This window comes from Pseudophryne corroboree, chromosome 9, assembly GCF_028390025.1.
Source record: "Pseudophryne corroboree isolate aPseCor3 chromosome 9, aPseCor3.hap2, whole genome shotgun sequence".
NCBI classification, from domain to species: Eukaryota; Metazoa; Chordata; class Amphibia; order Anura; family Myobatrachidae; genus Pseudophryne; species Pseudophryne corroboree.
The window spans coordinates 92415472-92487560 of record NC_086452.1 but is presented as its reverse complement, the minus strand read 5'-3'; the positions used below and the strand labels follow the sequence as shown (position 1 = coordinate 92487560).

At 46.2% G+C, this 72089-nt stretch overlaps 1 protein-coding gene across 1 annotated transcript; it reads right to left on the bottom strand.

The window, feature by feature from the left end:
- Window positions 1-12886: 12886 nt before the first annotated feature.
- LOC134957604 (protein kinase C delta type-like) lies at window positions 12887-38411 on the bottom strand. The gene is made up of 10 exons (XM_063939615.1): window positions 37847-38411; window positions 29221-29321; window positions 27882-28052; window positions 23799-23890; window positions 22532-22594; window positions 19506-19644; window positions 16461-16583; window positions 16059-16187; window positions 15291-15505; window positions 12887-13037 (listed from the first exon to the last, which is right to left on the bottom strand). The coding sequence occupies exons 1-9, from the start codon at window positions 38325-38327 to the stop codon at window positions 15332-15334; spliced, it is 1473 nt and encodes a 490-aa protein (XP_063795685.1). The 5' UTR covers window positions 38328-38411; the 3' UTR covers window positions 12887-13037; window positions 15291-15331.
- Between the last annotated feature and the right edge of the window lie 33678 nt (window positions 38412-72089).

The following is a 72089-nucleotide window of genomic DNA, read 5'->3' as shown; positions in this document are numbered from 1 at the left end:
TTTCTCAGGAGCGTGCACGCCTTAGGCATTAGAGGGGTAGGGAACACTTTAAAATTTCTTGCTTGGGTTGCTAGTAGGTCTGGAGCCAGCCCTGCTAGTTAGTACATATGTGTCCTTTATACTGTGCTCATGTCGCACAAAATAGCCCTTCTCACCGCGCCAGGTTCCGTGCAGCTTGCCTGCGCCAAGTGTCTTATTCACATAATTAAAACAACTGGGAGAAAACTACATTGCTTGCTTTCCCCGACCAATTTAGTGAGTGACTGCTGCCGATTCAGGTATTGATGTTTCCAAAGATAACCGGCATTACACAGAGTGGAGGAGAATTTCCCACCATTATGTACTGTACAGGAATAACGCCGAGATGGGGAGGAGACAGATGGCCGCTGAGAAAGCCAGTTAACGCTGCAGGAGAGGTTAGTACATCCCACCCAGAGAGAGCGAGGAAGAAGGGGAGAGACAACGCAGAGGGAGAGAGGAAGAACGGGGAGACAGCAGATAGAGAGAGATGAATAGGGGGAGATGGAAGAGAGAAAAGGAACAGAGGGAGATGGGGGAGAGAGAGAAGGAACAGAAGGAGATGGGAGAGAGAGAAGGAACAGAAGGAGATGGGAGAGAGAGAGAAGGAACAGATGGAGATGGGAGAGAGAGAGAAGGAGCAGAGGGAGATGGGAGAGAGAGAGAAGGAGCAGAGGGAGATGGGAGAGAGAGAGAAGGAACAGATGGAGATGGGAGAGAGAGAGAAGGAATAGATGGAGATGGGGAGAGAGAAGCAACATAGGGAGATGGGAGAGAGAGAAGGAACAGATGGAGATGGGAGAGAGAGAAGGAACAGATGGAGATGGGGGAGAGAGAAGGAACAGAGGGAGATGGGATAGAGAGAAGCAACAGAGGGAGATGGGATAGAGAGAAGCAACAGAGGGAGATGGGAGAGAGAGAAGGAACAGAAGGAGATGGGAGAGAGAGAGAAGGAACAGAGGGAGATGGGATAGAGAGAGAAGGAGCAGAGGGAGATGGGAGAGAGAGAGAAGGAACAGATGGAGATGGGAGAGAGAGAGAAGGAATAGATGGAGATGGGGGAGAGACAAGGAACAGAGGGAGATGGGAGAGAGAGAAGCAACATAGGGAGATGGGAGAGAGAGAAGGAACAGATGGAGATGGGGGAGAGAGAAGGAACAGAGGGATATGGGATAGAGAGAAGCAACAGAGGGAGATGGGAGAGAGAGAAGGAACAGATGGAGATGGGGGAGAGAGAAGGAACAGAGGGAGATGGGATAGAGAGAAGCAACAGAGGGAGATGGGAGAGCGAAAAGGAACAGAGGGAGATGGGAGAGAGAGAAGGAACAGAGGGAGATGGAAGAGAGAGAAGGAATAGGGGAGATGGGAAGAGAGAGAAGGAACAAAGGGAGATAGGGGAGAGAGAAGGAATAGGGGAGATGGCAAAGAGAAAAAGAGCGGAAGAATAGGGGTATACGGGGTAACAGGAGAGAGGAGAAATAGGGGGAGATAGGAGTGAGAACAGGGGGAGACTGTATACAAAGTTCAGCACCTCCCAGTAGAAATTTAGTTACAGGGAAAGTAGACAGCAGAAGGATGAGTGGGAAAGGGCAGGGGGAGTGGGGGAGACTCAAAAGGGTGGGGAAATATTAGCAACATACCGTACGGGCACGCGCGCGGGGGTGGGAGGGTACCTAGAAACCCTTCCCGGCAAGCGATGTATCATGCAGCTCACCGATGTGCAGCTGCATCCTCTGTCCATACACTATGACCGCTGGCTGTATGTAGCGGAATCAGCTCCTCCCAGGCTGTTCACACGGTAGAGCTTGTGAAGCAGTGGCGACAGACTGTCTTCACTCCCCAGTCCTACACAACACACTAACTCAGCAGCAAGGTTTGTGTGTGCAGGTGGGGGAACAGGCGCCGGTAGTTATGCTGGACGCATACCTCCCAACTGTCCCAATTTTCACAGGACAGTCCCGTCTTTTTGGGACTGTCTCGCTGTCCCACCTGCGGGCCACAGTGTCCCGCAGTTGGGGGGGGGGGGGCAGTTGGGAGGCTCCTGTACTCGCTGCTCTGGTTAGCAGAGCAGAGGTGAATAAATGCTGTGCGCACAGCGTCTATTCACTAGAGACAGAGGAAGAGGAGGCATGACAGCAGCTCACAGAGTGCTGGGCATGCTCCCAAAGTGATGAAAACTGGGGCGTGGCTTGCGATCGCAGCACTCCCGCGAAGCCACACCCTCTCTGGAGGCCATGCCCCCTATTTCCGGCGGGGCTCCGCCAATGTACCTCTTTATCAGCCACCAAAGTTGGGAGGTATGTGGACTAGTGATGAGCGGGTTCGGTTCCTCGGAATCCGAACCCGCCCGAACTTCACCCTTTTTTGCACGGGCCTGAGCAGACTCAGATCCTCCTGCCTTGCTCGGTTAACCCGAGCGCGCCCGAACGTCATCATCCCGCTGTCGGATTCTCGCGAGACTCGGATTCTATATAAGGAGCCGCGCGTCGCCGCCATTTTCACACGTGCATTGAGATTGATAGGGAGAGGACGTGGCTGGCGTCCTCTCCGTTATAGTAGAACTTAGTTAGTTATAAATTGTGGGGAGGATTGGGGAGTCGGGACGGGGAGCAGCTGTTAGGGAGTACAGTGCAGGGTATTGAGTTTAATCCGTTGTTTCTCTGCCTGAAAATAAACGCTCCACCATATCTGTGCTCACTCAGTGTGCTGCACTGCTGCATGATATATCTGTGCTGAGTGCACTGCTCACACTGCCTAATTGTGGGGACTGGGGAGCAGTTATAGCAGGAGTACAGTCAGTGCACAGTTTTGCTGACAGTGACCACCAGTCCAGTATACGTTTGTCTGCCTGAAAAACACTGTAGTTTTTTTTTTTTCTTTTTTCATACTAGTTTAGCAGTCTGCTGACACTGTCCACCAGGTCCGTTATACAGTATATTATATTTGTATATAAGCACTAAGCAGCAGTACGGTAGGCCACGGCTGTACCTACCTCTGTGTCGACTCGTCACTCGTCGTCCATAAGTATAAGTAATACTATCCATCCAGCTACATTGTATACCTGTGGTGTTTTTTTTTTTTCTTTATACTAGTTTAGCAGTCTGCTGACACTGTCCACCAGGTCCGTTATACAGTATATTATATTTATATATAAGCACTAAGCAGCAGTACGGTAGGCCACGGCTGTACCTACCTCTGTGTCGACTCGTCACTCGTCGTCCATAAGTATAAGTAATACTATCCATCCATCTACATTGTATACCTGTGGTGTTTTTTTTTTCTTTCTTCATACTAGTTTAGCAGTCTGCTGACACTGTCCACCAGGTCCGTTATACAGTATATTATATTTATATATAAGCACTAAGCAGCAGTACGGTAGGCCACGGCTGTACCTACCTCTGTATCGACTCGTCACTCGTCGTCCATAAGTATAAGTAATACTATCCATCCATCTACATTGTATACCTGTGGTGTTTTCTTTTTCTTTCTTCATACTAGTTTAGCAGTCTGCTGACACTGTCCACCAGGTCCGTTATACAGTATATTATATTTGTATATAAGCACTAAGCAGCAGTACGGTAGGCCACGGCTGTACCTACCTCTGTGTCGACTCGTCACTCGTCGTCCATAAGTATAAGTAATACTATCCATCCATCTACATTGTATACCTGTGGTGTTTCTTTTTTCTTTCTTCATACTAGTTTAGCAGTCTGCTGACACTGTCCACCAGGTCCGTTATACAGTATATTATATTTATATATAAGCACTAAGCAGCAGTACGGTAGGCCACGGCTGTACCTACCTCTGTGTCGACTCGTCACTCGTCGTCCATAAGTATAAGTAATACTATCCATCCAGCTGCATTGTATACCTGTGGTGTTTTTTTTTCTTTCTTTATACTAGTTTAGCAGTCTGCTGACACTGTCCACCAGGTCCGTTATACAGTATATTATATTTATATATAAGCACTAAGCAGCAGTACGGTAGGCCACGGCTGTACCTACCTCTGTGTCGACTCGTCACTCGTCGTCCATAAGTATAAGTAATACTATCCATATATCTACATTGTATACCTGTGGTGTTTTTTTTTCTTTCTTTATACTAGTTTAGCAGTCTGCTGACACTGTCCACCAGGTCCGTTATACAGTATATTATATTTATATATAAGCACTAAGCAGCAGTACGGTAGGCCACGGCTGTACCTACCTCTGTGTCGACTCGTCACTCGTCGTCCATAAGTATAAGTAATACTATCCATCCATCTACATTGTATACCTGTGGTGTTTTTTTTTTCTTTCTTCATACTAGTTTAGCAGTCTGCTGACACTGTCCACCAGGTCCGTTATACAGTATATTATATTTATATATAAGCACTAAGCAGCAGTACGGTAGGCCACGGCTGTACCTACCTCTGTGTCGACTCGTCACTCGTCGTCCATAAGTATAAGTAATACTATCCATCCATGTACATTGTATACCTGTGGTGTTTTTTTTTCTTTCTTCATACTAGTTTAGCAGTCTGCTGACACTGTCCACCAGGTCCGTTATACAGTATATTATATTTATATATAAGCACTAAGCAGCAGTATAGTAGGCCACGGCTGTACCTACCTCTGTGTCGACTCGTCACTCGTCGTCCATAAGTATAAGTAATACTATCCATCCATCTACATTGTATACCTGTGGTGTTTCTTTTTTCTTTCTTCATACTAGTTTAGCAGTCTGCTGACACTGTCCACCAGGTCCGTTATACAGTATATTATATTTATATATAAGCACTAAGCAGCAGTACTGTAGGCCACGGCTGTACCTACCTCTGTGTCGACTCGTCACTCGTCGTCCATAAGTATAAGTAATACTATCCATCCATCTACATTGTATACCTGTGGTGTTTTTTTTTTCTTTCTTCATACTAGTTTAGCAGTCTGCTGACACTGTCCACCAGGTCCGTTATACAGTATATTATATTTATATATAAGCACTAAGCAGCAGTACGGTAGGCCACGGCTGTACCTACCTCTGTGTCGACTCGTCACTCGTCGTCCATAAGTATAAGTAATACTATCCATCCATCTACATTGTATACCTGTGGTGTTTTTTTTTTTCTTTCTTCATACTAGTTTAGCAGTCTGCTGACACTGTCCACCAGGTCCGTTATACAGTATATTATATTTATATATAAGCACTAAGCAGCAGTACGGTAGGCCACGGCTGTACCTACCTCTGTGTCGTCACTCGTCGTCCATAAGTATAAGTAATACTATACTATCCATCCATCTACATTGTATACCTGTGGTTGCTTTTAGTTGTGCGCAAAATATGGAGAACAAAAATGTGGAAGTTAAAAAAATAGGGAAAGATCAAGATCCACTTCCACCTCGTGCTGAAGCTGCTGCTACTAGTCATGGCCGAGACGATGAAATGCCATCAACGTCGTCTGCCAAGGCCGATGCCCAATGTCATAGTACAGAGCATGTAAAATCCAAAACACAAAAGATCAGTAAAAAAATGACACAAAAATCAAAATTAAAAGCGTCTGAGGAGAAGCGTAAACTTGCCAATATACCATTTACCACACAGAGTGGCAAGGAACGGCTGAGGCCCTGGCCTATGTTCATGGCTAGTGGTTCAGCTTCACATGAGGATGGAAGCACTCATCCTCTCGCTAGAAAAAAGAAAAGACTTGCGGCAAAAGCACAGCAAAGAACTGTGCGTTCTTCGAAATCCCAAATCCCAAAGGAGAGTCCAATTGTGTCGGTTGCGATGCCTGACATTCCCAACACTGGACGGGAAGAGCTTGCGCCTTCCACCATTTGCACGCCCCCTGCAAGTGTTGAAAGGAGCACCCGCAGTCCAGTTCCTGATAGTGAAATTGAAGATGCCAGTGTTGAAGTACACCAGGATGAGGATATGGGTGTTGCTGGCGCTGGGGAGGAAATTGACAAGGAGGATTCTGATGGTGATGTGGTTTGTTTAAGTCAGGCACCCGGGGAGACACCTGTTGTCCGTGGGAGGAATATGGCCATTGACATGCCTGGTGAAAATACCAAAAAAATCAGCTCTTCAGTGTGGAAGTATTTCAACAGAAATGCGGACAACAGGTGTCAAGCCGTGTGTTGCCTTTGTCAAGCTGTAATAAGTAGGGGTAAGGACGTTAACCACCTCGGAACATCCTCCCTTATACGTCACCTGCAGCGCATTCATAATAAGTCAGTGACAAGTTCAAAAACTTTGGGCGACAGCGGAAGCAGTCCACTGACCAGTAAATCCCTTCCTCTTGTAACCAAGCTCGCGCAAACCACCCCACCAACTCCCTCCAGTGTCAATTTCCTCCTTACCCAGGAAAGCCAATAGTCCTGCAGGCCATGTCACTGGCAAGTCTGACGAGTCCTCTCCTGTCTGGGATTCCTCCGATGCATCCTTAAGTGTAATGCCTACTGCTGCTGGCGCTGCTGTTGTTGCTGCTGGGAGTCGATCGTCATCCCAGAGGGGAAGTCGGAAGACCACTTGTACTACTTCCAGAAAGCAATTGACTGTCCAACAGTCCTTTGCGAGGAAGATGAAATATCACAGCAGTCATCCTGCTGCAAAGCGGATAACTGAGGCCTTGACAACTATGTTGGTGTTAGACGTGCGTCCGGTATCCGCCGTTAGTTCACAGGGAACTAGACAATTTATTGAGGCAGTGTGCCCCCGTTACCAAATACCATCTAGGTTCCACTTCTCTAGGCAGGCGATACCGAGAATGTACACGGACGTCAGAAAAAGACTCACCAGTGTCCTAAAAAATGCAGTTGTACCCAATGTCCACTTAACCACGGACATGTGGACAAGTGGAGCAGGGCAGACTCAGGACTACATGACTGTGACAGCCAACTGGGTAGATGTATTGCCTACCGCTGCAAGAACAGCAGCGGCGGCACCAGTAGCAGGATCTCGCAAACGCCAACTCGTTCCTAGGCAGGCTACGCTTTGTATCACCGCTTTCCAGAATACGCAAACAGCTGAAGACCTCTTACGGCAACTGAGGAAGATCATCGCAGAATGGCTTACCCCAATTGGACTCTCCTGGGGATTTGTGACATCGGACAACGCCAGCAATATTGTGCGCGCATTACATCTGGGCAAATTCCAGCACGTCCCATGTTTTGCACATACCTTGAATTTGGTGGTGCAGAATTATTTAAAAAACGACAGGGGCGTGCAAGAGATGCTGTCGGTGGCCAGAAGAATTGCGGGCCACTTTCGGCGTGCAGGCACCGCGTACAGAAGACTGGAGCACCACCAAAAAAACCTGAACCTGCCTTGCCATCATCTGAAGCAAGAGGTGGTAACGAGGTGGAATTCAACCCTCTATATGCTTCAGAGGATGGAGGAGCAGCAAAAGGCCATTCAAGCCTATACATCTGCCCACGATATAGGCAAAGGAGGTGGAATGCACCTGTCTCAAGCGCAGTGGAGAATGATTTCAACGTTGTGCAAGGTTCTGCTGCCCTTTGAACTTGCCACACGTGAAGTCAGTTCAGACACTGCCAGCCTGAGTCAGGTCATTCCCCTCATCAGGCTTTTGCAGAAGAAGCTGGAGGCATTGAAGGAGGAGCTAAAACAGAGCGATTCCGCTAGGCATGTGGGACTTGTGGATGGAGCCCTTCATTCGCTTAACCAGGATTCACGTGTGGTCAATCTGTTGAAATCAGAGCACTACATTTTGGCCACCGTGCTCGATCCTAGATTTAAAACCTACGTTGGATCTCTCTTTCCGGCAGACATAAGTCTGCAGGGGTTCAAAGAACTGCTGGTGAGAAAATTGTCAAGTCAAGCGGAACGCGACCTGTCAACATCTCCTCCTTCACATTCTCCCGCAACTGGGCGTGCGAGGAAAAGGCTCAGAATTCCGAGCCCATTCACTGGCGGTGATGCAGGGCAGTCTGGAGCGACTGCTGATGCTGACATCTGGTCCGGACTGAAGGACCTGCCAACGATTACTGACATGTCGTCTACTGTCACTGCATATGATTCTCTCACCATTGAAAGAATGGTGGAGGATTATATGAGTGACCGCATCCAAGTAGGCATGTCAGACAGTCCGTACGTATACTGGCAGGGAAAAGAGGCAATTTGGAGGCCCTTGCACAAACTGGCTTTATTCTACCTAAGTTGCCCTCCCTCCAGTGTGTACTCCGAAAGAGTGTTTAGTGCCGCCGCTCACCTTGTCAGCAATCGGCGTACGAGGCTACTTCCAGAAAATGTGGAGAAGATGATGTTCATTAAAATGAATTATAATCAATTACTCCATGGAGACATTTACCAGCAGCAATTGCCTCCAGAAAGTACACGGGGATCTGAGATGGTGGATTCCAGTGGGGACGAATTAATAATCTGTGAGGAGGGGGATGTACACAGTGAAAGGGGTGATGAATCGGACGATGATGATGAGGTGGACATCTTGCCTCTGTAGAGCCAGTTTGTGCAAGGAGAGATTGATTGCTTCTTTTTTGGTGGGGGCCCAAACCAACCAGTCATTTCAGTCACAGTCGTGTGGCAGACCCTGTCGCTGAAATGATGGGTTGGTTAAAGTGTGCATGTCCTGATTATACAACATAAGGGTGGGTGGGAGGGCCCAAGGACAATTCCATCTTTTTTCTTTTTTTCTTCTTTGCGTCATGTGCTGTTTGGGGAGTATTTTTTGGAAGGGCTATCCTGCGTGACACTGCAGTGCCACTCCTAGATGGGCCAGGTGTTTGTGTCGGCCACTAGGGTCGCTTAGCTTACTCACACAGCTACCTCATTGCGCCTCTTTTTTTTCTTCTTTGCGTCATGTGCTGTTTGGGGAGTATTTTTTGGAAGGGCCATCCTGCGTGACACTGCAGTGCCACTCCTAGATGGGCCAGGTGTTTGTGTCGGCCACTAGGGTCGCTTAGCTTACTCACACAGCTACCTCATTGCGCCTCTTTTTTTTCTTCTTTGCGTCATGTGCTGTTTGGGGAGTATTTTTTGGAAGGGCCATCCTGCGTGACACTGCAGTGCCACTCCTAGATGGGCCAGGTGTTTGTGTCGGCCACTAGGGTCGCTTAGCTTACTCACACAGCTACCTCATTGCGCCTCTTTTTTTTCTTCTTTGCGTCATGTGCTGTTTGGGGAGTATTTTTTGGAAGGGCCATCCTGCGTGACACTGCAGTGCCACTCCTAGATGGGCCAGGTGTTTGTGTCGGCCACTAGGGTCGCTTAGCTTAGTCACACAGCTACCTCGGTGCAAATTTTAGGACTAAAAATAATATTTTGAGGTGTGAGGTGTTCAGAATAGACTGAAAATGAGTGGAAATTATAGTTATTGAGGTTAATAATACTATGGGATCAAAATGACCCCCAAATTCAATGATTTAAGCTGTTTTTTAGGGTTTTTTTGAAAAAACACCGGAATCCAAAACACACCCGAATCCGACAAAAAAAATTCGGTGAGGTTTTGCCAAAACGCGTTCGAACCCAAAACACGGCCGCGGAACCGAATCCAAAACCAAAACACAAAACCCGAAAAATGTCCGGTGCACTTCCTACTACACTGGCTAGAACACCTATGGTGCCTGAGTGCCCATGCTGCGCAAACTTTACAGCTGTCTTCCTAGCCCTGTCATAGCTATCTGAAAATGACTCAGAGAAAGTCCTAGGGCGATCACCGACCGACATCCTAGCAGACGCCACATCCACCAGAGCATCCAGATCATCTGACAGCTCTTCCTCAGACCCTGCAAATAAAGGAAAAGACCCATCACAGGCCGACAAAGAGGACGGCCCTGCAACAGTATTAGCAGTAGAGATAGGAGAGAGAGGAGAAACCAAAGGCACAGCAGAAGGCAAACCAGCTGTTGCTAAAGCCTGGTACATCTGGGCAACTATCGGGGTTAATTGATCAATGAATCTTATCTGCCGTCAAATTCTATGTTTCTAAGATCAGCGGAAAGGGGTAAAGGAGACAAAGATGTATTCTCGGCCGCAACAGGTGACATAACAACTGACTGGGACAGTAAGGGGTTACCAGCCGACAGACATTAGAATCCCTGTCTCTATGCCTGTGTGGGGTAGGTAAGGGGCATCCTGCCTGCTGAGAAGTAGCCAGGGAGGATACAGCCTGGTTGCCAGCAGCCATAGTGTCTAAAACAGGCAGTGATACAGCAACTGCAGTCAGGAGGGAAGGCACAGCAGTAGCTGGCACTTGGCTGTCATCAACCTCAGGGGAAAATGGCCTCCAATGCCCTTTCCCCCTAGCCCTCCTGCAGCAAGCATAATGGCAGTCATGATGGGACACCCTACTGACTGCATTGTGGGTGGCCGGCAACCTGTTTAAACTTTATGCCCCACCTACAACAGGAGAAACCCAAGTGGCAGGTCCCACAACCACCTCTAAGCTTCGCTCCCGGTTAGTGGCTGCTGTGGGCACACGCCTTCCGCGTATCAAGCAAGGAGTGCTGACTAGAAGAACCCTGCTAAAATAGCCAGACCCCCCCGGGAGCAACAGTGCTGGCCGCATCCAGCAAGCCACAGCATGTTGCAGTCCCATGTCAGGTGACAGATGAGTCAGTCAGACGGGCAGTGGCTGCAATCTGGCGGTGGGAGCGCTGCATGCTGGTTCCACCAAAAGAAGGAGGACAGGGAGAATAGGAAGAACGGATAAGGAGTACAGGGAGCAGCATAAAGAACAAAAGCTAGAGAGGGAGAAATAAAGGCCTGGAGCAACTAAGTAAAGAAAGAAAGACAAATGACAGCAAAAACATTTAAACACCAAATTTATTCAAATAATAAAAATATTTATAATAAATTATTCTTTTATAATAAAAAGAAATGAGCAATGTGACTACACAGACAGTGTCACCTCTGGTACAGCAAAGCCTAGAACCCCATCCCTAAAAAAACCTAACTGGATAAAAATAAACTGTGTATCTCACACAGATATATATAGTAGGACACTAAAAATTAAAATCTAAATGTAAAAAAAAAAAAAAAAAAAAAAAACCCGGCCTCCAAACCGCCCCCTCTAGCCGGGCCAATCACACACCTTATTTTGTGTTGTTATGGTTTGATGGAAAAATACATTTTAACTCACTTAGGGGCCCATTTATCAAGGGTTGCATATAATGCGATCTGGACTGGATCTTAACACCCAGAATCGCATTGCAATATGTGTGAATGTATCACGTGGCACCCGCAGGGACAGGGATCCTGGGCCTAATTCAGATCTGTTCGCTCGCTAGCGTTTTTCGCTGCCCAGCGATCAGGTAACTACTGCGCATGTGTATGCACCGCAATGCGCAGGCGCGCCGTATGGTTACAAAGCGGATTGTTGTTGTGCACTGGTTCTAGCAAAGAAACCATTCGCACAGCCGTTCACAAGGAGATTGACAGGAAGAGGGTGTTTGTGGGTGGCAACTGACCGTTTTCTGGGAGCGGTTGGAAAAACACAGGTGTGTCGAGGTGTTTGCAGGGCGGGTGTCAGACATCAATTCCGGGCTCAAATAGGCTGAAGTGATTGCAGCGGCTGAGTAAGGTCAGAGCTACTCAGAAACTGCACAAGCTGTTTTTATACAGGGCGGCTGCACACGCGTTCGCACACTTGCAAAGCTTAAATACACTCCCCTATAGGTGGTGTCTATCTGTTCGCAGCGCTGCAAAAAATAGCGAGCGAACAGATCTGAATTAGGCCCCCTGTGCATGCGTGCACAGAGACATTTCAGATGGAGGGTTCCCAGGGAACCCAGATGGATTTACTTTTCGCGATCTGTAGCCCATAGGCTACAATAGGCTATCGCAATCAAAAGATTGCGGTAGCTGTGGGGGTGTCCGCAATGCACAGGGCATTTCCGGCGGAGAGTTCCCAGGGAACCCAGCCGGATCTTCTTTTCGCGATCCATAGCCCATAGGCTACAATGGGCTACAGCAATACTGGAGGGACAATGGGGGTAATTCAGACTGCATTGCTGCATCGGCAGGGATTGCTGTCTGTATTACTATGCGCAGTACGCTCGCGCGGTGGTGCACTGTGCATGTGCAGCCAGTGAGATGAGAAAGCATCTCACTGGTGCGATCGCCTGATTGACAGGCAGAGGCAGTCGCAGGACGGGAGGGGGCGTACCAACAGCCTTAGAACGCCGTTGGTGGGGCACGGTCCTAACAATGGAGGCGTGTCTGGACTGTTGGGTGGGCGGGCCGCAGTGGCTGCGTGATGTCATACGCAGCCGCTGCGACCCGGGACATGGCAGTTAGCCCTCTGCCAGCTAGCAGGAGCTGTGCTGGCAGGGAGCTACATGTCAGGTACAAAAGCATCACCACTGTGCGATGATTCTGTACCTACGTAGGGGGGAGCAGGGCCTGACATGCGGGGCGGACTAGCCCTGTGCTGGGCGTCCCCCCCCCGCATGTCAAAGTAAAGGGTCGTAGATGTGCTAAATTTAGCACATCTACGATCAACTTTGAATTACCCCCAATATTGGGAATGCTTTGCGTTCCCGATATTGATACATTGGCCAGCATCGCATCCCCCATAGAAACCAATGGGGAATGTTGCTGCGGGCAGAAATGGAGGGATTGCAGCAGGTATAGCACAAATATTATTTGATAAATGGGTCCCTAACTATTAAAATGTTAATGTTAAAAAAAAAAAAAAAAAAATACCGGCCTCCAACCATCCCCTATAGCCGGCCCATCACACACCTGATGTTATGCTTGTATTCAAAAAAAATTTAAAATTGAAAAATATAAAAAAAATTTAAACTTTTAAATAAAATTTACATAATACTTATAAAATCTAATAATTAAAATGTAAATGTAAAATTGTAAATACAAAAATGTAAAAATAGTAAAATTTAAAATTGTTTCATTATAAAATACCCTCCCACTAAATTTGAAAATGTAAATTTAAAAAATGTTAATATTCAAATTTAAAAAAAGTTAAATTTAAAAACTTATAAAAAATAAGAAAATAATAAACAATCTTCCAAGTTGTAATCAATCTTCTTATCACAGATGTTCTATATAATTACAAAAAAAAAAAAATATCAGTACATTGGTAACATCTTCATACAAGATACAATATAACATAATATACATCTTTAACTCCATGCAGAAAAAATATAGACTTTTTTTAAACAATCCTTAGTACAGTGCAACATGACGGCTCCGCAGAACATAAGATGCTTTGTGATGCTTCTTTTTGCAGTAATGCGCTCGTTTATAAAGTAAGCACCTGGACCTGCACATCAAGGGGGGCCTATTTCAATGGTGTGGAGCAACATCGTAATGGGAAAAGCTGGATGGAACAGAGTGTTTGCAACTAAGGGGGTAATTCTAAGTTGATCGCAGCAGCAAGTTTGTTAGCAATTGGGTAAAACCATGGTGGTCATTCCGAGTTGTTCGCTCTGTAAATTTTTTCGCATCGCATCGATTTTCCGCTTAGTGCGCATGCGCAATGTTCGCACTGCGACTGCGTCAAGTAAATTTGCTATGCAGTTAGGTATTTTACTCACGGCTTTTTCTTCGTTCAGGCGATCGGAGTGTGATTGACAGGAAGTGGGTGTTTCTGGGCGGAAACAGGCCGTTTTATGGGTGTGTGTGAAAAAACGCTACCGTTTCTGGGAAAAACGCGGGAGTGGCTGGAGAAACGGAGGAGTGTCTGGACGAACGCTGGGTGTGTTTGTGACGTCACACCAGGAACGACAAGCACTGAACTGATCGCAGATGACGAGTAAGTCTGGAGCTACTCCGAAACTGCTAAGAGGTGTGTAATCGCAAATTTGAGAATCTTTCGTTCGCAATTTTAAGAAGCTAAGATTCACTCCCAATAGGAGGCGGCTTAGCGTGTGCAATGCTGCTAAAAGCAGCTTGCGAACGACCAACTCGGAATGAGGGCCCATGTGCACTGCGGGGGGGGGGGGGGGGGGGGGGGCAGATATAACATTTGTAGAGAGAGTTAGATTTGGGTGGGTTATTTTGTTTCTGTGCAGGGTAAATACTGGCTGCTTTATTCTTACACTGCAATCTAGATTCCAGTTTGAACACCCCACACCCAAATCTAACTCTCTCCGCACGTTATATCTGCCCCTCCTGCAGTGCACATGGTTTTACCCAACTGCTAACAAAATTGCTGCTGCGATCAACACGAAATGACCACCTAAATGTTGGGTGGCTGCATTTACTGGACACAATATATCAATGAGACTGAAGGGGCGGAGACTGAGAATCTACAGAGGCATTCTCTGGCTAGCAAGAGGTCACAGAGTCTCTTCCCTACTTAAGGTTCTTTCTTTTACAGGTTCTCACAAGATCCTGGAAAGTCAGAGATGTTCTTTCAGTAGGACGGCTTTTGTATCAACCAGGCACTTTTGATATAAGTGTCTTACTAGGTGCACAAATACTCATTGTAATAAAAGCATTGATATGTAAAAGGGAAACATACAGTAAGGACGGTCCACATCCCCTACAGTCCCCTCACTCATGATTAATGTCACGTGATGCTAGTTTTAAACAGAAAGTGCAATATGGGAAAATAACGGCAATTAATAGTAGGCAGGAAAATAAATTAGTGATACACAAGTGACAAGTTGGGCAAATCAATGTATTGGCCTATTGGAAGTGCTTGCAAGGGAGGGGCTGATCCAGACACAAACACAGAATTCCCCCCTCCTATATGATAGTAGTAATGCAGAGAAGTCAGGTTATATATGTAACTGAGTTCTCTACATTACTACTACCATACATGTATTCCAATGCACTGATCACACTATTGCTGTATATACCATCTATGTATATTACAGCATACTTCATGAGCGCTGGAATACATTTACCAGCGTCTCTTCCCCTTGGATCACACACCAGGAGGACCATGAAACAACGGATCATGTAGGGTTACATTGCTTCTTCTGAGCATGCAGCAGGTGCACCTTACTCTTCCTCCTCCTCCCTTTGTTCTCCCTCTAGTAACACCCCTGACATGCCCCTTTTCCTCACCCACTGTCCTCTATTCTCCCTCTACCATTGTTATATCTCTTACGCTATATCTCTGTTTATGTAATAATCTGCAGACGGTTATTGTTTCTGCATTGCTTTGTGTGAGGAGCTTTTTGTATAACTTTCCATTAGGAAAATGTATTAATGCTTCTTACAATACTGCTATACCCAGCTCTATCTACCTTTCTCCTTCTTTATTCTTCCTCCGTTTAATATTGAAAACTTAAACTAATCATGTTTAAAAAATCAGAAGAAAACTAAATCCATAATGTACATACCTGCAGAAACTCCAACTCCTACATCCAGCAGTGCTGCTGCCTCAGCTAGATGGTCGTAGGCCCGGTGCCTTTGGGGGGGTTCTCCAGGTGGAGGTGGTAAATGAGAACCCTGCAAACCGGTCCTGCTGGGGGGCTGTTACAGGTGGATTATTGGCCTCTTCTGCCTCCATTATTGCTAGCTGGTTATTTATGGAGGCAGAGGGTGGAAAGGTCGGCTACAGAGATAAGAAGTAAAAGTGTATCAGTGATTATTACATCTTTCATAGGACTTGTAAGAGAGAAAAAGAGGCAATTACCAAACTTCCTATTGTAGAGGTTATTTACAGTAGTTACATATTAGACCCTGACAACATATCTATATAAAGCTAAAGAAAGAGGCATTACAGGTGCACAAATATAACGCACTGTCGCTCAGCCCATATATAACCACAGTATTGCAGTAGATGTAGGTTGCTCTGGGGCAAGTAAAGGTGTCCGTCTACTCAGTACTCTCAGGAGAAGGCTACGTAACTACAAGTGCAGAGAGGAGAAGGACTTTCTAGAGCATTGACCACCCCACCCCCACCCCCACCCCGCGACTGTCTCTGCCTGATTGACAGGCAGAGGTGATCGCATTTTCTGCGGCCTTCCTGCAGTACGAGCACTGTACATGTGCTGCATCTTTGTCTCAGAATGTGCGGTCGGATCGCTTACTGTGATCCAACCTGAATTAGGTCCTATATGCTGACCGGCATTCAGAAGCTCATGGAAGTTCTGTTTTATACTTACTGGTGCAGGAATGTATGGTGGCTCCATCTCAAGGGCTTCCAAGGCGACCCAGTTGATGTGCCGGAAGAAGCGATGGAGGCGGATGTTATCATTCACTCCTGGGCGTCTGGCTGGCATGATACTGAAGAGCTGAAAAAGATATTTGTATTTAATGATTTGTACAGTACAGATGCTCATTACAATCATGTTACAAACATTTCTGCTGCCTGGCACAGAGGAATATAAAGTGATTGTTCCATGGCCGCAGTCTGGTATTACTGAGTTCTATCTGCTCGCAGTGCCACAAAAGCTGCAGCATGACTGACATGCTGCTGGTGGACAGTGTTCCAGAAAACGGGGGCATGACGGCCCTGTTTCCTGGGTATTCTGAAGCCAGAGGCTGCGCCCTGCGTCCTCATTTACCTCGTCAATGATGTTCCTGACTTCAGTGCCTGGTCCAAAAGATCTTCCATTGACCATTTTGCTGAGAATGATGCCAAAGCAAAACCAATCATGACCGATAGCTCTCTCTTCGCGAAAACGTACCTACCGGAAAGAAGAGAGACAGACAGTCATTACCAGGCTTTTACTAATAACTTTTTCCATTTTTACTTTTCTAATTACGGGGACAAACACAAGATTTCTATTTTCTGGGTGGAGGATACATACATACATATATATATATATATATATATATATATATATACAGAAAGTCCACACTCACTGCTCCAATTTGCAACCTGGGCGGTGCTCCATAAGAGATTCACAAGAAATCCAAAAATATATCCGAAAAAAGATACAGGCACTCACCACTTCCTTGATGATGAAAACTTTATTGGTATGTCTCACATAGAGACAGTTAACAGCATGTCAGCAAAAGGTGTCAACGTTTCGGCTCCATCTGAGCCTTTTTCAACACTAACAAGATTACAGCAGGTTCTCACCCAGCAGCCCATGACACACAATGAACCCTGGAGCACTTTTATAGCAGAGGCATATCACAAACCCCGCCCATCAATCATCCAACAGGAAATAACAAAAAACACTGGTATTCAAGTGTTTAACATGTGTAATCAAGGATACATGTGCAGCCAATCGAATGTCCTATAACATCAACTAATTACACAACGTGAACACAATCACAACCATTTAAAACCAAAAGAACAACCGATAGCGGCTGATAGTCGCGTTACCGGAAGTGTTGTGCGTTCCATTGCCAGTGGAACGCACACGTCTATCCGGCGGAAGTGGATTTAGCAGACGTGAGACAGTTACGACAACGAGAGGCTAAATGGATATATGAGCTGGACACTCTGACACCACGGGGCCTAAATGAGGCAAATCCATTCAATATTTTTCTTGGATAGGGCTATGACTAGACTTTTTTAATATCCGTACTTTTCATAATGTATGTTCACAATTATGTGTGTTGTCTTGTTTGTGATTTTCTTGTCTTTTGTGTTGGTGATCACTCTGGTTCACCTAGTGGCAGAGGCAATATCACACACCCAATACGGTCCCCATTAAGTCCTGGGTTCCATTTATATCCATATTATGTGTTTTAAACTTCTATTACACATTTCTCAGCTAAGCTGTATAAGTTATTATGAATTATTCTATATATATGTATAAAGGCGAGAATGTGTGGTTCTGGAGCCGAAACGTCGACACCTTTTGCTGACATGCTGTTAACTGTCTCTATGTGAGACACACCAATAAAGTTTTCATCATCAAGGAAGTGGTGAGTGCCTGTATCTTTTTTCGTATATATATATATATATATATTGTGTACTGGGGAGATATCAGCGCCACAGATGCAGTATCTTACGTGTAACAACTAGAATAGGAACTCTACATATAGTATACAAAAAAACGCTTATTGCATTTGCACTCCCTATTTTTATCAGGGTGTCAGCTCATTTACCTCAAATAAATATAGGTATTGGTACCGTTACCTATAGAAAATGGTTATGTGGACGAGGGATGAGGTAGTAGCGAGCGACCAATGGTGCTAATAGATTGCTCAAAAGCAGTACGTATAAAATAATATAAATTTATTGTAGTGGAACGTACTATAACAAAATATCGGTTTAAAAAGACATGATTTATAAAAACATATTGGTTCATGAACATAGTGTGTATATATGACACATACAAAAGTTCAGTAAAATAGTAAAAAAACGGTATTTTAAAGGTACTAGACAGGTTAAAAAGACACACAGGGATATGTTTTCAAAAACTTTTTTAAAAAAATAGAGGAATCAGAAAAATAGCTTAGCTTTGTGGTGAGGTTTAGATCAAGGAATAGCACCCAACGCGTTTCGTCCCTCATGGACTTCATCAAGGGGGTTTTTTAAAAAAGTTTTTGAAACCATATCCCTGTGTGTCTTTTTAACCTGTCTAGTACCTTCTGTTTTGGAGTGATACTTTTAGGTTTTTAGATTACACATACCTTTTATGTCACCATGCTTTTTTCCTTTTACCCAAAATTTTTTTAAAATACCGTTTTTTTACTATTTTACTGAACTTTTGTATGTGTCATATATACACACTATGTTCATGAACCAATATGTTTTTATAAATCATGTCTTTTTAAACCGATATTTTGTTATAGTACGTTCCACTACAATAAATTTATATTATTTTATACGTACTGCTTTTGAGCAATCTATTAGCACCATTGGTCGCTCGCTACTACCTCATCCCTCGTCCACATATATATATATATATATATATATATATATATATACAGGTTGAGCATCCCATATCCAAATATTCCGAAATACGGATTCTTTTTGAGTGAAAGTGAGATAGTGGAATCTTTGTTTTCTGATGGCTCAATGTAAACAGACTTTGTTTTATACACAAAGTTATTGTGTATATACACAAAGTTATTAAAAATATTGTATTAAATGACCTTCAGGCTGTGTGTTTAAGATGTATGTAAAACTTAAATGCATTCTGTGCTTAGACTTGGGTCCCATTGCCATGATATCTCATTATGGTATGCACTTACTCCAAAATATGGAAAAATCCGATATTCAAAATACACACACACACACACACACACACACACACACACACACACACACACACACACATATATATTTATTTATACGTATGCAACAATAATCAGAATTGTCACCTTGACAAAGGGGCGGGACGTCCCTGAAACATTGGTATCATGCTGTGAACCTATTGAATATATCACTTTTGGATTAAGACTCGGAGTGCCGCTATCTTTTGTTCTACATTATATGTATACGTACATATATAATTTGACTGATCGGCCATAACATTAAACCCACATGTCTAATATTGGGCAGGTTCCCCTCATGGCACCACAACAGCTCTGACCCACCACGGAAGGAACTCCACAAGACCTCTGAAGGTGTTCTGTGTACCTGAGAATCAGGCCCAGTGTATATAATTACATGAGTACACAGTAGAATACCCTTTGCACCTCACCTCAGGAGTGATGTCGCCACATCTTCCAGCACAGCCAGTGGCACTCCAGTTTCTAGGTGTGATGTTACTTGCGAGACCGAAGTCGGCGATCTTGAGGTGGCCTGTTGCAGCCACTAAGATGTTATCTGGCTTGAGGTCGCTGTGAAGAAAATAACATCTTTGTATACAGTGTGCTTTCATACAAACATGATTTATTGATACATACATCAGCACTTTATATGTGTAAATAATAGTGGTTTTGAATGTATGTTTAGGAACAAGGACTAGAGTGTCAGTACCTACTGTAATCATTTGTAGGTCAGTGTCCATGGGGGTTATTCAGAGATAGATGCAGATCACTGCATACGCAAGATCTGCATCCATCTCCTCACATGCTGCGGGCGGCCCAGCACAGGGCAAGGCAACCTGTGGTTCCGAATCATGATCCAATCTAATTGTGGACGCATTGATTTAAGGTTGACTCCTGCCAGCTCAATCTGGCTGTGTGTGACATCATGCAGCCTCCCTGAAAACACTCCCGGCATGCCACGTTTGGCCCACCACACCCACAAAATGCTATGTCGCCACCCACCCAACACATGCCACTGTTAATCATCCTTTGGGGATGCGCCTGCAATGTGAATGACCACGCAGGTGCAATACAGACGCTGCAGGTGTACAGTGCAAACTGCGATGCGGCTGCTTTCACGGCCAAGTCTGGAGGAGATCCCATGTGATTCCACTATGTCATGTACAGTTGTGTGTGCTCAGCAGAATTCTGTTATGTAGTAGTATAGGCTCAATCAGCCCATTAACCCTTTTCATGCTAATATGTGTGGTTACTGCATAATAATTAGTGATATTGGTCACAGGGAGCGACACCTGGGGGCTGATGCTGATCCTTCCCAGCTGGTGAAGGGGAGAACCTTATAAATGGGGTAAGTTTATTCTTGTATGTAACCCTAAAGAGATTGTAAAAGTCCATTGACACGTGGGTCAGACAGTATATTGTGCTTACTGAGCTTTTTATTCCCCAAGTGCCGCTGCTGCAATTTATCATTGGGACTCGGTAACTTTCAGAGGGCAGTGGGGTGAATTATTTACTTGTGCAGTGAGTGCCAGATACCTGCAGGATTATATATATAGTGGTTGGAGAAGGAAATAAGAAGTTGGGGTATGGGAATAAAATGGCCGGGGTCTGGGGTACACCTAGAGCCACAGAAGCCTTAGAGGTGTTGCTAGTATAAAAACAATCCTTGATCCTTTTTAAAACTATATAGCAGTGTTGGACTGGGGCATGAAGGGCCATCGGGGGAATGCAATGGTAGGGGCCCATGTTTAGGTGCAGGACCAGTCCCAAGAGAGGGTGTGGTCAGCCACCATATTGGTTTGCCAATTAGAGGCTGGGCCCCTTGATAAATATATATAGTAAATACTGCTAGTGCATATAGAATAATGAACCAGATTAATAACCAGAATGTACAGTAGAAGATACATCATAGTCCTGTGCAGTATAACATAACATATAGTATGTACAATGTATAATTCCAGTGCTCAGTCTGGGATCTGATCCCTAGAGGAAGAAGTGGTGCCTCAGGCAGTGGGGCCCCCCGGGGGGTTTCCCCTGTTCCCCTGTGGGACAGTCCAACCCTGCTATATATTATTAGGTAACCCATATTATGTGATATAAAGTTATACAACCTGTGTTCTCCACCATCCCGGTGTCCATCCACCTCTTCTCCATATGTTTTATTGCACATTCCCTTAATGTCTCACATGTGACCCCTGCTCCTCTTACTTCCTCCTTCCCTTACTTACCACCTGCACCACTCATACCCTCAGTGGCGGAAGTTCGTCCCAGTTGCCCGGAGGCAAGATAAATATTGGTGCCCCCCTATTTCCTATATCAAGATAAGTGTGTGTGTGTGTGTGTGTGTGTGTCTAACAGCAGACACTTTACTGATGGAGCTATTTGCTCCTATAGAGGAAGCATGAGAATGCTAACTACATGAAGTTACGTGTAATTGTCAGAGAAATATCTTCATATAGTTAAAATTCTCATATTTCCTATACAGGCACAAACAGCTTCATCAGTAAGGTGTCTGCTTCCAGTGTAATAGGTTGTGGTTTCTAATCCTGGGTGTGACACTTGTAAAATGTGTATATTCAGGATAATAAAGAGGGTGTGATTTGTAAGGTGCAGGGACCAGTGAGGAAGTCGGCCACTGAAAAGACAGCGGCAGCTATCAATTAACTTAATTCACTGGTGTCACAGAATGGGAGGAGAGGTGCCCCCCTTCAGAGCAGGAGCCCGGCGGCAGATGACTCCGTTGCCTCCCAGAGTTCTGCCTCTGCATACCCTCTATCCCTCTTTAACCCTGCACCTCTCACTCCCTCCTTCCACCTCCTTCCACTGCACTTCTCACTCCCTCCTTCCCTCTATCATCCCTACACCTCTCCTTCCCTCTCTCACCCTGCACGTGAGACACAGATTGGATGTCAGGGAAGGCACATTCTGGGTGTACATGATCTGGGGTCGCAGTGCAGCCCCCCATGACCTGCTAGGTGTATATAGTTACAGAGCTGGGTGGCAGGTGTGTGGTGATGTAATAAAAAAGTATGTAAAAGTTTCTAAAATTAATGTTTCCCTTCTCTTCCTCAGGGGTCCTCTCTGACAGCATTAGACAAGTGCAGGAAGAGTATGACGCCACTATATTACAGGAGAAAGGGACTTCCCTGAGCAGAGAGCAGATGTGATGGTGCACAACCAATAGGGCCCCATGTGATGCCACTGAAAAGCTTCTGGAATGAATGTTAGTACACTATTTTCAAAACTCTGAAATGACATGAAAAGAATAGAACACTTGTGCAGAGAGATCCCCTGTGTCCCCCGAGAGCTGGTCATATAGATTGTACTTTGGGAGAGAGGCAGGTGTAACATGTAAGTGGAAGATATGGGCCAATGACTGTATAACATGTACAGTATTAGAATCCATAGTATAATATCACATTATTATACTATTGTTATAGTGTAACTCTATACTTACCCATGGGCGATGCCCTTGGAATGCAGGAATTGGAGCCCACATACAATCTCCGCACTGTAGAATCTGTTAGATAGAAAATAAGTTAATGTTACAATGTTAGGATGTGTACATAATGGCTGAGGGATTTCCAGACAATACTCCCCACATTTTCTGACAATGGGCCTAATTCAGACCTGATTGCTCGCTAGGCTTTTTTTGCAGTCCTGCGTTCGCATAGTCTCCTCCCATAGGGAGTGTATTTTAGCTGTGCAAGTGTGCGAACGCATGTGTAGCAGAGCTGTGCAAACAGATTGTGTGCAGTCTCTGCACAGCTCAGGACTTACTCAGCCGCTGCAAACACCTCAGCCTGTCCAGGACCAGAATTGACATCAGGAACCCTCCGTGCGAACGCTTAGGCACGCCTGTGTTTTTCCAACCACTCCCTGAAAACGGTCAGTTACCACCCACAAACGCCCTCTTCCTGTCAAATGGATTTTTTGCACAAACCCATCGAAGAGCAATGAACTGCTTTGTACCCGTGCGATGCGCCTGCACATTGCGGTGCATACGCATGCACAGTTCTAACCTGATTACAGAGGTGCAAAAACCACTAGCGAGCGACCAGGTCTGAATTAGGCCCAATGTCCCCATTTATTTTGTTTTGAATTTACATAACCATCAGTGCTTCTCTATCCAATTACATATTCTCTGTACAATACACATAACATCACATATCTTGTCTTTACTCTCACACCCTCCTGACACTTGGCCAACATTGCGGGGTGATCATATCATACAACCCATTAAGAACCTAGCAATCTGGTGGACCATTATGCAATAGGTAGCATCTATCCTTGTGTATCAATGCCTATTTCCCTATAGATTGTAAGCTTGCGAGCAGGGCCTTCCTACCTCTATGTCTGTCTGTTTTTACCCAGTTTTGTTCTATTACTGCTGTTCTAATTGTAAAGCGCAATGGAATATGCTGCGCTATATAAGAAACTGTTAATAATAATAATAATAATAAATTTACCAACTGCCTAATAAGATATTTCTAGTGTTGTGCATTGGTGAAAGTCACTATATATTGTATATGGCTTATTAGAGTTTATGTAAAGGAGTATTGGAATGCCTTCAAGATGACACTCACAAAGTATCCTTATATAATAACAGCTGATTTATTTGTCAGGATGGAAGACAACTTACAGAAACAATTATAATAAATCAGAAGGATAAAGTGCTGTTTCTAAGGCACACACAATACTAACAAGATATTTTATGTTCTCACCTTGCATTAGAGATGGTAAGAGGCCCATTCCTCATCAGAAGATGTTCTAAGTCACCACCACTTGCATACTCCATACCAAGGAGCACGTGCTCCTGTTTATGGGAGAAGCAATAGTGTTATTATACATGTCAGGAGGGAAAGAGTTGGGACGTGGGGAATATCATCTTCTGACCAAAATAAATTAAGATAAATGATATACATTATTCATTTGTAAAAGTGTCCTTCACTTCTTTTCTCCTCATGGGAATATAATGGACAGTCATGGGGAGGACAAGGAGAACAGAGAGAGGGCATGGGAGAAAAGAGGAAGAATCTTACTATACCACAGCAGGGGCGGATTGGGAACAAAAAGCGGCCCTGGAAAAATTTGTGCTAGTGGCCCCACATGGGCAGCACCAGAGGTGTAAGGTCTAGCCATGGGCCACGGCAGCAGCACCCTCCCCCCAAGACTTTCCAGATAGTGGGCATGTCCAGCATCAAGGGAGAAGTTAAAAAGAAATAAAATTAAATATTATGAGCACATTATATGATACACCTTCAGAATTTAGGAAACTATATCATTCTTTAGAAAGATATATTTTCTTGCTTATTACACCAACCGTATCCCAATCACTATTCACTCAATCTTATATGTCAGCCAAGCAGGCAGACAGAGCATACACTAGATCATCTGCAATCACAGGCTAAGTGGCAAAGTCATTTTCATATATGCAAATTATTTTGCATCTTATTCATTATGTCTATAAAAACGACCACATGTCCTCACACAAAACAGGCCCCACTGGTGTGCCGGCCCATCGGGAATCTTCCCTGTGAACCCTATGGCCAATCCGCCTCTGTACCACAGTCTATGGAACATGTTCTATAATCGTTTAACAGTGAGTTAGTAACACATAACACCAATAAAATGATTATTTTTACACCAAAATAACAGGTAGTAAATTGTCCTACATGCCAACATTAATAGTAATTGCTGCATCTAAAATAATAAAACAATGAATAATTGCAGAAGAGCTACAGGTGTATTAGTTGTAGCAGCTGTTATTAATAGCATTGATCCTCAGACCATGGAGCACATGACACAAGGCCATTCTCACCTCCCTGCAGGAAGCATGTGTACCTGATACAGAAATACCACTGTCTCTCTGTACCTGTCCTGTCTCACATGGTCCAGGGTCTCAGTGTGGCTGTCACCCCCACAGCCACAATGAGGCTACGTGTTAGTTATGTCAGCCAAGCAGCCAGTATCCGCTACACCAGGCCAGGCCAACCTGTGGCTCTCCAGCTGCTGTGAAACCACAAATCCCAGCATGCCTGACGACAGTTTTGTTATTAGAGGATATTAAAACTGTGGTAGGGCCTGCTGGGATTTGTAGTTACACAACAGCTGGAGAGCCACAGGTTGGCCAGGCCTGATTTACACTGTGATCTGCCACCAGACCATCGGTGACTACAGGGGAGCATGGTCTCACAAGAGTTTTATTGCCTGGGGGGGCAGGTTAGTAATACATAGGGGAACATGTAACTGTAGAGGTGGGAGGGATGGAGAAGAAATACTGTACAGTATATCACTACAGGGGAGAGAGGAAATCTGTCACTACAGAGGTTAGTGGGGAAAGTTTTACAGCCATGATTGTGTTATACTAATATATCCATTATGATAAAATAAACTGTGGATTGCTGGCTCTTATCAGTATTTCCATGTGAGAATTCTCATTATCTGCTCTGCCCTCCTATGTACTAGCAGTGGTGCCAGAGCCGGCCTTAGGCATAGGCAAACTAGGCAATTGCCTAGGGCATCTGGTATGCCTAGGGGCACAAGCAGCTTCTGCTGATTAAAATGATATGCGGCATGCCTATATTCTGTGTGTAGCATTTTGTATACAGATACAGCCACAGTCGCACACAGTATACAGGCATGCTGCATATCATTTTAATCAGCAGAAGCTGCTTGTGCATCCTAGCCACATAGCAATGTATATGACATTAGCAGAGCTGCCAGTTGACTCATGCCAGGAACTATATGTGTCATTATTTGTATAAGGGCATTAATAATGTGTAACATATGTGTAAGGGGCACTATGTGTATAAGGGCACTAATAATGTGCGGCATATGTGTAAGGGACATAATGTGTGTCATTATGTGTATAAGGGCATTAACAATGTGCGGCATATGTGTAAGGGAAATTATGTGTATAAGGGCATTAATAAGGGTTGGCATAATGTTTAAGGCGCATTATGTTTATAAGGACATTAATAATGTGTGTCTTATGTGTAAGGGGCAATACTGTGTGGTATTATGTGTATAAATGCATTACCAATGTGTGGCATTATGTGTATAAGGTGCTCTACTGTGTGGCATAACATATAGAAAGGGCACTACTGTGTGGTCTAATGTGAATAAAGAGCAATATGGTATAGTGCAATGTGAATAAGGAGCAATATGGTGTGGTGTAATGAGAATAAAGAGCAATATGGTGTGGTGTAATGTGAATAAGGAGCAATTCAGTACGATGTTATGTGAATAAGGGGCACTACTGTGAGAAGTAACGTATATAAGGTAAATTGGTACTACTGTGTGATGTAATGTGAATAAGGTACACTATTGTATGATAAATTGTGAATAAAGTTGCACTACTGTGAGGCATAATTTGAATTGGGGGTACTAATGTGTGGCCGTGCCCTGTTGCCAGCAAAAACTCATACCTTTTTGGGCTGTGCGCCAAATGTGCACACTGTTCTTATTTAAATTACAGGGGGTAGGAAAACAAAAAAAGGACTGCTATGGGTGGGGGGTGATGGTGCTGGGAAAAGGGCGCAGGGTCAGAGGCGGAACTAGCGGTGGTGCTAGGGGGCACCATCCAAAATCTTGCCTAGGGCATCATATTGGTTAGGGCCGGCTCTGAGTGGTGCCAAGAGAGGGGGGAGAGGGTACAAATTACCCAGGCCCAGATCTGATGGAGGGGCCTAGTGGAGGCCCCAGACTTTCTCCCCCTTAAGCTGCAGCTCTTCTCCTCAGTCCAGCACACGCTGCTTTGTGCTGGGCTGTAGTGTGGCCATGGTTGCACTTAAAATAAAATAAAAAAATCAGATTTTTTTCAAAGGGTACAGGACCACGCCTCTTGTGATTAGGCCACGCCCCCTGAAAAGTACCTGGACCCAGCCAGGCTCTCTACTGCCCTGTGTACTAGTCCAGTAGATGCCACCAATAAGATAGCCCCACTTATTAAATTACCACTGACTTAGGTCTGTGGCATATTTACACCAAGTATCCAGCCCATTTCCAGCAGTGGAGGAGGAGACGTGGCAGGAGACATATGGACAGGAATGTAAAACAGAAGGCAGCACTGGGAGAGAAGCTACGGACATATACTCAGATACAACATTCAGTTCCGTCTTCAATAATTACTTATCATCAAGTGCTTGATATTCCCTTTATCACCAAATGCTCAATAATCCCTTTATCACTAAGGGGCCCATTTACCATTGATCGCATATACAATGCAATCCGGGGCATTAATATTGCCCCAGATTGCATTGCATAAGGCGATCATATTGTGTGGCTGTATCACACAGCACAGACAGGGACAGGAGCTGCCAGGACCACTGCACATGAGCAGTCATCATGACCATCGTGCACAGCAGCCATTTCTGCCAGAGGTTCCTCTGGAACTTCTAAAGTGTAGCTCATCGGTCACCATAATCAGAAGATTGCGGTAGCACGAAAGCCAATATCCCGATATTGATACATCGGGCAGTATTGCATCCCCCAAAGAAACCTATGATGGATGTGGCTGCTGGTGGAAATAGAGTGATCGCAGCAGGTATGAGATACCTCCTTCTTACATTGGGGGATACATAATATTTGCAGCTAGTATTGTATGATAAATGGACCCCTAAGTGCTATGGATACAGTATACATGCAGTTCTGGAGAAGTATTAACATTTATATAATGCCAGTATATTGTGCTTTCCATTTAGATGAGAGTTACTTTATAGGAAATAAAAGTCACAGCAGAAGATAACAAACATATAGGATGTATGTCTGGATATTTAGCAATAAAGAGGCATTTACAGCCGTACCTTGGTCTGGTGGGCGAAGTGGCCGTGAATGAGGAAGGCGCTTTCTGATGCAAGTTCTAGCACTTTCCTTTCCACAAAGGCAACTTTTTCGCCCACATGAAGCAGATGTCGTTTGCTCATGATCTTTACAGCTAACAACTCGTTGGTATGTGAGTCGGCTGCCAGCAGGACCTAGAAGAAATATTACAGTGTCAGCCTCATAACAACACAGAGATATAAAGGCAAATGCATTGCTGTCCGACAAGGATTATTTCTTTATTAACAGTTTTATGACCACAAAAGAAAAAGAAACAAAAATGCAGATCCATATCCATGGTCCCAAGCATTGCTAATCAGAATAATTACAACGACCTCTGCAATCTAACAGAACAAAATCAAGGTGCCTGGCATACTTTTTGGAAAAAAAAATTCCGGCCCACAGACCAGCGTCCAGGTGACCTTGTCTCTGGTGGGTTCCTAACACTAAGATTCAAGTCTGGAGCGTGGCTATAGTGTTAGGAAGTGGTAATAAGAAAAACATGAGCTATTTGATAAGCAGTATTACTGTACATAAGTTAAAGTGTTAAGACCAGTACTCACTGGCAGATGTGGGGAGAGATGTGGGCTGAGCGTACCGCTCAGCACACATCTCTTCCCCCTTCCCCCGCTCAGCACAGTGCGATTTGTGCTGAGCGTCCGGGGAGAGCGGGGTGGGGGGCGCTCATTTCACCCAGCGGGTGAAGTGAGAGACCCTCTAGATTGGCCTGAATGCAGGCCAATCTAGCACCAGCGATAGCGATGCGCGGGACTGCGCATCGCTATCGCTGTAAGGGGAACACATGGAGAGATCACTGCTTAAAATCTAAGCAATCTATTCAGATTGCTTAGATTTTAAGCCGCGATCGCTCCGTGAGTACCCCCCTTTACATTGGTAAAAAAAATATTAAAGTGCTAAATTGAGTGTTACAATGCGATTCCCCAAGCAGCCAGGTCACACCAATTCAGGGGGCACCGTTCCCCTAACCCACATCCAAAACTGACAAACTGTATAAATGTAATCAGGCCTTACTATAATAGTGCCTTTCCCAATCTGTAGTCTGTGTGTGCTAAAGATACATGCTAATTAGAAACACCTTTGGGTAGGTGGAGAGGTGCTAATTCTAGCTAAAGGAGTATCCACCTTCAAATATACATAAAATGGAGTCTAATGGGGAGGGGGGGCTGCACTACCTAACTACAAATGTCTGTTCTTTCTTTTTACCATTAAATAAAGTTGTACCACAGCCTTGTTCATCTCTAATAACATCCATATTGAGACATATAGTAAATCCCCTGTGACAACTGAAACCTCATTGCTTACCTTCCCAAAGGCACCTTGGCCTAACTGATGGTAAAACTCCAGTCTCTGGATGGTGCTAGAGACTGCATCTCTGAGGCAGGGGGTTGAAGCACTGCTGGTTTCTAATGGAGTGAAAAGTGATATGAGAACATTACAACAACAACCCCCATATATTATACTGTAGGACATTAATTAAGCTCACATCTTTATTATAGAAGAAAACCATGGTTGTTTATTTTCCATTCAATTATCCTAATTCCTGTCATACATAGTAATTATTTTTCTCTATCGTCCTAAGTGGATGCTGGGGTTCCTGAAAGGACCATGGGGAACAGCGGCTCCGCAGGAGACAGGGCACAAAAAAGTAAAGCTTTACTAGGTCAGGTGGTGTGCACTGGCTCCTCCCCCTATGACCCTCCTCCAGACTCCAGTTAGATTTTGTGCCCGAACGAGAAGGGTGCAATCTAGGTGGCTCTCCTAAAGAGCTGCTTAGAGAAAGTTTAGTTTAGGTTTTTTTCTTTACAGTGAGTCCTGCTGGCAACAGGATCACTGCAACGTGGGACTTAGGGGGAAAGTAGTAAACTCACCTGCATGCAGAGTGGATTTGCTGCTTGGCTACTGGACACCATTAGCTCCAGAGGGATCGAACACAGGCCCAGCCGTGGAGTCCGGTCCCGGAGCCGCGCCGCCGACCCCCTTGCAGATGCTGAAGCGTGAAGAGGTCCGGAAACCGGCGGCTGAAGACTCCTCAGTCTTCATAAGGTAGCGCACAGCACTGCAGCTGTGCGCCATTTTCCTCTCAGCACACTTCACTGGGCAGTCACTGAGGGTGCAGAGCGCTGGGGGGGGGCGCTCTGAGAGGCAAATATAAACCTTATACAAGGCTAAAAATACCTCACATATAGCCCATAGGGGCTATATGGAGATATTTAACCCCTGCCTGACTGGAAAAATAGCGGGAGAAGAACCCGCCGAAAAAGGGGCGGGGCCTATCTCCTCAGCACACGGCGCCATTTTCTGTCACAGCTCCGCTGGTCAGAACGGCTTCCAGGTCTCTCCCCTGCACTGCACTACAGAAACAGGGTAAAACAGAGAGGGGGGGCACATTAATGGCTATATATATATATATTAAAGCAGCTATAAGGGAGCACTTAATATAAGGATATCCCTTGTATATATAGCGCTTTGTGGTGTGTGCTGGCAGACTCTCCCTCTGTCTCCCCAAAAGGGCTAGTGGGTCCTGTCTTCATTAGAGCATTCCCTGTGAGTTTGCGGTGTGTGTCGGTACGTGGTGTCGACATGTATGAGGACGATATTGGTGTGGAGGCGGAGCAATTGCCAAATATGCAGATGTCACCCCCCAGGGGGTCGACACCAGAATGGATGCCTTTATTTGTGGAATTACGTGATGGTTTATCTTCCCTTAAACAGTCAGTTGAGGACATGAGGCGGCCGGACAATCAATTAATGCCTGTCCAGGCGCCTCAAACACCGTCAGGGGCTGTAAAACGCCCTTTGCCTCAGTCGGTCGACACAGACCCAGACACGGGCACTGATTCCAGTGACGACGGTAGAAATTCAAACGTATTTTCCAGTAGGGCCACACGTTATATGATTTTGGCAATGAAGGAGACGTTACATTTAGCTGATACTACAGATACCGTAAAACAGGGTATTATGTATGGTGTGAAAAAACTACAAACAGTTTTTCCTGAATCAGAAGAATTAAATGACGTGTGTGATGAAGCGTGGGTTGCTCCTGATAAAAAGTTGATAATTTCAAAAAAGTTATTGGCATTATACCCTTTCCCGCCAGAGGTTAGGGCGCGCTGGGAAACACCCCCTAAGGTGGACAAGGCGCTCACACGCTTATCCAAACAAGTGGCGTTACCCTCTCCTGAGACGGCCGCACTTAAGGATCCATCAGATAGAAAGATGGAAGTTATTCAAAAGAATATATACACACATGCAGGTGTTATACTACGACCAGCTATAGCAACTGCCTGGATGCGCAGTGCTGGAGTAGTTTGGTCAGAATCCCTGATTGAAAATATTGATACCCTAGATAGGGACAATGTTTTACTGTCGTTAGAACAAATAAAGGATGCATTTATCTATATGCGTGATGCACAGAGGGATATTTGCACACTGGCATCTCGGGTGAGTGCTATGTCCATTTCAGCCAGAAGAGCCTTATGGACACGACAGTGGACAGGCGATGCGGATTCAAAACGTCACATGGAGGTTTTGCCGTATAAAGGGGAGGAGTTATTTGGAGTTGGTCTATCAGACTTGGTGGCCACGGCTACTGCCGGGAAATCCACTTTTTTACCTCAAGTCACTCCCCAACAGAGAAAGGCACCGACCTTTCAACCGCAGCCTTTTCGCTCCTACAAAAATAAGAGAGCAAAGGGCTTGTCGTACCTGCCACGAGGCAGAGGAAGAGGGAAGAGACACCAACAGGCAGCTCCTTCCCAGGAACAGAAGCCCTCCCCGGCTCCTGCAAAAACCTCAGCATGACGCTGGGGCCTCTCAAGCGGACTCGGGGACAGTGGGGGGCCGTCTCAAAAATTACAGCGCGCAGTGGGCTCACTCGCAGGTAGACCCCTGGATCCTGCAGATAATATCTCAGGGGTACAGGTTGGAATTAGAGACGGATCCTCCTCATCGTTTCCTGAAGTCTGCCTTACCAACCGTCTCTTCCGAAAGGGAGAGGGTGTTGGAAGCCATTCACAAGCTGTACGCTCAGCAGGTGATAGTCAAAGTACCCCTATTACAACAAGGAAAGGGGTATTATTCCACTCTATTTGTGGTACCGAAGCCGGATGGCTCGGTAAGGCCTATTCTAAATCTGAAGTCCTTGAACCTCTACATAAAAAAGTTCAAGTTCAAGATGGAGTCACTCAGAGCAGTGATAGCGAACCTGGAAGAAGGGGACTTTATGGTATCCTTGGACATCAAGGATGCGTATCTACACGTTCCGATTTACCCCGCACACCAGGGGTACCTCAGGTTCATTGTTCAAAACTGTCACTATCAGTTTCAGACGCTGCCGTTCGGATTGTCCACGGCGCCTCGGGTCTTTACCAAGGTAATGGCCGAGATGATGATTCTTCTTCGAAGAAAAGGCGTATTAGTTATCCCATACTTGGACGATCTCCTAATAAGGGCAAGGTCCAGAGAACAGCTGGAGACAGCTTTAGCACTATCTCAAGAGGTGCTAAGACAACACGGGTGGATTCTGAATATTCCAAAATCCCATTTAATCCCGACAACTCGTCTGCTGTTCCTAGGAATGATTCTGGACACGGTTCAGAAAAAGGTTTTCCTTCCAGAGGAAAAAGCCAAGGAGTTATCCGATCTGGTCAGGAACCTCCTAAAACCAGGAAAAGTGTCAGTACATCAATGCACAAGAGTCCTGGGAAAAATGGTGGCTTCTTACGAAGCAATTCCATTCGGCAGATTCCATGCAAGAATATTCCAAAGGGATCTGTTGGACAAATGGTCAGGGTCGCATCTGCAGATGCACCTGCGAATAACCCTGTCACCAAAGACAAGGGTGTCACTTCTGTGGTGGTTGCAGAAGGCTCACCTATTAGAAGGCCGCAGATTCGGCATTCAGGATTGGATCCTGGTGACCACGGACGCCAGCCTGAGAGGCTGGGGAGCAGTCACACAAGGAAGAAACTTCCAGGGAGTATGGACGAGTCTGGAAAAGTCTCTTCACATAAACATTCTGGAACTAAGAGCAATCTACAATGCTCTAAGCCAGGCGGAACTTCTCCTGCAAGGAAAGCCGGTGTTGATTCAGTCGGACAACATCACGGCGGTCGCCCATGTAAACAGGCAGGGCGGCACAAGAAGCAGGAGTGCAATGGCAGAAGCTGCCAAGATTCTTCGCTGGGCGGAGAATCACGTGATAGCACTGTCAGCAGTGTTCATCCCGGGCGTGGACAACTGGGAAGCAGACTTCCTCAGCAGACACGATCTTCATCCGGGAGAGTGGGGTCTACATCCAGAAGTCTTCAACATGTTAATAGACCGTTGGGAAAGACCAATTGTAGACATGATGGCGTCTCGCCTCAACAAGAAACTGGACAAATATTGCGCAAGGTCAAGAGATCCACAGGCAATAGCTGTGGACGCACTGGTAACTCCTTGGGTGTACCAGTCAGTGTATGTGTTTCCTCCTCTGCCGCTCATACCAAAGGTATTGAAGATCATACGGCAAAGAAGAGTAAGAACAATACTAGTGGTTCCGGATTGGCCGAGAAGGACTTGGTATCCGGAACTTCAAGAGATGCTCACGGACGAACCGTGGCCTCTACCTCTGAGAAGGGACCTGCTACAGCAGGGTCCCTGTCTTTTTCAAGACTTACCGCGGCTGCGTTTGACGGCATGGCGGTTGAACGCCAGATCCTAAAAGGGAAAGGCATTCCAGAAGAAGTCATTCCTACCTTGATTAAGGCACGGAAGGAAGTCACCGTGAAACATTATCACCGCATTTGGCGAAAATATGTAGCGTGGTGCGAGGATCGGAAGGTTCCGACGGAGGAATTCCAACTGGGTCGTTTCCTACATTTCCTGCAATCAGGATTATCTATGGGTCTCAAATTGGGATCCATTAAGGTTCAAATTTCGGCCCTGTCAATATTCTTCCAAAAAGAATTGGCCTCTGTCCCTGAGGTCCAGACTTTTGTCAAGGGAGTACTGCATATACAGCCTCCTGTGGTGCCTCCGGTGGCACCGTGGGATCTAAATGTAGTTTTAGATTTCCTCAAATCCCATTGGTTTGAACCATTGAAAAAGGTGGATTTGAAATATCTCACATTGAAAGTGACTATGTTACTAGCCCTGGCCTCTGCCAGGAGAGTATCTGAATTGGCGGCTTTATCTTATAAAAGTCCTTATCTAATCTTCCATTCGGATAGGGCAGAACTGCGGACTCGTCCGCATTTTCTCCCTAAAGTGGTATCAGCATTTCATCTGAACCAACCTATTGTGGTGCCTGCGGCCACTAGCGACTTGGAGGACTCCAAGTTGTTGGACGTTGTCAGAGCCTTAAAAATATACATTGCAAGGACGGCTGGAGTCAGAAAATCTGACTCGCTGTTTATATTGTATGCACCCAACAAGTTGGGCGCACCTGCTTCTAAGCAGTCGATTGCTCGTTGGATTTGTAACACAATTCAACTTGCACATTCTGTGGCAGGCCTGCCACAGCCTAAAACTGTAAAAGCCCACTCCACAAGGAAGGTGGGCTCATCTTGGGCGGCTGCCCAAGGGGTCTCGGCATTACAACTCTGCCGAGCAGCTACGTGGTCGGGGGAGAACACGTTTGTAAAATTTTACAAATTTGATACCCTGGCAAAGGAGGACCTGGAGTTCTCTCATTCGGTGCTGCAGAGTCATCCGCACTCTCCCGCCCGTTTGGGAGCTTTGGTATAATCCCCATGGTCCTTTCAGGAACCCCAGCATCCACTTAGGACGATAGAGAAAATAAGAATTTACTTACCGATAATTCTATTTCTCGGAGTCCGTAGTGGATGCTGGGCGCCCATCCCAAGTGCGGATTATCTGCAATACTTGTACATAGTTATTGTTAACTAATTCGGGTTATTGTTAAGGAGCCATCTTTAAGAGGCCCTTTCTGTTGTCATACTGTTAACTGGGTTTAGATCACAAGTTGTACGGTGTGATTGGTGTGGCTGGTATGAGTCTTACCCGGGATTCAAAATGCCTCCCTTATTGTGTATGCTCGTCCGGGCACAGTACCTAACTGGAGTCTGGAGGAGGGTCATAGGGGGAGGAGCCAGTGCACACCACCTGACCTAGTAAAGCTTTACTTTTTTGTGCCCTGTCTCCTGCGGAGCCGCTGTTCCCCATGGTCCTTTCAGGAACCCCAGCATCCACTACGGACTCCGAGAAATAGAATTATCGGTAAGTAAATTCTTATTAATACTAATCACATACGTCCTGACTGTCCTGGTTACAGCAGGACAGTCCCGCTATTCAGACACTGTCCTGCTGTCCCACCCACCGGCAGCAGTGTCCTGTGAGCCAGAGGGGTTGGCAGTTGGGGAAGGCTTTGATCACCAATTTCTCTGCTCTACAAAGCAGCAAGTGATCTTTGAATAGGTGCCGTGCATACGTACACAGCATGCAGTCAGCACTGGGAGGGGAGCGGGGCCTGCCCAGCCGCTCGGAGAGCACTGGGTATGCCCCTAAAATGATGGAAAATGGGTTCATTCATGATGCGCGGCCATGCCCACTCGGCCGAGGCCACATTCACACCCCTTTTTTGGGTTGCTCGTGGCACAGCCGCACACAAGTGTGTACACAAGTGTGATTTTGGAATCCATTGGGGCATATGTGATTTGGGGGCATACTGGGGCACATTACAGTCTGTAATTTGGGGGCAAACTGGGGCACATTATATGATATGGGGCACATTGGGGCATATTATGTGATTTCAGGGCACACTGGGGCACATAATGTGATATGGGGCATATTGTGGTATAAATGGGCACACAATGAGGTATTATATGTGATTTGGTGACATTGGTGTATTTGATGTGATTTGGGGCACAGTGTGGAGTATAATGCAAATTAATGGCACATTGTGCAATATGTTAATTGGGGTCAGCGTGCATAGTATATGCATTGAGAGCACTCTTTTGCATAGTGGTGGTGGTGGTTGGGAGGGCCCAATGCATATTTTTACACCTGGGCCCACCATTCGCTAGTTCCGCCTCTGGGGAGAAGTCGTTATCATCAAACTCCACAAAATGTATCTTGGCCTCTTGGGTAATGCCATCTTCATATAGGGAGCGTGTAACAAATAATTACTGGCTTAGTGCGTTACATGCTCAGAGGATTTATATTAGAGATGAGCGGATTCGGTTTTACTCGGTTTTACTCGGTTTTACTCGGTTCTCAAAACCGAATCTTATTGGCTATCCAAAACACGTGACATCCGTGAGCCAATAAGATGTCGTTTTGAGAACCGAGTAAAACCGAGTAAAACCGAATCCGCTCATCTCTAGATTTATTATATGGTTGAGTGGAGACTTCATCTGGGGGACACTTTGGTCCCTCCCTTATTGGATGAGTATATGAGAAGGATGCTAGAAGCTGTTTATTCAACATATCCTTAACGCCTTTTCAGTTTAGGGGCTGGAGGGGAGGAGCTTATTTACAGCTAGAAAAAGTTATCTCATTAATTGCTGACACTTCTATCCCTCATGATAAGAAGTGACCCCCTGATGAAGGAAAGAGATAATCATGCTTCCATCCTCCTGACCGCAGGCCAATATTGCTGTGTGACCCCATCATACAGCCCACCAAGAACCTTTGCAATCTCGTGGACCATTACACAATATATAACACCTATCCTTGTGTATATATACCCATTTCCCTATAGATTATACGCTTGTGAGCAGGGCCTTCCACCCCTGTGTCTGTCTGTTATTACCCAGTTTTGTTTTATCACTGTTTGTTTCCAATTGTAAAGCGCAATAGAATTTGCTGCGCTATATAAGAAACTGATCATCAATAAATATGTCTGATTAAAGGTTAAAAACATTAACGATTAAAGTGGCGATTCTGTATCCTGTATTGTATAATGCAATATTATGCTGACAAATATGAATGTAAGTTAGTGTACGGGTTTATCTCACAGACACAGTATCATCGCTGCGCCTCACACAGATACAGTAACTATAATGACTACTATATAACTGACACTAAACTTAATATTAAATGTGATTCACAGAAATCATCTATAAAAGTTTTGATTAATTGATAGAATAATTGGTCTATTAAATCAATACAAATAAACATAAGTTGAAAATAGCAGAAATACCTCCTTTACTTTTAATAAGAAATGAAACACATCTAGCTGTAAATGTAATACCCTGCAAGTTGCCGGCAGCTGCAAGATTTCAGCCATTTAGCTTCTAGATATAAGACTTATACTGGCAAACTTGGTTTTGCTTTTTGTATTATTGCTGCTTTACATCGAAAGGTTATGTCGCCAAAATCTCCCGGCTGCCTGCAACCCACAGACTTTACATTTAGCCCATAATCTTTACTACTAATTCACAATAATCAGTATAGCGAATTACTACCCACACTGCAAGTGACTGATGCTTCCTTGTCACTGGCAGCTCCACATTACCCTCTACACATACACTTACATCACCCGCATCCTTACCCTGAGTATCATTACTCCAAACCAGAGCTCTTATTTGTCTCTGATTCCAAAGAGCAGAATATGGCAGAAACTGATTGCACCATAATACATGTGGTGTAAATGGGGCTTTACTGACACTTGTGGAGAAGATACAATACATAAAAGTTGGGTTGTTCCATGAGGCACAGTATTTTACCCTGGATATAATTCACACCTTATTATTAATAAATACAAATAATATAATTTATGAGCATTATTTACAAACAAGACAAATGCCAGTAAATTAGATGATGATGCAAGTAGGTTAGCATGCTGTAAATAAATTCATAGAAATGTATTTTCACATATTAGTAGTAGAAATAGAGGCCTCAGCACTTGTCTACTATAGTACATCCTACCAAAATACATTTAGTGTCTGTATAAAAACAGTTTGTATGTATGGGTTTCACTTACTCCCTCCTTCTGCATCTCCCTGAGGGCCTCTACTTTGCGTCCTCTCATCACTGGTCTCATCTGAGCTTGATGACAACTTTCTAGCAACCTTTCTCTTGATGGAGACTTTCTCATCATCAGAGGAGTCAGATAGTATTCTCCTCTTCCAGCCACATCTGGGCTTGATGTTTAAATCTGCCGCCTCAAAGGTGTTGGAATAAATTGTCTTCTTCATCGCTCTCTTTTTAATTGTTGGCTTCGGCATCTCTGACTTTGGTCTCTCTGTCTTCTTCATCTCTGGCTTTGGCATCTCTGGCTTTGGCATCTCTGGCTTCGGCATCTCTGGCTTCGGCATCTCTGACTTCTTCAACATGGCCGCCGGCTTTATCTCTGGTCCAACTGTCACCAGTGCCTTGACAGTAAACGGCTGGGTTGCCATGACGACAGCTGCCCATATACCTATACTACAGACATGCTGTATGCTGGGGGTGTCTGTGTGCATGTAACATCAATGGGGGGGCATGTGTGAAATTAGCACTAGATTAAATGGGGGTTTCCTAAATTATGGGGTGGAAGTAATTTTATCAATGCATACTGATTAGAATAAAATGTATCTATAATAAGGTACATATTGAATTGGGTTTCTCACTTCATAAAAAAATGTTATTAAAAACATTAATGGATTATTTATTTATTTATTTATTTCTACGTTACTACGTTATTTATGTATCACACACATATTGGACAGTGCTCCACCGGTAACATTTCAGTTACTGACATCAGTCCCTGTCCCAGTGGAGCTTACAATCTGTATTCCCTATGATACTGGTACCAGGACCCCACACAGGTCACATGTCCCAGTCCCCCGGCAGGTGCCCTGTGTATCACCAACTGTCACATGTGACATATCTACAGGTGACCTGGAAACAGGAACTGTGTGGGGTCCTGAGGGCGAGTGTGAGAACCTGCGCCCTATCATATGGACAGTTATAGCAATACCAAATAGTTATTGAAAGGATAAAACACAGGACAAACGGATGTAAAATAAATCACATTATTTGCACTGAAAGGTGAACACAGATGTGTCTTACAGGTTACACTGAAAATGGTGCTCAGCCATGGACCTGTCCCCGCCGGCCGCGCAGAGTTGTCAAAAACAAAATAATAAACTAATAAAACTAAGCAGCAGGAGCAGCTAAAGCAGTGTCCAGCTCCTTAGGGCAGGTCAGAGGGCGGGGTATAGGGGAGGAGGAGCCTGTGCTTCTGACCTTTAACTATTAGTGACCCAGCCTCCTCCAGCATCATCTACAGATGCGTCCTTAAACATCGTTGCGGTGTTGCAAGCAAATTGTGGTATATCGGGTAACGTTCTGCACTGCAGACTCAATATGTCTGTGAATGACGTAGTTCAGACATATCGTTGGCCTACACCTGCCTACCCGCTAGCGATATATTGTCTGTTCGCTCAGACGTATAAGTACCCAGCATAAGATGTATTTGTTATTTCAGTACAGGTGATTCAGCATGTGTACTCCAGGCCCATGTAAATTGGTCTGTTTGTCCATAAGAGATACAGCCAGTCACATGATCTGCATACACTAAGAAAGGAAGCGTAATGAAATTGCTCATAGTTCAGGGATTTACTATTAGATGTTTTACACTCGGACCACAAGGAGCAATGTGACAGAGTATTAGCCACATGATATTTCTGAGCAGTCTAAAATATTTTTGTAACTTAGAGGGGTTATCTTTTTAGAAGGGTTATCCAATAGCGTTGTCTCAATCCCCCCTAATTAGTATATTGGTGATGCCAATCCCACTAGCCACCCTCGCCCCCACCCCCAGACACCTGTCATTCTTGATTGCAGCTAATATCACAAGTAGTGAAGCTGGGAACATACTACAAGATATACTGACCAATCTGTTGTGTATTCACATTACACCACAGTAGTGTCCGTTATTATAATTACACCAATCAGTAGTACCCCTTATATACAGTAGAGCCCCGTATACACATTACACAACACAGTAGAGCCGCTTACACATGTTATGCTGCAGTAGAGCCGCTTATACATGTTACTCTGCAGCTGTTAATGCAGAGAGAGGTGCTGCTGCAGCAGCTGGGATAGAGAGATGTGCTGCTGCAGCATCTGGGACAGAGAGGTGCTGCAGCAGCTGGGGCAGAAAGAGGTGCTGCAGCCAAGGGAACAAAGAGTGATGTAGCAGGACAGAAGTAACCCAGCTGCACAGCTACAAGCAGACAGTGAGACATATAAAGAGGGTGGGCAGAGTTCCAGCATGTGCCGGCTGTCAGTGTTTCCTGCTGTCGCCTCTGGCCTGTCCTGTTCCCTACCTAGTCTCAGAGACCAAGTCAGTGTGTGCCTCTCTACTTTTTCCTTCTCCTGCTATGCGGCTGCCTCTACAGCAACCTGCGGTATATTGGGCAGGTGGTGGCGCGCCCTTTAACTTTTCCGGCGCCCAGAGCTTGAGCTCCACTGGAGCCACCCTCGCTACACCCCTGGCTGTAATGATATAGTGTCGTATTCCGGATCTGGCAGTGTGCACTCGGGCACCATAAATCATTACATCATATAGGCCCATAGCAAGATCACTGAATCGTTCAGGTGTGTACTCGGGGTAAGAGAAAAGCTGCATCCAAGTCTTGGGTTTTTATTTAAACCAGGTCAGACTTGAGGTGTGTAATAAATGCGGCACCTGATTGGACAGGAACTGTAGCCAATCCTGTCTAATGCTGCAGTATTAGTGTACCTCCCATTAAATACTAATATGGCCACGTGGCGCCATCGCTGGGTTATGACCCTCAGGGGATTGCAGCACAGACTTTCAAATTGACTGACGAGATCTGTGTGTGGACAGCCTCCCTTTTATCAGTGGAGGGGATTTGTTTCATATATAATATATTTGTGATTTTTTATTGTTATGCACTGCCCTGTTGTGATGCTTCAGTGACTCTTGTAGTGGAATATATCCTCTGCACAGGGCCGGTTCTAGACCTTGTGGTGCCTGGGCAAAAGTTTCCTTTGGTGCCCCCCCCCCCCCCCCCCTGCCCTCCTGACAGGCAAAATAGGGTTGGTGCAAAAATAGGGGTGTGGCTTCATAGTACCGATTCACTTTACACCGCACAGTAGTGTCCGTCAGTCACATTACATCACACAGTAGTGTCCATTATTCACATTACACCCCACAGTAGTGTCCATCAGTCACATTACATCACACAGTAGTGTCCATTATTCACATTACACCACACAGTAGTGTCCATTATTCACATTACACCACACAGTAGTGTCCGTCAGTCACATTACATCACACAGTAGTGTCCATTATTCACATTACACCACACAGCAGTGTCCGACAGTCACATTACACCACACAGTAGTGTCCGTCAGTCACATTACACCACACAGTAGTACCCATTATACTATGTTAGAGCCCCTTACACACATTATACCACAGTAGAGCAGAGCCCCTTATACACGTTACGCCAGGTAGCCCCGTACACACATTGCACGATGTTGACCCTTATACACACTGTGACAGGTAGACCCTTACACACATTGCATTTATTAAGTGACCCCTATGCAATGCCCTCAATAATAGTGCCCCCAGTAGTAATGCCCCCTGTAGGTATGCCCCTGTAGTTGTGCCCCAGTAGATATGCTCCCAGTAGTTATGCCCCCTGTAGTTATGCCCCCTATAGATATGCTCCCAGTAGTTATGCCCCCAGTAGTTATGCCCCCTGTAGAGATGCCCCCTGTAGATATGCTCCCAGTAGTTATGCCCCCTGTAGATTGCCCCCTGTAGATGTGCCCCCTGCAGATTTGCCCCAGTAGCTGTGCCCCCTGTAGATTTGCTCCCAGTAGATGTGTCCCCCTGTAGATTTGCCCCCAGCCTGGGTGTGGTCGGGCAGTGGGTGCCTGCGGGGTGACTGCCGCCGCGCCCACAGGCTGCAGCGCTCCGGGCTCCCGCCTGGCTTGCCCGTGCCTAGGTCCGCTCCTGCCTCTGCAGAAATGAAAGCTTGTTATATATCTAAAATAACTTCTTATATAGAGCACACCCTAACTCATAATATGTAATACTAAAGGGCCCTACACACTCAGTGATCCGCCGCCGAGCTGCCCACAGCTGATATGGGTGACACGGCAGCAGGGGGGAGGTGACGGGGGGAGTGACTTCACTTCACTCCCCCCATCACCCGGCTCCATAGCAATTCATGCTAATATGGATGAGATTGTCCATATTGGCCTGCATGTATAAGCGACCCGGCACCAACAATGAACGAGCGCGGGGCCACGTGCCTACACACTGAACGATATGAACGAGTTCTCATTCAATAATGAACGAGAACGTTATATCGTTTAGTGAAATCTATAAGTGTGTAGGGCACTTAAATATTACAATGGTAAAATAACTTGTAATGTTTGTAAATAAAAGAAACACCAAGTTCTGGTCTTGTGCTAAGCCTGATCAGATAATATGTATTTGTGTCTTGTTTACTTATAGGAAAAGAGTAAATGTTTGTGCTATTCTGTAAATGCTATATAATAACTGTAAATGACTATTATATTAATATATGAATCTGCCTCTTACTGAATTATCTTTAACTAAACCTTTACATTCAGCATTCTGCAATTTAATTCATATAGAAAAAACACCCCCTGCCAACTAACAACATGCTGCTTCACTGACATGGCCATCTATTACCGTACTGTGTGCGTGTTACAGTATAGGGTTAGCGAAGCAGCTGTCAGTGACATATACTGAGGATTACATGCTTTACAAAAGATTACACAAGTGGTACTGTGCAGCTGTCAGTGACATATACTGAGACTTACATGCTTTACGAAAGATTATACAAGTGGTACTGTGCAGCTGTCAGTGACATATACTGAGACTTACATGCTCTACAAAGGATTACACAAGTGGTACTGTGCAGCTGTCAGTGGTATATACTGAGATTTACATGCTTTACAAAGGATTACACAAGTGGTACTGTGCAGCTGTCAGGAACATATACTGAGATTTACATGCTTTACAAAGTATAACAGAAGTGTTACTGTGCAGCTGTCAGGGAAATATACTTAGACTTACATGCTTTACAAAGGATTACACAAGTGGTACTGTGCAGCTGTCAGGGACATATACTGAGAATTACATCCACTATACCAGTGGTTCCCAAACTTTTTGGAATCACGGCGCCCTCGAGCATCAGAATTTTTTTCACGGCACCTCAAGGACAAAAGCTTCTTATTGTGAAATTTAGAAATAAATATTAAATTAAGTAAATTGTGTTTATATGTCATCCATAAGTTAAATTGTGTGGTGAGGGACAAGATTTGCTTCTGTTTGGCCACATATTATATGATTGGCAGCCACCAGCACCGGTTTTTCCTATTACATTGACCATAAATGATTTTAATTTGTCCTGGACCACCAATCCAAGGCACCCCTGCAAGTGTCCCGAGGCACCCCAGGGTGCCACGGCACACAGTTTGGGAACCACTGCACTATACAGTAATACATAAGCGGCACAGCTGTCAGTGACATATACTGAGAATTAGTGACATATACTGAGAATTACATTCACTATACAGGAATATAGACATGTTGGGCTGTGTTATGTGTAAGGTGCGTACACATGGTGAGATATTGACTATCTCCGATTTCGACTATGTGATTTCCTTTGAATTCCCCCAGAGCAGAGAAGCACCGACTTTGACTGTTTCTTTGATTTTGACTAAGTGCTCATTTTGATTATACTTTGTACCAGATAGTACACACTATATAGTCAAGATTGCCTGTACAGTCTGTCTTTCCTAGCGATACCGACCCCGCGGGACCACTCATCGGTATCGCATTGGTATTGCAAGCTGCCTAACACAGTGCGATTTGCACTAACTTTCCTTGTGATTTTGACTATATAGACAAAATCGAAAGGATAAATCTCAGTGTGTGTACACACACACCTGGTCTGTGGGTTACAACTCCCAGCGCTGCAAAAATAAAAGAGCAACAATGTAAGCTGAGTGACAAGCTGCAGAGATTAACCCTTTCTGTGACTGCTGTACGGGGATCTCTCTATTCATAGGGCTGAATTCAATTAGTTCAATTGCAAGTACAGTTTATACCGCAGTTACCATACCATTGGATTTGCAGATATTTTCTTGCAGTGCACCATATACACAGAAACACAGCATTTTACGGCAGATAAGAATGACATGGCCCATCCAGTCTGGCCTTTTAGGTTAAGGCATTAGGGTTAGTTTAGAGGTCTGGGTTAGGGTCAGGGCCGGCAACAGAAATCTTGAGACCCTATATCTCTGGGGCCTCCCGCAACCCACCTAGACCACCCCTATTTAAAAAAATAGTAGATGATAGATCGGGCCTGATTGTGCTGACAGCCACCATTCCTCTCCCCCAGTCCTGCCACTTTACCTACATGCCCTGGAAGACAAGAATTCCTGTGATTTAGTTTTCTACACCCTGGGGTATATTTACTAAGATCCCGATTTTGACCAAGATGCCGTTTTTTCTTCAAAGTGTCATCTCGGTCATTTACTAAACTCAAATCACGGCAGTGATGAGGGCATTCGTATTTTTTTGGAAGTCCAAGAAAAAAAATACGAATGAATACACCATCGGTCAAAAACGCCAGCAAATTAGCAGAACTCGGTCATTTACTAAAAAGTGCAAATTTCAAAAGAGCCAAACACTGCCGTGAAAAATTACAAATCGTAAAAAAGTGCTAAAAAAACCCAGACCTGCTTTTTTGAGCCGTGATTGGATAGGCATGCACGGATCCATGAGATCCGTGCATGTATATCAGTGGGAAGGGGTGGGAAAGTGTTATTTTTACCAAAAAAAATAGGGGTCCCCCCTCCTAAGCATAACCAGCCTCGGGCTCTTTGAGCCGATCCTGGTTGCAGAAATATGGGAAAAAAATGGACAGGGGTTCCCCCATATTTAAGCAACCAGCATCGGGCTCTGCGCCTGGTCCTGGTTCCAAAAATACGGGGGCCAAAAAGCGTAGGGGTCCCCCGTATTTTTGAAACCAGCACCGGGCTCCACTAGCTGGACAGATAATGCCACAGCCGGGGGTCACCTTTATACAGTGCCCTGCGGCCGTGGCATCAAATATCCAACTAGTCACCCCTGGCCGGGGTACCCTGGGGGAGTTGGGACCCCTTCAATCAAGAGAACCCCCCCCCCCAGCCACCCAAGGGCCAGGGGTGAAGCCCGAGGCTGTCCCCCCCATCCAATGGGCTGCGGTTGGGGGGCTGATAGCCTTTTTGGATAGTTATGAATATTGTTTTTAGTAGCAGTACTACAAGTCCCAGCAAGCCACCCCCGCAAGCTGGTACTTGGAGAACCACAAGTACCAGCATGCGGCGGAAAAACTGGGCCGCTGGTACCTGTAGAACTACTACTAAAAAAATACCCCAAAAATGACAACACACACACACCTTGAAAGTAAAGTTTTAATACATCCATCCACACAAACATATACACATACTTACCTTATGTTCACACGCAGGTCGGTCCTCTTCTCCAGTAGAATCCATGGGGTACCTGTTGAAAAAATTATACTCACCGAATCCTGTGTAGAAGGCTCCTCGGATAATCCAGTTGTAATCCACGTACTTGGAAAAAAAAAAAAAACGCAGACCCGACCTCGCACTGAAAGGGGCCCCATGTTTTCACATGGGACCCCTTTCCCCGAATGCCAGAAACCCACTTTGACTTCTGTCTAAGTGGGTTTCTTCAGCCAATCAGGGAGCGCCACGTTGTGGCACCCTCCTGATCAGCTGTGTGCTCCTGTACTGACTGACAGGCGGCACACGGCAGTGTTACAATGTAGCGCCTATGCGCTCCATTGTAACCAATGGTGGGAACTTTCTGCTCAGCGGTGAGGTCACTTTCGGTCAACCGCTGAGCAGAAAGTTCCCACCATTGGTTACAATGGAGCGCATAGGCGCTACATTGTAACACTGCCGTGTGCCGCCTGTCAGTCAGTACAGGAGCACACAGCCGATCAGGAGGGTGCTACAACGTGGCGCTCCGTGATTGGCTCCACCCAGTTCTGGAAACCCCAATGCAAATCCTGCTTTTGCCACTGTTACATATTGCGTCTCTGCATGTTAAATATTGTTCTTACCCCCAAAAAGTCTTGTATTAATACTAGAGTTGTATTTCTTCAGGAGCTTTTTGCAGCTTTGCAGCTAGTGGTCTGTGCATAGAATATGATGGAGATTTCACTCGACAGCCTCAAGAATGTGGTGCCGCCACCCAAATTTGTAAGAAGCATTTTATTCCAGATATTGACAGCTCTCCTTTTTTCTGACAGTTTGATGTCTGATATATTTGACACACAAAGTCTCGAATATTGGGGGTCATTCCGACCCGATCGCTCGCTGCAGTTTATCGCAGCGATCGGGTCGGAATTGCGCATGCGCCGGCACCGCTACGATCAACTCAGAATGACCTCCATAATATCAATTCATTTAACCAACATCTAAGGTTTCCAAAGTTGGACTGGGCTGTGACTATTTTTCGGGATCCGGTCTGAAGATCGACACTGTCTAGGTCGACAATGTTTAGGTCAACCACTATAGGTTGACAGGGTTGGAAGGTCGACAGGGTTGGAAGGTCGACAGGTCAAAAGGTCGACATGAGTTTTTCAATTTTTTTTCTTTTTTTGAACTTTTTAATACTTAACGATCAACGTGGGCTACGATTGGAATGGTAATCTGTGCCAAGCGAAGTGGCAGCGGAGCGAGGCACCTTGCCCGAAGCATGGCGAGCCATGCAAGGGGATACGGTACACTAATTGGGGTTCCCGGTCACTCTACGAAGAAAACAACAACAAAAAAACAAAACTCATGTCGACCTTTTGACCTAGCACATGTCGACCAATAAATCATGTCGACCTTCCAACCCTGTCTACCTAGTGACTGTCGGCCTATAGTGGTCTACCTAAACATTGTCGATCTAATGATCCACACCCCTATTTCTCTTACGTCCTAGAGGATGCTGGGGACTCCGTAAGGACCATGGGGAATAGACGGGCTCCGCAGGAGACAAGGGCACTAAAAAGAACTTTAGATATGGATGTGCACTGGCTCCTCCCTCTATGCCCCTCCTCCAGACCTCAGTTAGATCCTGTGCCCAGAGGAGACTGGGTGCACTACAGGGAGCTCTCCTGAGTTTCTCTGAAAGAAAGAATTTTGTTAGGTTTTTTATTTTCAGGGAGCCCTGCTGGCAACAGGCTCCCTGCATTGCGGGACTGAGGAGAGAGAAGCAGACCTACTTAAATGCTAGGCTCTGCTTCTTAGGGTACTGGAAACCATTAGCTCCAGAGGGAGTCGGAACGCAGGTCTCCCCTCGCTGTAAGTCCCGGAGCTGCGCCGCCGTCCTCCTCACAGAGCCAGAAGATAGAAGCCGGGTGAGTATAAGAAGATAGAAGACTTCAGAGGCGGCAGAAGACTTCAGATCTTCTCAGAGGTAACGCGTAGCGCCATTGCTCCCACACACACAACACACACGGCAGGCACTGATGGGTGCAGGGCACAGGGGGGGCGCCCTGGGCAGCAATAATAAACATCTAGGACTGCCCATAGATCTGCGGGCTGTATATTTAAAACCCCCGCCAGTTTTGAAGAAATCGAGCGGGACCGAAGCCCGCCGCTGAGGGGGTGGAGCTTGATCCCTCAGCACTAACCAGCGCCATTTTCTCCACAGCACACCGCTGAGAAGCTGTCTCCCCGGACTCTCCTCTGCTGAACACGGTGACAGAGGGTTTTAAAGAAGGGGGGGGGGGGGGCACATAATTTGGCGCAGTTATTATATAAAGAAAAGGGCTATATATATCTGGGATATTTCCAAGGTCATTGGCGCTGGGTGTGTGCTGGCATACTCTCTCTCTGTCTCTCCAAAGGGCCTTGTTGGAAACTGTCTCCAGATTAGAGATTTCCCTGAGTGTGTGGGGTGTCGGTACGCGTGTGTCGGCATGTTTGAAGTGGAAGGCTCATCTAAGGAGGAGGTGGAGCAAATGAGTGTGGTGTCTCCGTCGGCAACGCCGACACCTGACTGGTTGGATATGTGGAATGTTTTAAATGCAAATGTGAATTTATTACACAAGAGGTTGGACCAAGCGGAGTCCAGGTAATGTACAGGGAGTCAAGCCCTGCCTTTCACTATGACGCAGGGACCTTCTGGGTCTCAGAAGCAACCACTATCCCAAGTAGTTGACACTGATACCGACACGGATTCTGACTCCAGTGTCGACTATGATGATGCAAAGTTGCAGCCTAAATTGGCTAAAAGTATTCATTATATGATTATTTCAATAAAGGATGTGTTGCATGTAACAGATGACCCCTCGGTACCTGACACGAGGGTCCACATGTTTAAAGAAAAGAAGCCTGAGGTTACTTTTCCCCCTTCACATTAGATAAATGAGTTGTTGAAAGGGCTTGGGAAACTCCAGACAAGAAACTGCAGATTCCCAAAAGGATTCTTATGGCGTATCCTTTCCCGGCTAAGGACAGGATATGGTGGGAATCCTCCCCAAGGGTGGACAAAGCTTGATACGCTTATCCAAAAAGGTAGCGCTGCCATCTCAAGATACCGCAGCCCTCAAGGATCCTGCTGATCGCAGGCAGGAGACTACTTTGAAGTCAATTTACACACATACTGGTACATTACTCAGATCGGCGATAGCGTCGGCTTGGGTTTGTAGCGCTTTAGCAGCGCGGACAGATACCTTATCTGCTGATATTGATGCGCTGGATAAGGAAACCATTTTATTGACCTTGTGTCATATTAAGGATGCTGTCCTATATATCAGAGATGCTCAGAGAGACGTTGGCCTACTGGGTTCCAGGGCCAACGCTATCGCGATTTCTGCTAGGCGAGCCCTACGGACCCGACATTGGACGGGTGATACCGACTCGAAGAGGCATATGGAGGTTTTGCCTTACAAGGGTGAGGACTTACTTGGGGAAGCTCTCACGGACCTGGTTTCCACCGCTACTGCAGGTAAATCAACTTTTTTGCCTTATGTTTCCTCACAGCCTAAGAAAACGCCACATTATCAGATGCAGTCCTTTTGGTCGCATAAATCCAAGAGAGTACGGGGATCTTCCTTTCTTGCCAGAGGTAAGGGCAAGGGGAAAAAGCTGCCAACTACAGCTAGTTCCCAGGAGCAGAAGTCCTCCCCGGATTCTACAAAATCCACTGCATGACGCTGGGGTTCCGCTGAGGGAGTCCGCCCCAGTGGGGGCACGTCTTCGACTTTTCAGCCACGTCTGAGTTCAATCACAGGTGGATCCCTGGGCTTCTCCTCGCCGGTTTTTCAAATCGGCCCTACCGGCTTCTTCCCCAGAGAGGGAGGTAGTTTTAGCAGCAATTCAAAAATTGTGTCTTCAACGAGTGGTGGTCAAGGTTCCCCTGCTACAGCAGGGGATGGGGTTTTTTCAACCCTGTTTGTGGTCCCGAAACCGGACGGTTCGGTCAGACCCATTCTGAATTTAAAATCCTTAAACCTATACTTAAAAGGTTCAAGTTCAAGATGGAATCGCTCAGAGCGGTCATCGCCAGCCTGGAAGGGGGGATTATATGGTGTCCCTGGACATAAAGGATGCATACCTTCATGTCCCCATATATCCGCCTCATCAGGCGTTTCTGAGATTTGCTGTACAGGATTGTCATTACCAATTTCAGACGTTGCCGTTTGGGCTTTCCACAGCCCCGACGATTTTCACCAAGGTAATGGCGGAAATTATGGTGCTCCTGCGCGAGCAGGGTGTCACAATTATCCCGTACTTGGACGATCTCCTAATAAAAGCGAGATCAAGAAAGCAGTTGCTGAACAGCGTATCACTCTCCCTGAGGGTGTTGCAGCAGCATGGCTGGATTCTCAATCTCCCGAAGTCACAGTTGGTTCCAATGACCCGTTTACCTTTCTTAGGCATGATTCTGGATACAGACCAGAAAAGGGTTTTTCTCCCGATGGAAAAGGCCCAAGAACTCCTGAACTTGGTCAGGGACCTCTTGAAGCCACAAAGGGTGTCGGTGCATCACTGCACTCGAGTTCTGGGAAAGATGGTGGAGTCTTACGAGGCCATTCCATTCGGCAGGTTCCATGCGAGGACTTTTCAGTGGGACCTTCTGGACAAGTGGTCCGGGTCGCATCTACAGATTCATCAGATGATCAGCCTATCCCCCAGGGCCAGTGTATCTCTACTGTGGTGGCTGCAGAGTGCTCACCTACTAGAGGATCACAGGTTCGGCATTCAGGACTGGGTTCTGGTAACCACAGACGCGAGCCTCCGAGGATGGGGAGCAGTCACACAGGTAAGAAACTTCCAAGGTCTATGGTCAAGCCAGGAGGCTTGTCTACACATCAACGTACTGGAATTAAGGGCCATATACAACGCCCTTTGTCAAGCAGAGAATTTGCTTCGCGACCTACCGGTTCTGATTCAGTCAGACAACATCACCGCAGTGGCTCATGTAAACCGTCAAGGCGGAACAAAGAGCAGAGTGGCAATGGCAGAAGCCACCAGGATTCTTCGCTGGGCGGAAAATCATGTAAGCGCTCTGACAGCAGTCTTCATTCCGGGAGTGGACAACTGGGAAGCGGACTTCCTCAGCAGACACGATCTACATACAGGAGAGTGGGGACTTCATCAGGAAGTCTTTGCAGAGATTGCAAGTCAGTGGGGACTGCCTCAAATAGACATGATGGCGTCACGCCTCAACAAGAAACTTCCGAGGTATTGCGCCAGGTCAAGGGACCCTCAGGCGGTAGCAGTGGATGCCCTGGTGACACCGTGGGTGTTCCAGTCGGTCTATGTGTTCCCTCCTCTTCCTCTCATTTCCAAGATATTGAGAATCATAAAACGAAGAGGAGTACAGACAATTCTCATTGTTCCAGATTGGCCTCGAAGGGCCTGGTATCCGGATCTGCAGGAAATGCTCACAGAAGATCAGTGGCCTCTTCTTCTCAGAGAGGACCTGTTGCAACAGGGGCCCTGTCTGTTCCAAGACTTACCGCGGCTGCGTTTGACGGCATGGCGGTTGGGGCATTCCGGATGAGGTCATTTTCTTTCAGAAGGAATTGGCTTCTCTCCCAGAAGTCCAGACTTTTGAGAAGGATGTGCTGCATATCCAGCCTCCTTTTGAGCCTCCAGTGGCACCATGGGACCGTAACGTGGTGTTACGGTTCCTTACGTCTCAATGGTTTGAGCCTCTTCAAACGGTGGAATTAAAGTATCTCACTTGGAAAGTGGTCATGTTGTTGGCCTTGGCATCGGCAAGGCGAGTGTCTGAGTGTCTCACAAAAGCCCCTATCTGATTTTCCATGTGGATAGAGAGCGGAGTTGCGGACTCTTTTCATATGAACCAACCTATTGTGGTGCCTGTGGCTACGCGGGACTTTGAGGATTCCGAGTCCCTTGATGTGGTCAGGGCATTGAAAATGTATGTAGCCAGAACGGTTAGGAAAACAGAGGCACTGTTTGTCCTGTATGCAGCCAACAAGGTTGGTGCTCCTGCTTCTAAGCAGACTATTGCTCGCTGGATCTGTAACACGATTCAGCAGGCTCATTCTATGGCTGTATTGCTGTTACCAAATTCAGTAAAGGCCCATTCCACTAGGAAGGTGGGCTCTTCTTGGGCGGCTGCCCGAGGTGGCTCGGCATTACAGCTTTGCCGAGTGGTGACTTGGTCGGGTTCAAACACCTTTGCAAAGTTCTACAAGTTTGATACCCTGACCTCATGTTTGCTCAATCGGTGCTGCAGAGTCACCCGCACTCTCCCGCCCGTTTTGGAGCTTTTGTATAAACCATGTGGTTCTTGAAATGTCCCCAGCATCCTCTAGGACGTAGGAGAAAATAGGATTTTAATACCTACCGGTAAATCCTTTTCTCTTAGTCTGTAGAGGATGCTGGGTGCCCGTCCCAGTGCGGACTCTATCTGCAGTTGTTAGTTATGTTTTCACACGGGTTGTGTTACGTTATGGTCAGCCTGTTACTGACGTTGTTCATGCCGTTGACTGAAGTTTTCTGTTAAATGCCATGTTGTGTACGGCGTGTTTGAGGTGTGAGCTGGTATATGTCCCACATTAGTTAACAATAAATCCTTTCCTCGAAATGTCTGTCTCCCTGGGCACAGTTCCTATAACTGGAGTCTGGAGGAGGGGCATAGAGGGAGGAGCCAGTTCACACCCCTTTCAAAGTCTTAAAGTGCCCATGTCTCCTGCGGATCCCGTCTATATCCCATGATTCTTGAAGTGTCCCAGCATCCTCTACTGACTAAGAGAAAAGGATTTACCGGTAGGTATTAAAATCCTATTTTTTCTTACGGTATTGTATACTTTCTGTTGTGTTCACATTTTAATGACTAAACCATGATGTCTGTTTCCTTATCCAGTATGACACTGCGAGTCCCTCCTTGGTAGCTGCTCCAGCCTCTGTGGACATGCCGTGGGCTGTCAGGTGAGTTACAGTATATTGGCCTGGCCCTTATATTGTGATAGGAGACTTCTTATGGGACTATGTCATCTAGGATCAAAGATAGATAGATAGATAGATAGATAGATAGATAGATAGATAGATAGATAGATATGTTCCTACACCCAATCACAACCGAATGTTATAATCAACCTTCAGTACCTGTTTTATCTACTGAATATGACCGTCTGTTACTGACAGGAAGGGTAAAGATGGTCACGTACACATCGATAGTGATAATGGGCAAGTGGCTCACTATGATAGTGTGTAATTCCTTCATTATTGGGCATGTGCCCCGGTAGATCTGTAGCATATACAACTGGTTGTGATGACTGAAAACAGGCTATATAATGTGGGCTGCCTACGGGACTGATTTATTGCCCCACTGCTTCAGTTAGCCCATGGTCCAGAACCAATTCAAATTATTTACGGTCAATGTAATAAATAAGACAAGCACTTGTGGCTTCATGTCATAAAATATGTGTACAAACATAAGAGAAACCTGTCCCTCTCCACATAACTGACCCTAAGGACAGTGGCGTAACTACCATGGGTGCAGGGGATGTGCATGCTATGGGGCCGGGTTGTCTTCAAGGCTCTCCGATCCCCCTACAGCCAGTCACGCTGCACTGCACTCTGAACTGCCTCGGACGCTGACTACATAACGCAGGAAGACATCTGCTGGGCACTAGGACCCAGTGGTGTAACAGAGAGATGACCTCAGACAGAAGAGCCTGTGCAGGGATTGGGTGGGGCAGGAAGAGCCCTCAGACAGCAGCACACTCTCTCAGAGAACAGGAACCAGGGAGTGCCGGCTGCCAATGGAGGTGAGATACAGCTCCTGCCCCGGATGTCAGAGGTCCTTTAGCCCACTTGATTCTAGCATCTACCACAGAGGGAGCCTGGTGAGGTACACAGACTGCTACTGGGGATGGGGCAAGAAAATAGAGAGAGTCAGAGCAGTCATAGTATAGAGACACTGGGGATGGGATGGGGCACAGACAGTCAGGGAGAGCTGGGGGAGTGATATGACAGATAGGCAGTCAGAGCTGGGGGAGTGATGGGATAGAGAGACAGTCAGAGAGGGCTGGGAGAGTGATGGGATAGAGAGACAGTCAGAGAGAGCTGGGGGAGTGATGGGATAGAGAGACAGTGAGAGAGGGCTGGGGTAGTCACAGGACACAGAGACTGCTACTGGGGATTGGACAGAGAGACAGTGAGAGAGCAGCGGGAGCCACAGCACACAGTGACTACATCTGGGGATTGAACAGAGGCAGTCAGAGACAGCCAGGGGATAGGCAGGTGTATGTAATAGGGTGCTGTGCGGTGTGACGATGCCAGTGGGATCCCCGTTATTCTGTATTATGTCCTGTTTTTTAATTTTTGAAATATAGCAACACTACTCCTCCCATTGAGAGAAGGCTTGGATGTCCAGCATGATAGGCAGCACGGCAGCAGAGCCAGATTAACAGGGGGCAGGTATGTGCAGGCCCAGACTGGCAAGGCGGGGCTCCCGGGAGATGCCTAGTGTTCCTCGGGGGAGGGAGGGTTAGGGGGTAGGGGACAGGGGGCTACTGTCTTACCTGTCCCTTGTGGGATTTTAACTATTGGGATGCCAGCATCTGTATTCTGACCACTGGCATCCCACACGCTATAACTGATAACACAGGAGTCCTGACACGAATATTATAGTGGGCTCTCTCCCAGTATATATTACAATACCAACATCATTAGGGGCTAATAACAGGTGACCCAGCAGCACTAGGCATGCCCACTTCAGCGGAGTGCTGTGGAGAGAAGTGACTCTCTAGAAGCTGAGGGGGGGTGGCTTTCAATATTTTGCTGCGGGGCCCACAAATTTCTAGTCACGCCCCTGCCTAAGGGTGACATATAAACACAATTGACTTAATATATATTTTACTGAATTTCTCGCTAAGAAACTTTTGGCCTCGGAGTGCTGTGAAAATAATCCTGATGCTCTAGGTCGCCGGGATTCAAAAAAGTTTGGGAACCACTGTTAAAGAAATATCTCCAAATGCCCAGATATCATTAAATAAAGCACATTGTATTGTTATTAGACTATAATGAAACACAAATTACAGTGATTGTCATTAAGTTTTTATAATGTGTGGTTCATGAACAATCAATTACAGGCTAAATAAATGACATTATATTTTGACGTAAATAAAATACTTGCTGAAGCTGAGAGTGATGATCTCATGTCTGTTATTTATAAGGGTATTTTGTGCTAATTTATTAATAAACACAATGGCCAATATTTACAAAAAATCAGAGTTTGTCCGATTTGTGTTTTTTTTTCTAAGTCTCAACACGGGAATTCACTAAGCACAAATCTCGGCAGTGTTTGGGCTATTCGTAATGGTTTGATTGGCAAAGTTCAGAATTATGGCCCTCATTCCGAGTCGTTCGCTCGGTATTTTTCATCGCATCGCAATGAAAATCCGCTTAGTACGCATGCGCAATATTCGCACTGCGACTGCGCCAAGTAATTTAACAATGAAGATAGTATTTTTACTCACGGCTTTTTCATCGCTCCGGCGATCGTAATGTGATTGACAGGAAATGGGTGTTACTGGGCGGAAACACGGCGTTTTATGGGCGTGTGGATGAAAACGCTACCGTTTCCGGAAAAAACGCAGGAGTGGCTGGAGAAACGGGGGAGTGTCTGAGCGAACGCTGGGTGTGTTTGTGACGTCAAACCAGGAACGACAAGCACTGAACTGATCGCACAGGCAGAGTAAGGTTGAAGTTACTCAGAAACTGCAAAGTAGTTTGTAATCGCAATATTGCGAATACATCGGTCGCAATTTTAAGAAGCTAAGATACACTCCCAGTAGGCGTAGGCTTAGCGTGTGTAACTCTGCTAAATTCGCCTTGCGACCGATCAACTCGGAATGAGGGCCAATGAATGAATAGACCATCGGTCAAACGCGGCTGTTATTTCATAGAATACGGGCATTCACTATTCATTCGTATTTGGGTGTTAGTCTCTGGGTGCTCAAGTGCGGGTGTATATTTTTGCGAATCGTTAAAAAAAGCAACAAAAAAATAGACCTGCTTTTTCCAGTCGAGTTTGGATAACCATGCACGGATGAGTGAGATCTGTGCATGGTTATCTATGGGAAAGGGTCTGTTTACTGTAAAAACTGGGGGGAAAAATTGCGTGGGGTCCCCCCTCCTAAGCATAACCAGCCTCTGGCTCTTTGAGCCGGTCCTGGTTGAAAAAATATGGGGAAAAAAATGACAAGGGTTTCCCCATATTTGATCAACCAGCACCAGGCTCTGCGCCTGGTCCTGGTGCCAAAAATATGGGGGACAAAACGCGTAGGGGTCCCCAGTATTTTTGGAACCAGCACCGGGCTTCACTAGTCAGAGAGATAATGCCACAGCCGCGGGACACTTTTATCTTGGTCCCTGCGGCCCTGGCATTAAATCACTAACTAGTCACCCCTGGCCGGGGTACCCTGGAGGAGTGGGAACCCCTTAAATCAAGGGGTCCCCCCTCCAGCCACCCAAAGGCCAGGGGTGAAGCCCGAGGCTGTCCCCCCCATCCAAGGGCGGCGGATGGGGGGCTGATAGCCTTGTGAAAAAATTTTTGTAGCAGTACTACAAGTCCCAGCAGGCCTCCCCCACAAGCTGGTACTTGGAGAACCACAAGTACCAGCATGTGGTGGAAAAACGGGCCCGGTACTACTACAAAAAAAATACCCAAATAAAAACAGAACTCACACACCTTGAAAGTAAAACTTTATTACATACATGTACACCTACATTTACACATACTTTTTTTTTTACACTTGGCTACCAGCCCTCCATCCGCCGCCCTTAGATGGGGGGGACAGCCTCGGGCTTCACCCCTGGCCCTTGGGTGGCTGGAGGGGGGGACCCCTTGATTTAAGGGGTCCCCACTCCTCCAGGGTACCCCGGCCAGGGGTGACTAGTTAGTGATTTAATGCCAGGGCCGCAGGGACCTATATAAAAGTGTCCCCCGGCTGTGGCATTATCTCTCTGACTAGTGGAGTCCGGAGCAGGTGTTAAAAATACGGGGGACCTCTACGCTTTTTGTCCCCCGTATTTTTGGCACCAAAATGATGGAAGATTCTGCTGTTAATAATACTGCTCACATGCAGAGGCAGAACTCTGGGAGGCAACGGAGTCATCTGCCGCCGGGCTCCTGCTCTGAAGGGGGGCACCTCTCCCCCCATTCTGTGACACCATTGAATTAAGTTAATTGATAGCTGTCGCTGTCTTTTCAGTGGCCGACTTCCTTACTGGTCCCTGCACCTTACAAATCACACCCTCTTTATTGTACTGAATATACACATTTTACAAGTATCACACCCAGGATTAGAAACCACAACCTATTTTACTGGAGGCAGACACCTTACTGATGAAGCTGTTTGCTTCTGTACAGGAAATATGAGAATTTTAACTATATGAAGATACTTCTCTGACAATTACACGTAACTTCATATACTGTACTTAGAATTCTCATTCTTCCTGTACAGGAGCAAATAGTCAGTGAAGTGTCTGCTGTCAGTGTAACAGGTCATGGGTTCTAATCCTGGGTATGAAACACTGAAACAGCCCTGGCGTGTGTGTTAAATAATCTTCTGATGGCAAGAGACAGAGGTGACTGTTCAATATTAATCCTTCTGGATCTCTCGGCAGCATTTGATACCGTGGACCATGGGCTTCTGATTGAGCGACTGATACATTACTGTGGTCTGGATGGCACAGTCCTAAGCTGGTTCAAATCATTTCTCACAGGCAGGTCACAGAGAGTATCGTCTGGATTATACTCATCACCACCAGTGCCATTGCCATGTGGTGTCCCACAAGGTTGTATACTATCTAGAGATGTGCACCGGAAATTTTTCGGGTTTTGTGTTTTGGTTTTGGGTTCGGTTCCGCGGCCGTGTTTTGGGTTCGAACGCGTTTTGGCAAAACCTCACCGATTTTTTTTTGTCGGATTCGGGTGTGTTTTGGATTCGGGTGTTTTTTTCAAAAAACCCTAAAAAACAGCTTAAATCATAGAATTTGGGGGTCATTTTGATCCCAAAGTATTATTAACCTCAATAACCATAATTTCCACTCATTTTCAGTCTATTCTGAACACCTCACACCTCACAATATTATTTTTAGTCCTAAAATTTGCACCGAGGTCGCTGGATGGCTAAGCTAAGCGACCCAAGTGGCCGACACAAACACCTGGCCCATCTAGGAGTGGCACTGCAGTGTCATGCAGGATGGCCCTTCCAAAAAATACTCCCCAAACAGCACATGACGCAAAGAAGAAAAAAAAGAGGCGCAATGAGGTAGCTGTGTGAGTAAGCTAAGCGACCCTAGTGGCCGACACAAACACCTGGCCCATCTAGGAGTGGCACTGCAGTGTCACGCAGGATGGCCCTTCCAACAAATACTCCCCAAACAGCACATGACGCAAAGAAGAAAAAAAAGAGGCGCAATGAGGTAGCTGTGTGACTAAGCTCAGCGACCCAAGTGGCCGACACAAACACCTGGCCCATCTAGGAGTGGCACTGCAGTGTCACGCAGGATGGCCCTTCCAAAAAACACTCCCCAAACAGCACATGACGCAAAGAAGAAAAAAAAGAGGCGCAATGAGGTAGCTGTGTGACTAAGCTCAGCGACCCAAGTGGCCGACACAAACACCTGGCCCATCTAGGAGTGGCACTGCAGTGTCACGCAGGATGGCCCTTCCAAAAAACACCCCCCAAACAGCACATGACGCAAAGAAGAAAAAAAAAGAGGCGCAATGAGGTAGCTGTGTGACTAAGCTCAGCGACCCAAGTGGCCGACACAAACACCTGGCCCTTCTAGGAGTGGCACTGCAGTATCACGCAGGATGGCCCTTCCAAAAAACACTCCCCAAACAGCACATGACGCAAAGAAGAAAAAAAAGAGGCGCAATGAGGTAGCTGTGTGACTAAGCTCAGCGACCCAAGTGGCCGACACAAACACCTGGCCCATCTAGGAGTGGCACTGCAGTGTCACGCAGGATGGCCCTTCCAAAAAACACTCCCCAAACAGCACATAACGCAAAGAAGAAAAAAAAGAGGCGCAATGAGGTAGCTGTGTGACTAAGCTCAGCGACCCAAGTGGCCGACACAAACACCTGGCCCATCTAGGAGTGGCACTGCAGTGTCACGCAGGATGGCCCTTCCAAAAAACACTCCCCAAACAGCACATGACGCAAAGAAAAATTAAAGAAAAAAGAGGTGCAAGATGGAATTGTCCTTGGGCCCTCCCACCCACCCTTATGTTGTATAAACAGGACATGCACACTTTAACCAACCCATCACTTCAGTGACAGGGTCTGCCACACGATTGTGACTGAAATGACGGGTTGGTTTGGACCCCCACCAAAAAAGAAGCAATTAATCTCTCCTTGCACAAACTGGCTCTACAGAGGCAAGATGTCCACCTCATCATCATCCTCCGATTCATCACCGTGTACATCCCCCTCCTCACAGATTATCAATTCGTCCCCACTGGAATCCACCATCTCAGCTCCCTGTGTACTTTGTGGAGGCAATTGCTGCTGGTCAATGTCTCCACGGAGGAATTGATTATAATTCATTTTAATGAACATCATCTTCTCCACATTTTCTGGAAGTAACCTCGTACGCCGATTGCTGACAAGGTGAGCGGCGGCACTAAACACTCTTTCGGAGTACACACTTGTGGGAGGGCAACTTAGGTAGAATAAAGCCAGTTTGTGCAAGGGCCTCCAAATTGCCTCTTTTTCCTGCCAGTATACGTACGGACTGTCTGACGTGCCTACTTGGATGCGGTCACTCATATAATCCTCCACCATTCTTTCAATGGAGAGAGAATCATATGCAGTGCCAGTAGACGACATGTCCGTAATCGTTGGCAGGTCCTTCAGTCCGGACCAGATGTCAGCATCAGCAGTCGCTCCAGACTGCCCTGCATCACCGCCAGCGGGTGGGCTCGGAATTCTGAACCTTTTCCTCGCACCCCCAATTGCGGGAGAATGTGAAGGAGGAGCTGTTGACCGATCAAGTTCCACTTGACTTGATAATTTTCCCACCAGCAGGTCTTTGAACCCCTGCAGACTTGTGTCTGCCGGAAAGAGAGATCCAACGTAGGTTTTAAATCTAGGATCGAGCACGGTGGCCAAAATGTAGTGCTCTGATTTCAACAGATTGATTACCCGTGAATCCTGGTTAAGCGAATGAAGGGCTCCATCCACAAGTCCCACATGCCTAGCGGAATCGCTCTGTCTTAGCTCCTCCTTCAATGTCTCCAGCTTCTTCTGCAAAAGCCTGATGAGGGGAATGACCTGACTCAGGCTGGCAGTGTCTGAACTGACTTCACGTGTGGCAAGTTCAAAAGGTTGCAGAACCTTGCAAAACGTTGAAATCATTCTCCACTGCGCTTGAGACAGGTGCATTCCACCTCCTATATCGTGGTCAGATGTATAGGCTTGAATGGCCTTTTGCTGCTCCTCCATCCTCTGAAGCATATAGAGGGTTGAATTCCACCTCGTTACCACTTCTTGCTTCCGATGATGGCAGGGCAGGTTCAGGCGTTTTTGGTGTTGCTCCAGTCTTCTGTACGTGGTGCCTGTACGCCGAAAGTGTCCCGCAATTCTTCTGGCCACCGACAGCATCTCTTGCACGCCCCTCTTGTTTTTTTAAATAATTCTGCACCACCAAATTCAAGGTATGTGCAAAACATGGGACGTGCTGGAATTTGCCCAGATATAATGCACGCACAATATTGCTGGCGTTGTCCGATGCCACAAATCCCCAGGAGAGTCCAATTGGGGTAAGCCATTCTGCGATGATCTTCCTCAGTTGCCGTAAGAGGTTTTCAGCTGTGTGCGTATTCTGGAAAGCGGTGATTCAAAGCGTAGCCTGCCTAGGAAAGAGTTGGCGTTTGCGAGATGCTGCTACTGGTGCCGCCGCTGCTGTTCTTGCGGCGGGAGTCAATACATCTACCCAGTGGGCTGTCACAGTCATATAGTCCTGAGTCTGCCCTGCTCCACTTGTCCACATGTCCGTGGTTAAGTGGACATTGGGTACAACTGCATTTTTTAGGACACTGGTGAGTATTTTTCTGAGGTCTGTGTACATTTTCGGTATCGCCTGCCTAGAGAAATGGAACCTAGATGGTATTTGGTACCTGGGACACAGTACCTCAATCAAGTCTATAGTTGGCTCTGAAGTAATGATGGATACCGGAACCACGTTTCTCACCGCCCAGGATGCCAAGGCCTCAGTTATCCGCTTTGCAGCAGGATGACTGCTGTGATATTTCATCTTCCTCGCAAAGGACTGTTGGACAGTCAATTGCTTGGTGGAAGTAGTAAAAGTGGTCTTACGACTTTCCCTCTGGGATGACCATCGACTCCCAACAGCAACAACAGCAGCGCCAGCAGCAGCAGGCGTTACACTCAAGGATGCATCGGATGAATCCCAGGCAGGAGAGGACTCGTCAGAATTGCCAGTGACATGGCCTGCAGGACTATTGGCATTCCTGGGGAAGGAGGAAATTGACACTGAGGGAGTTGGTGGGGTGGTTTGCGCGAGCTTGGTTACAAGAGGAAGGGATTTACTGGTCAGTGGACTGCTTCCGCTGTCGCCCAAAGTTTTTGAACTTGTCACTGACTTATGATGAATGCGCTGCAGGTGACGTATAAGGGAAGATGTTCCGAGGTGGTTAACGTCCTTACCCCTACTTATTACAGCTTGACAAAGGCAACACACGGCTTGACACCTGTTGTCCGCATTTCTGTTGAAATACTTCCACACCGAAGAGCTGATTTTTTTGGTATTTTCACCAGGCATGTCAATGGCCATATTCCTCCCACGGACAACAGGTGTCTCCCCGGGTGCCTGACTTAAACAAACCACCTCACCATCAGAATCCTCCTTGTCAATTTCCTCCCCAGCGCCAGCAACACCCATATCCTCCTCATCCTGGTGTACTTCAACACTGACATCTTCAATCTGACTATCAGGAACTGGACTGCGGGTGCTCCTTCCAGCACTTGCAGGGGGCGTGCAAATGGTGGAAGGCGCATGCTCTTCACGTCCAGTGTTGGGAAGGTCAGGCATCGCAACCGACACAATTGGACTCTCCTTGTGGATTTGTGATTTCGAAGAACGCACAGTTCTTTGCTGTGCTTTTGCCAGCTTAAGTCTTTTCATTTTTCTAGCGAGAGGCTGAGTGCTTCCATCCTCATGTGAAGCTGAACCACTAGCCATGAACATAGGCCAGGGCCTCAGCCGTTCCTTGCCACTCCGTGTGGTAAATGGCATATTGGCAAGTTTACGCTTCTCCTCCGACGATTTTATTTTAGATTTTTGAGTCCTTTTTTCACTGATATTTTGTGTTTTGGATTTTACATGCTCTGTACTATGACATTGGGCATCGGCCTTGGCAGACGACGTTGATGGAATTTCATCGTCTCGGCCATGACTAGTGGCAGCAGCTTCAGCACGAGGTGGAAGTGGATCTTCATCTTTCCCTATTTTTGGAACCTCAACATTTTTGTTCTCCATATTTTAATAGGCACAACTAAAAGGCACCTCAGGTAAACAATGGAGATGGATGGATACTAGTATACTTATGGATGACGAGTGACTGACGACACAGAGGTAGCTACAGCCGTGGACTACCGTACTGCATCTGCTAGTATAGAGATGATAATTAATGATATAAAAAAAAAATATATATAACTACTGTAGGTATATATAATATAATGACGGACCTGGTGGACACTGTCAGCAGACTCCTTAACTACTAGTATGAAGAAGATAGAAAAAAACCCCCCACCACAGGTAGGTAGGTATACAATTATGGACGAGCACTGACGACACAGAGATAGCCACAGCCGTGGACTACCGTACTGCGTCTGCTAGTATAGATAATATACTAAATATATTACTACTGTAGGTATATAATATAATGACGGACCTGGTGGACACTGTCAGCAGACTCCTAAACTACTAGTATGAAGAAGATAGAAAAAAAAACCCCACCACAGGTAGGTAGGTATACAATTATGGATGAGCACTGACGACACAGAGATAGCCACAGCCGTGGACTACCGTACTGCGTCTGCTAGTATAGATAATATACTAAATATATTACTACTGTAGGTATATAATATAATGACGGACCTGGTGGACACTGTCAGCAGACTCCTAAACTACTAGTATGAAGAAGATAGAAAAAAAAACCCCACCACAGGTAGGTAGGTATACAATTATGGACGAGCACTGACGACACAGAGATAGCCACAGCCGTGGACTACCGTACTGCATCTGCTAGTATAGATAATATACTAAATATATTACTACTGTAGGTATATAATATAATGACGGACCTGGTGGACACTGTCAGCAGACTCCTTAACTACTAGTACGAAGAAGATAGAAAAAAAACCCACCACAGGTAGGTAGGTATACAATTATGGACGAGCACTGACGACACAGAGATAGCCACAGCCGTGGACTACCGTACTGCGTCTGCTAGTATAGATAATATACTAAATATATTACTACTGTAGGTATATAATATAATGACGGACCTGGTGGACACTGTCAGCAGACTCCTAAACTACTAGTATGAAGAAGATAGAAAAAAACCCCCCACCACAGGTAGGTAGGTATACAATTATGGACGAGCACTGACGACACAGAGATAGCCACAGCCGTGGACTACCGTACTGCGTCTGCTAATATAGAGATGATAAAGATGATAGAGATGAAAAAAAATATATAACACTACTGTAGGTAAATATTTATATAATATAATGAATGACGGACCTGCTGGACACTGTCAGGAGAATGCGTTTATAGAATAAAAAAAAAAAAAAACACCACAGGAGTGTTTAACTTTTTCAGGCAGACAATATACTGGTGGTCACTGGCAGCAAAAGTGTGCACTGTACTCCTGCTATAACTGCTCCCCAGTCTCCCCCACAATTAAGCTGTGTGAGCAGTGAGCACTCAGCACAGTCAGATATACATAGATGATATATCATGCAGCACACTGAGGCTGAGCACAGATATGGTATGTGACTGTGTATCGTTTTTTTTCAGGCAGAGAACGGATTATAAATAAAACTGGTGGTCACTATCAGCAAAACTCTGCACTGTACTGAGTACTCCTAATGCTCCCCAAAATTAGTAGTAAATCAATCAACTCAAGTGTCTCTCTAATCTAATCTAAACGGAGAGGACGCCAGCCACGTCCTCTCCCTATCTATCTCAATGCACGTGTGAAAATGGCGGCGACGCGCGGCTCCTTATATAGAATCCGAGTCTCGCGAGAATCCGACAGCGGGATGATGACGTTCGGGTGCGCTCGGGTTAACCGAGCAAGGCGGGAGGATCCGAGTCTGCTCGGACCCGTGCAAAAAAGGCTGAAGTTCGGGCGGGTTCGGATTCCGAGGAACCGAACCCGCTCATCTCTAATTCATAGGCCTGAATTCAATTACTGCAAGTGCAAGTACAGTACATACCGCAGTTACCATACCATTGGATTTGCAGATATTTTCTTGCAGTAGACCATATACATAGAAACACAGCATTTTACGGCAGATAAGAATGACATGGCCCATCCAGTCTGGTCTTTTGGGTCAAGGCATTTAGGGTTAGTTTAGAGGTCTGGGTTAGGGTCAGGGCCGGCAACAGAAATCTTGAGACCCGATATCTCTGGGGCCTCTCGCAACCCACCTAGACCACCCCCTTTTAAAGCAGAAGGTGGCTTTTTTTTTTTTTTATTCAATACTTTTTTATTGATTTTCTGTTTTTCAATGAAACAAAAATACAAAGAAAAAACAAAACAAACCAGAACAAATCCCCAACCCAGGGAATATGCAGATTCCCATTTCTAACAGTAAATAGTTATAACAGTAAAACAGGTGCAGTCTTAAATTCCGAGACAGAGATTATAAATTAGAACTAATATCACATGTTAGCATGGAGCTTATAAAACAATGTATATTGGCCCTCATTCCGAGTTGTTCGCTCGCAAGGCGAATGTAGCAGAGTTACACACGCTAAGCCGCCGCCTACTGGGAGTGAATCTTAGCTTCTTAAAATTGCGACCGACGTACGCGCAATATTGCGATTACAAACGAGTTAGCAGTTTCTGAGTAGCTTCAGACTTACTCTGCCTGTGCGATCAGTTCAGTGCTTTTCGTTCCTGGCTGACGTCATAAACACACCCAGCGTTCGCCCAGGCACTCCCACCGTTTCTCCGGCCACTCCTGCGTTTTTTCCGGAAACGGTAGCGTTTCCATCCACACGCCCCTAAAACGCCGTGCATCCGCCCAGTAACACCCATTTCCTGTCAATCACAATGCGAACGTCGGAGCGATGAAAATGCCGTGAGTAAACTTACTTTCTTCATAGTAAAGTTACTTGGCGCAGTCGCAGTGCGAACATTGCGCATGCGCACTAAGAGAATTCTCACTGCGATGCGATGAAAAACTCCGAGCGAACAACTCGGAATGAGGGCCATTGTACAGAGTCGTCTATGGCAACACAACATAATTATTGAGCAAATCACACAGCAGCAATACTGGCAAAGGAATGGCTGACCGCGGGCGCCAGGGGATGTCATAAATAAAGAGAGGCAGCTCACCCGATGCAGATCTAGAATCACTCTAACCCCCCGTTACATGTCTCATCTCCCATCCGTCCAGACATGGAGCCCTCAGTAGCCGGTGCTCAGACACTCTGGGTCATAGAGCGCGGAGACTCAAGCCATCTACCCCACAGGTCCTGATATTTTTTCCACACTTTACTAGCTAAGTATACATATTTCTCATGAGAGGCCGTATCATTTACAAGTGAGACCCAGAATCGCAGTGTGGGCGCATCTTTGGCTAGCCATAGACTGGCGATACACACCTTGGCCAGGCCACATAGATTAATTACATATCTTCTGGCAGGGAGTTCCAGGGCATCCTCCTCCACAGCAGATAACACACATGTCGTCGGGGAGCATACAGACGAGGGAATACCCGTTGACACCAGGGTGTCAATAACACCTGACCAGAATACGGCTACCTTGGGGCATAGCCAGATAATGTGCCAAAAGTCTGCATCCAGACTATCGCACTTAGGACATCTGGAGGAGTGAGTACCCCTATATGTCGCAGATGCACTGGTGTCATATATACTCTGTGTATTATAAACAGTTGGATTTGTTGATATCTAGTGGTGGTAGTGGATAATCGTGGAGAACATAGAGCACCCTCCCAAATCTCATCAGAGATGGCACCCAAGTCAGATTCCCACTTGTTCCTGAGAAGGAATAACGGGTCAGAATAGTGAGATCGAAGCACGCCTGTATAAATGTTGGACACCAGATGTCTGTTTCCCAGGACTGCAGGAGAGACTTGACCGGGGAGTCAGCAATCATTGGAGGAGTATCGGGAAATTGTGCATTAAGTGCATGTCTCAGCTGCAGGTATAAGTAGAAATGAGAAGAGGGTACACTGTAATCCTGTTGAAGTTGCAGGAAGGATTTCAGTATACCATCATTATACAAGTGTCCCAGGGATCTCACCCCCCACCTCCCCCACACCGAACCAGTCTGCAACAAAGCCAATTCTGGTAAGCCAAAGGCATCGTCCAGAGGAGTATCTGGGTCAATACCTTGGCCCAATAGGATAACATGTACCTGTTTCCATATGAGGACGGCCTGGTTTATTATAGGGATCTTGGACAAGTTAGGGTTCCCATAAATAAGCATCTGTAATGGAGAACCGTCAGGGTAGACTTGTAAAAGCATTTGGGAGTGTATAGTGAGAGCATCTGGGGCACTCACCCACTCCCATATATGTGCCAACTGCGCAGCATAATAGTAAAATCGAAATATAGGGAGAGCTAAGCCTCCCAGCACTCTCGGCCTGGACAGAACGTCAAGTCTCAACCGCTCTCTCCTGCTGGCCCATATTAAAGAAGAGAGCAAACTGTCAATCTGTCTAAATGTCTTCAAGTTAATATATATAGGGGATTGCTGGAGGACATAAAGGAGTTTAGGCAAGTATACCATTTTTACCAAATTTACCCTGCCAGTAACAGTAAGGGGCAGAGTCCCCTAAACTTTGACCTTCGAGCGAAGATACACCATCATGCGGCATGATATTAAGGGAAACATAGGTACAAGGGTCATTCGATACCCATATACTCAGGAACTTGAAAGAATCTACCCATGTAAGGGGGGTATGAATCACTGGGGCCACCGAGACCGGGCCTCTAAGTGGAGTAATGGTGGATTTAACCCAGTTAATTTTGAGCCCGGAGAAGCGTCCGTAGTCGGTTATCAAGTCAAGGACTTTAGGTAAGGAGGAAACGTAATTGTCCACAAAGAGCAAGAGGTCATTAGCGTATAACACTATCCTGTCCTCTCTTGCGCCAACCCTAATACCCACAATATCTTGAGTTGCTCTAATCAAACATGCCAGTGGCTCAATAGCAATGGCAAACAGAGTCGGAGACAGAGGGCAGCCTTATCTCGTTCCCCTGGACAGGGGGAAGGAGTCCGAAACAAACTCGTTCACCGAGACTCTGGCCATGGGCAGAAAATACAATAATTTAACATAGCTGATAAATTTGGGACCCACGCCAAACCTACTCATAGCCTCCCAGAGGAAGGCCCACTCCACCGAGGAAATATTTAATAGCAGAACTGCTTACCATTTCGTTAGCAATTCTGCTAAGCTAAGATACACTCCCAGAGGGTGATGGCCTAGCGTTTGCAATGCTGCTAAAAGTAGCTAGCGACCGATCAACTCGGAATGAGGGCCTATAATGGTAGAGCAGTCCTCCCCCCGAGAAACCTGGAAATGAGTGAACAAATTCACAGCAGTGGACTTGCCAGGCATGAAGCCCGTTTGGTCAGGGTGAATAATTTGGGAGATAACCCGGTTAAGTCTGGAAGCCAGAACCTTGGCTAGAATTTTAATATCCGCGGGCAGCAGGGAAATAGGACGGTATGATTCAACCCTCCTGGGGTCCTTTTCTGGCTTGGGAACCACACGGACACTCCAGTAAATAGATTACTCCTTCAGAGTCACAAGTAATTCTTTCCCTCACTTTGTATGTTTTGTTTGTCACATTAGATTTAAATTCTGTAACCGGCATAGTAGATCCTTTATTTTCTTTATTTTCTGTTTGTTTAGGGATTTCATTCTGTAGATAACTTGTAACCAGATGTTGTTTAATGTTTTTGGCTTTCTTATATATTATTTTCGGTTTCTCTTTTATGTGGGGTGCCAATTGTTTATCCAAAAGTAAAATGGGCCAATTGTTTCTGTAGAATGTTCTCTAGCTGATGGTATTGACTGTTGAACTGAGTAATAAATGCTGTGTTATAGTTGTTTTCTATTGGTTTATGATTGTACTGTATCATGCTTTTTCTATCCATGGTTGTAATCTTCTCTATTTCTCTGTCTAGTTCTCCTCCATCGTATCCTTTCTCCACAAACTGATCTCTCATACCACTGCATTGTTGGAGAAATGTTTCTTGCTGTGTACAGTTTCTCTTCAGGCGTCGGAATTGGCCTCCGGGAATGTTTTGAAGCCAGTTCTTGTGATGATTACTGGATCTATCAAGCATTGTGTTCCCACTGACTTCCTTGATATGAATTTCCAAATCTAGATAATTTTGTTTTCTTGAATATGAATTTCCAAATCTAGATATGTGACCATCTGTTTGCTTAATGTAAATTCCAACCCATATGTGTTGTTGTTCATGTACATCAGAAAGTCTTGAATAATTTGTTCCGGACCATTCTAGATAATCAGTAAGTCGTCGATGTATCATTTCCATATGACTAGATGTCCATATGGATTTTAATTCCAAATCTTTTCCTCCTCCCACCTAGCCACGAATAAATTGGCGTAGCTAGGTGCGAAGGAGGAACCCATGGTGGTTCCCTTTATTTGATTATAGAACACATCCTGATCCCAAAAATAATTTTTGTTCAAGATATATTGTACACAACTGATGAGAAAGTTGATCTGTGCGTTAGGTAGTCTTGTTCCATTAGAAAGAAAGAATCTGGTGGCGTCACATCCGATGTCATGGGCTATACAAGTGTATAATGAACGGACATCACAAATACATAAAATATAACTATCTTGCCATTCCACATTTTCTATTATTTGTAGCATGTGTATAGTGACCTTTAAATAACTCTTTTGTTCTTGAACAACATCTTTCAGAAAGTAATCCACATATTTGGATAGATTTGACGACAGTGACCGCATTCAGTCGCACAGCTGATCGCAAGGAGATTGACAGGAAGAGGGCATTTATGGGTGTCAACTGACCGTTTTCTGGGAGTGTTTGGAAAAACGCAGGCGTGGCCGTGCGTTTGCTGGGCGGGTATCTGACTTCATTACCGTGTCATTCGTCGCAGCCATCATTGCACAGAATAAGTAACTACAGGGCTGGTCTTGTTCTGCACAAAATATGTTTGCAGCCACTCTGCTGCACAGGTGTTCGCACTCCTGCAAAGCGAAAATACACTCCCCCGTGGGCAGCGACTATGCGTTTGCACAGCTGCTAAAAGTAGCTAGCGAGTGATCAACTCGGAATGAGGGCCAATATATTCCTGGCCAGGGCACAGGCTACAGCAGCACACTCATGCAAGGCTAGGTAATAGGGGAGGGAAAGGAAGACAAGAATAGTGCAGATGGTATGATATGTCAGTGTGACCATGTAGTCAGGCCAGCAGCATACATGTACAGTAGCTGTATTTGTCACCATGGCTTGGCTTCCAGGATTACACACCAGCTATAATGCATATTCTGTGTATTACAGCTGGAAGTTTGCAATAACACATTACATCTCATTGCATAATATAGTAATAATAATGGCACATAACCAGTAATAATTGTGGTGCATAACAAATAACAATAAGAGGGTAACACCTGCAAAGCATCTACTGAGTGTGACCAGAGTTGTATTGTTAGGAGCTTGCATTGATATATACAGTATGCATGCCAAAGTGTATAACCGATGGTGATGTATAAATTAGCACAAAACATGATTGCAGTGTCTGTAGACTCTGCCGCTGCACATTCTGATGCACGGATTTATACCAGGAAAGGGCAATGAAGCAGCATTCGCATAAAGCATACCCCCCAACTGTCCTGATTTTCGTGGGACAGTCCTGTTTTTCTAGGACTGTCCCACCCACGGGCCACAGTGTCCCGTGGTGGTGGTGGGGGGGGGGGCAGTTGGGAGGCTCTGTCTCTCGCTGCCCTGCTTAGCGTGCGCACAGCATCTATTCAGTGCAGACAGTGGGAGAGAGGGCATGCCAACAGCTCAGGGAGGACCGCAACTTTATCAAACCCCACCCCCATTAGGGCTGCTTTCAGAAATGTCCCAGGCTGGTTTTCCATCCCAATCCGCCCCTGGATTAGTATTAGCAGCAGCAGCAGTGGGTTAGGAGGCTGTATGTAATGTTGCTGCATGGTCACTTCCCCCTGTGACAGGCAGCGTGGCTCCGTGCATGCCAGGGCTGAGCAGCAATAGCAGCAGAGGAGAGGCTGTAATCTGTCCCTCCCTGTCTCTGCCCGGTGACAGCTGCTCTCCCCCTTCTCCCCCAGCCCCTTCCTCACCTCCAGCCCTGACTCATATCCCTCCCTGCCCACTCTCTCTCCCTCTGCCGGCCTCTGCGTATGATGGGTGGATCTTCTGCCCCAGCCACAGGTAACTTTCATAGCGGGGCTTATGGGAGAATGCATTGCCGATATTCAGGCTTCCTCTTCCAGGAGGAAGCAGCCAGCACGGCATGGCGGGAGCGTGGCTTGGCAAACTGGGGGCGTGATGGAGGAGGGGTGATGCTGGATTGGGGCGGAGCGGGGGAGCTGTCCGTAAAATTGTGGCCCCCGGTACACAATGCTGACAATACAGGCATTGTGAGGCAAGGGGCGCGGCCATGATGACGCGATTTACAGCAAATCACATCCTCCCCCCCTGTCTGCGGGAGCTCGTGTGCGGCTGTGGGGGAGGTACAGGCAGGTGCTGTCGGCCGGGAGACTTGCCCTCTCTTCCAGGGGGCTGGGAGCGCCACCCAATTTTCGGGAGCCTCCCAGCCATTCCAGGAGAGTAGGTAAGTATGACGTGTGACACACTGAGAGACTCGGCCAGCATGTGCATGTGCGACACACAGAGACTTGGCCAGCCGTGCGTGTGTGACAGACTCAGCCAGCGTGTGTGACATACTGAGAGACTCGGCCAGCATGTGCATGTGTGACACACAGAGACTTGGCCAGCCCATGCATGTATGGCAGAGAGAGACTCAGCCAGCGTGTGTGACATACTGAGAGACTCGGCCAGCATGTGCATGTGTGACACACAGACACAGAGACTTGGCCAGCCCATGCGTGTGTGGTAGAGAGAGACTCAGCCAGCGTGTGTGACATACTGAGAGACTCGGCCAGCATGTGCATGTGTGACACACAGAGACTTGTCCAGCCGTGCGTGTGTGGCAGAGAGAGACTCAGCCAGCGTGTGTGACCTAATTCAGACCTGATCGTAGATAAGCTAAATTTCTGCTGCGGGGTACACTGGGCTCCACAAGTCTTGACAATGGGGTGTAGAGTAGAATCTTGACCCGAGGCACCAACAGGCTCAAAGCTTTGACCTTCTTCCCAAGATGCATAGCGCCGCCTCCTATATCACCCCGACTCCCAGCACAGGAGCTCAGTTTGTCAGTTGGTGCTGCAGTAAGCAGGCACTTAACAGAGGGGCTGCTCCAAGCAGCCCTAAGAAAAGCTTTTTCTGAGGTAAAAAGTGAAGACTTCAAAGGCAGAAGCGGTGGTAAATGTCTTGTGACATTCACTGCTGCAGCTCCAGCTCTCCCCAACAGCGCTGTACACTCCCGAGCCCTGGTTGCCGGGTGCCTACAGCGGAGGCTCCGGTTATCTTCATGGTAGACTAGTGATGAGCGGGTTCGGTTCCTCGGAATTCGAACCCCCCCGAACTTCACCCATTTTACACAGGTCCGAGGCAGACTCGGATCCTCCCGCCTTGCTTGGTTAACCCGAGCACGCCCGAACGTCATCATCCTGCTGTCGGATTCTCGCAAGATTCGTATTCTATATAAGGAGCCGCGCGTCGCCGCCATTTTTCACTCGTGCATTGGAGACGATAGTGAGAGGACGTGGCTGGCGTTCTCTCAGTTTCTGTGTTCAGTGTGCTGCAAATATCTGTGCTCAGTGTGCTGCAAATATCTGTGCTCAGTGTGCTGCAAATATCTGTGCTCAGTGTGCTTTATTGTGGGGACTGGGGACCACCAGTATTATATAGTAGGAGGACAGTGCAGAGTTTTGCTGACCTGTGACCACCAGTATTATACGTTCTCTGCCTGAAAAATGCTCCATATCTGTGCTGCATTGTAGTATATAGTAGGAGGACAGTGCAGAATTTTGCTAACCAGTGACCACCAGAATTATATCAGTACGGTACAGTAGGCCACTGCTCTACCTACCTCTGTGTCGTCAACTATACTATCCATCCATACCTGTGGTGCATTTAAGTTTTTGTGCGCAGTATATATAGTAGTAGGACAGTGCATCATTTTGCTGACCACCAGTATATAATATATAGCAGTACGGTACAGTAGGCCACTGCTCTACCTACCTCTGTGTCGTCAAGTATACTATCCATCCATACCTGTGGTG

Coding starts and splice junctions, on each gene's coding strand:
- LOC134957604 (XM_063939615.1), bottom strand. CDS start 38,327: ATGCACACAGACACCCCCAGCATACAGCATGTCTGTAGTATAGGTATA. Junction 28,053..29,220: donor GCCAAGGTGCCTTTGGGAAG/GTAAGCAATGAG, acceptor TATTTCTTCTAG/GTCCTGCTGGCAGCCGACTC. Junction 16,188..16,460: donor TCAGGAACATCATTGACGAG/GTAAATGAGGAC, acceptor TATCTTTTTCAG/CTCTTCAGTATCATGCCAGC.